Here is a 71,492-nt window from a genome sequence, read left to right as displayed (position 1 = left end):
AGAAATGGAGTGAGAAGAAACAACACCTATGAAAATGATAATCCTAGCACTAAGGTAATAACAGGAAAAACTGCGAAAGCAATTAACGAACTTGTAAGGACTACTAGTATACTGTGACACAAGATATGACACCATGGCCAACCAAAGCCAAACCGACAGAACAAGCTGCCACTAAAACAATTTCAAACGAATAATGCTGTCCTTCTGGACACACAGATCAGGCTTATGAATACGTTGACAAACAGCTTCTAACACACTCAACTGCAACTTATAACCATGACGACTGCAACTTATAACCATTGCTTTCGCAGTTTTTCCTGTTATTACCTTAGTGCTAGGATTATCATTTTCATAGGTGTTGTTTCTTCTCACTCCATTTCTCTTTATTAGTATCTTTCTGGATTGTTTTTCATTAGTACAACGTAGCTTCCTGAGGAGTGTTGTGCGAAAACTAGTTCGAAGTACAAATTTTTTGTTCATCATTTTTTTTCCATATCACATTTTTTCTTTCTTCCACGTTCTTCACTGCCTTCGTATCCACTCGTTTTTTGAAAACAATAAAAGCCTTTGTGAAATGTCGGTTCAGCTCGTTCTGTTGATCGCAATTCTAAAACTATTGTCGCCTCGACGCCTATTTACATATTATTATTATTATTATTATTTATTCATATTTTACTAGGGCAGTCCCCACAGACCTATGGTCTTCTTACAGGGTGCCCTAGCCACGTGAAGATAGTGGAGCGAAATGCAGCAGGTAGGGATATGGTGCGAATCGCGGCAGGGAGGGCGTTCCATCGGTCAGCTCCAAGATAAGATACAGAGTGATAGCCAAAATACAATCTGGCATGGGGCAGTACCAGGCCGAGCAATTCCTGAGAACGGGTAATTCTAGCAGTGCGGGATGATGAGACAGCACGAGGAGAGAAAGAAGAAAAAGAAAAGTTTATTGATGTGCCATCATTATCAAAACAGGAAAAATAAAGATATTTCTCCTACACCCTAATAAAAAGTCTGCTACAGGCCATCAGAGAGTATACAGTACTGAAAGACGGAGACAGAAAAAAAGTGCCGGCACCGCATCGTCATAGCAATAGACATGGCAACGACAATAAAATACAGCAGAATCATAATTTCAGTTGAAAAATTAAGAGTGCTACCACAAAGAGTTTCTTCATGTTTACATTTGTATCAGGAAGTTGTCAAATGCAGTACTGCGACAAGTGCAAAATTTAATATTTGACGACTCCCTGGTGTGTAATTCTGAGGACAATTTTTCTTCTTTTTTTCAGCTCCAGATAGCTGTGTTTTTCATTGCAAAACATTCCTGAATTGTTGTGTTTGTTGTTCAAGCAAAGGTGAAGGCAGAGGACAGATGAGCCTGGTAAGAGTTTTGCGTGGCACATGAAGACCACACACAGGCAGTGACTTTACGAGGATCTGAAAACTCACAACGCTGAGTTGAATTTGTGTTATTTCAAATAATTGTTTGTGATCACAGTACCACTTCGAGCAGAACTGAATCTTATCCACAAGCTTACCGACGGTCAGGCTGCCAATATGACTGAACAAATGATCCCTGCAAGCAGCACGCGGCAGACGTCCGAGGCCATGTCCATTGCCGGGTTGTCCATCTCCAAAAAGAAATCCATCTTCGTCTCAATGCTACACTGCGACTCGTCGTATACGCGTAGAGTCGTATACACGGTACAGTCTACAGAGTGGTCGTAGTCACGCGATCACTGAAATAAACTATTTTTTGCGGGCAAATAAACTATTTTTTCCGGGCAATATCGCATATTATTGCCCGCGGCGCGAAAGGTGCTGATTCGCTGGAGTACGGGCCACAATCACGTGCCATGTGATAAACTGTATTTAGAGCCATTTAAAAAATTCTTTTTCTCGTCCGTCGGTTTGGGGAAAGTCTCTCAATAAATAGACTCTCACCACCAGGGACACCCGCTTAGGACCAGCGATGCTCTGCCAGCATTTTTCTCTTTCACCCTCCCGTTTTCCAATTCACCTGTACCCAACTGCCAATGTCACTGACTCCGATACGTGCGGACGGATGAGCTGCTGGGACCTCTACACCACTGGCATTGTGCTGCCTTCACAATATTTGTACATTCATATGTCTGAAGATTTGTAAATTTCGCAAAAACAAAAATGAACTGTGGCTTCAGACAACTTTCAGTGCATGCGACGAACACTGCTACTCAGCCTTGTTGCAGGCCAGAACCTATTGAGCCACATCATCTCATGACCAGGACATGTGATTTTATTATTTTTTATTATTATTATTATTATTATTATGAAATGACCCAAAGGCAATGTGCCTATCGAGTGATACGAACCCACGGTATGGTAATTCATCCCCCACCCCACCATGTAGTTCATATTAGCAAACTGCACACATACGTAGCAACGTTCGGGTGAAATAATGACTAGGATTTAAACCTGTTGACCGCTGAGACACATTACAAGACTCTTTCATGAGGATGGAAAGTCCTTCCAGAAGGCATAGGTATTGTGTTCCTTAACAGGAGTACCTATCCGAGCAGGATTCCTGTCATCCTTCTGTACTTCGTGGACGTTAGTATGCACAGAATTAGATATCACCATAATAATAATTATTATGTAAACAAGACCTGTGTGGGTATGTGTGTATGCGTGCGTGCGTAGATGTATGAGGTTTTTGTATTCGTGTGTGTATGTGTACGGGGTATGATGGTGCGTGTTGGTCACAATGTACATGTACATGTATGTGTGTGTGTGTGTGGGTATGTTCGTGTGTGCGTATATGTATGGGTGTGCTTTGTGAGCATGTTCTCTTCTATGATTGCTATAACGCTGGGTGTGAGGTGCGGTGTCGTTGGTCAAGCCTTCTCAATCATTTTCAGACAGGCAAAATTGATGATTCAAACTTTGGAGCAGGGTGCAGGTTTTCGCGCTCTGAGGGTCCCACAGTTTCTCGCCAGGAACACCGGCATCAGGCCGGCCTGGTTTCAAACATTAGGATTTAGGTATTAGTTTGTAGTAGTAGTAGAAAACTAGGCAGGCATCTGATAGCGTTGGGTCACCTCCGCCATGCCTCCAACTAAATCTGCCGTTCGTGGACTGGCGGATTCCGAAGTAAAGCTGTTGTGCTCCCTCCCCGGGATCGAGTCGTCGGTAGTAGATGTGATGAAGACGTTAGCAGCATTGGTAACGGAGTCCGCAGACCGCGAAGAACGACTGAATAACAGAATTGACGACTTATCGAGGCAAATTGCAGGGCTGAACGAGGAGGTTGTCGCCCTCAGGGAGTCCGCCATTGCTTCTCCTCGGCCTGCCACAGCTGACGAACCCCAGAGAACTCGTACTCCGCAGAGTCGACGGCGTACCCGTACGCGCAAGGGCCAGGCCCAGGATGCCACGCGGGACCAGTCCCAGGATGCCACGCGGGCCACGACTGATGAGGGCGACGTGCAGCATGCTGGCCAGCGCAACTTGGAGCTGGAGGACGACGACAACGAGCCCCAGACCCTGGACATCATTGCTGACGACAGCTGGCAATGAGTTGCACAGGAACCCCCCAGGGCCAAGAAAACAGTAATCTTTGTGGGCAACCTAGGTACAAACTGCTCTGAAGAGAGCATCAAAACTTTCGTGAAGCGGCGCGCTGAGGCAGTGGGATCAACGGCCAGAGTTCACAACAGCAGCATCCACACAACGCAGACGGGAAAGGTGTCAGCTAGGATTTGTATAGATGCCACAGACCTGAGCCTCGTGACAACTCCGGACTTCTGGCCAAGGCCTCTATACGCCCGGCCATGGGAGTACCGAGACCGCCCGAAGCCCAATCGACAACACCCTGCCGGCGCTGCGAGAGGTGACCCTACACTGGATGGTGCTGACAGCGCTGACAGCGACAGCACGGCATCTGCTGGCACCCCGCAATGATCAGTGGAGCTCCGCCGCTCCGCTGGCTGGTGACCAATGCATTTGGCTTCACCAACAAGCTGGGAGAGCTGCAGCATGCACTGCTCAACGATAACGTCGACATAGCGGTTATCACAGAAACGAAGTTCTCGGCCCAGACCGTAGCCTCTGAGACAATATTTCCAGGATACTCGCCTCCCATCCGACGTGACCGGGATGCATTTGGTGGCGGCATTGCTGTATGGGTGAAGTCCGGCCTCCCAGTAGTGCACCTCGACCAGATTCCCACTGATGACCACGAAGTCCTCTGGCTCGCCGTGAGTCTTTCCACGCAACAATCTGTTGTTATCGGTGCCTTGTATCGGCCTGGATCCTGTGCGGACAACGACACCTGTCTGATTGAGCATCTTGGACCTGCACTAGACGTGGCCCGCACTCACGGCACTCACATCGTGCTAGCTGGGGATTTTAATGTCCATCACGAGACTTGGCTCTGCAGCAGCAAAACAACTGTAGCTGGAGAGGCCTTAGAAGAATTGTGTGCTGAGCACCAACTCCACCAGCATGTGTTGCAGCCGACTAGGGGTCTGAACACCCTGGACCTCATCCTCTCCAACATGCCCGTTCCTATCCACACCACTGTCAAAGCGCCACTTGGTCGCTCTGACCATGGGGTTGTTCTTGCCGACTTTTACCTCACCCCTGATGCTGAGCAAGCTACCTCCAGGACTGTCTGGCGCTACAATCAGGCAGACTGGGGGCGCCTGCGGGCCTTCTATCGCACTACTGACTGGTCCACCATTGTGACTGACGACCCTGAAGAGTCCTGCAGGAAGCTAAGTGACGTCATCTCCAGTGGCATGCAGAAATTTATCCCCGCCAAGCAGCTTGTTACCCGCCCAGCAGACCCCAAATGGTGGACTCCTGAGTGCACCACAGCATTGAACACTAAAGACAAGGCATGGAAGGCCTGGAGACACAATATTTTCAGCGAAGCCCACAAGGCTTGCTTCATGCGCTCAGTAGAAGATGCTATCCTCGCGAATGTGCGAGCTCGCACATCCTGGGAACTGAGAGTTCGTCGGAAACTGTCACGCGGAGGCCTGAAAGACAAGCAATTGTGGTCGGTGCTCAAATCTGCTGCTGGCGCCAGTCATGGCTCGTCTATACCATGCTTGGTAGATGACGCTGGTCACCAACTCCGTATGAATGCTGCCAAAGCGAACTGCCTTGGTCGCTACTTCGCCAATAAATGTAGCCTTGGAGATGATGACTTGGGCCCGGGGGATCTCCCTCATGTTCGCCAACCCGGGGTCACCCCACTTAGCCGAATCCACTTCCGCCTGCAAACAGTGAAACGCCTCCTGAACCAGCTCGACGTTGGCAAGGCGTCCGGTCCGGACAACATCCCTGCCCGAGTGCTCAAAGAGTGCTCCCATGAACTTGCATCGCCTCTCACGTCTCTCTTCGCCCTGTGCTTCCGTAAGGGTGTCCAGCCAGAGGCCTGGAAGAGTGCTCGAGTTGTGCCAGTCTACAAGAAGGGCAGCCTATCCAACCCTAAGAATTACCGCCCAGTCTCCCTCCTCCCCATCATCTCCAAAGTGATGGAGCGTATTGTGAACTGTCAAATTGTGAATCACCTTGAAAAACATCATCTCTTGTCAACCAAGCAGTACGGATTTCGCAGTGGCCTTGGAACAGCGGACCTACTAGCAGTGCTTGGGCATGATTGGTCGCTGGCAGCTGGTTCTGGTGGCTGTGCCCACGTCCTGGCTGTCGACATTGCTGGTGCGTTTGACCGCGTGTCGCACCCCGGCGTCCTACACAAAGCGGCCACTCTCGGTATTGGCGGTAGCCTGCTGCAGTGGCTACGGGACTATTTGCGGAATCGCACACTAAGCGCAATCGTCAATGGACAGGAATCTGCTCAATTCCAGATTAAAGCTGGCGTACCCCAAGGCAGCATCCTGGGACCCACCTTATTCTTGATGTATGTCAACGATGCTGAGACCTGTCTTTCCCCATCAACACGAATGGGTGTGTACGCAGATGACACCACGCTGTACACCATCATACGATCCAGACATGACTCTGCTGGCAGTATTGCAGACATGCAATCTAGCCTGGATCGATTGAGTAGCTGGGGAGAACAATGGCGAATTCGCTTTGAGCCGACAAAGTCGCAGCTGCTGCATATTGGCCACCACCACAACCCATGGCCACTCCCAGACCTAACGTTCGGAGCCCATGATATTCCCTGTGGGGACGAGCTGAAGCTTCTGGGAGTGACCTTCGACAGCAAACTCACCTTCAGACGCCACCTCCGCAATGTTTCTCTTCGTGCCGTAGCCCGACTAGGATTTCTGCGTCGAGCATCAAGTTTCCTTGGTCGTGAAGGACGCTTGACAACGTACAGAGGCTTCGTACGCCCTGTACTCGAATACGCACCATTGACATGGATGGGCGCAGCCAACTCTCACCTGCAAAGTCTCGACCGAGTACAGCGGAAGGCCCTTGCTATCATTGGTCCTGACGCCTTGCTGCAGAGCCTAGCTGCCCGCCGCCAAGTGTACGCTCTCACGTACATGTACAAGCTAATGTGCCTTCAAGACCATCCAGATCTCTCTGCGCTCGTGCCGCCTCGCCAGGAAGCTAGCCTCGTCCCGCGGACAAGGTCGCAGCTCCGTGTCCGCCACCAGCATCAGCTACAAGCAGTGCTCCTCCCTACGGCCCCCAACTTTCTCCAGCGTTCGTTCCCATATGGTGTAGTGGATGAATGGAACAGGCTTCCGCAAGACATTTTTCCGGATCCGATGCCCCAGTTGAAGTCTCTCCAATCCTTCAAGACGAAGGTCCATCGCCACTTGCGTCAAAAGAATTGGCTCTGGGCTACGGACTCCCTGTGAGGCTATGCCACCCGTCAATGAGCAACTACCCTCGTCCATCATCTCTTTCTTGTTTTATATTTATTTCTCTTCTCATCTCTTTCTTGTTTTATTTTATTTATTTCTCTCTCTCTCCCTCCCTCCCTCTCTCTCTCCCTCCCTCCCTCTTTCTCTCTCTCTCTCTCTCTCTCTCTCTCTCTCTCTCTCTCTCTCTCTCTCTCTCTCTCTCTCTCTCTCCCTCCCTCCCTCTCTCTCCCCCCCTCTCTCTCTCTCTCTCTCTCTCTCTCTCTCTCTCTCTCTCTCTCTCTCTCTCTCTCTCTCTCTCTCTCTCTCCCTCTCTCTCCTCCCTCCTCTCCCCCTCTCTCTCCCTCTCTCTCTCTCTCTCTCTCTCTCTCTCTCTCTCTCTCTCTCTCTCTCTCTCTCTCTCTCTCTCTCTCTCTCTCTCTCTCTCTCCCTCTCTCTCTCCCTTCCTCTCCCCCTCTCTCTCTCTCTCTCTCTCTCTCTCTCTCTCTCTCTCTCTCTCTCTCTCTCTCTCTCTCTCTCTCTCTCTCTCTCTCGTTCTCACTCGTTCTCACTTGATCTCCCTCCCTCCCTAGCTGCATTCCTAACGATGCCTGGTCGTAGGCTATGATTCCGAGACCTCCGGTCGGATGAGCCTCGCCAACCACATCGGCACATCGCCCCTACTCCCCTTTGTCTTGTTGTCCAGCGTCATTTCAGTTGTCCTCTTCCCCTGGTTATTAGTAGGGCTGTGTTTTTTAGTAAAAAAAAAAAAAAAAAAAAAAAAAAAAACTTCTCTGCTTTACGGAAAGCATCACACTGAGCACGAACAATCCCTGCAGAAGAGAATCAGGGTGCAACTGCTGTGTAGGAAGGCTCCAGTGAAGTGGATCAGGTCACAACTGTGTTTGGGGAGGGCGCCTATCAGGTGGACGTGGGTTAATGACGTTTGGTAGTTAGTCACCCATGCCAAGTTTGCTTTTTACTGGCATTGCATGGTGCTGTGCACACCGTGATAGCTGAATAGATTAGTCTAAACAGTATATGCATGATTATGGTATGTAAAGAGAGGACTCCGCTGGTCTTGAAGGTAGGACCAGCCCTTTCCGGGGTATCGCCACGTTAGCAACCTACTGGGTCTTGTTTTAAATAAACTTATGACAATAATCCGTCGATTGTCAATGGAGTGTTGTGCTCTGCCACCTCAGCTGAGTCAGGGCTTGCTGGGGTGGGTGCAGGTTCTCCTTCAATGGGATGAAATTCAGTGACGTTTGGCTTGGCAACCTGAAGCGTGGAGTCGATGCTTCCTTGGACGTGCGTATTACTCTGATGATCCGCACTCGCGTTTGTAGAATCGGCACGCGACACAGCGGAAAATGCGCTCGATTCAACAAGCTCGCCACCCGTTTGGATGGCCTCAATGCGTGCTTTGAGGCAGTTGCTAGCGGATACATCAGGGTTGCCGGCGACTTCCAGGACTTCCATGGAGTTCTCATCCCATGATGCGCTATCCGCACTCGCTCTGCCAGAGTCGACACTGGATGCACTGAATGTACTGGATGCAGGCACGGTGCTACTCTTAGACATGATTTCGCATCCCACACTCAATCCACAGGAGTCGCTGGTGGATGCTGCGATGTCAATACTCTCAGACGTGGCATTGAATGCGACACTGACTCTACCCAAGTCAGTTTTGGGAGGTGAGGGGTGACGGTCCGAACGCTTTGCTGCTGGTTCGTATGCTACAATCTCTCCGGCCGAGTTGGAACTCTGTGTTCTGTACTCGGAGTCCAATGGCCCGACGTTGCATGTCTCCTCCACCGGGGTTGAGCTTGCTGCTCCCATTTCTAAGGGGTCTGCGAGTAGGCCGCTGGCATCGCTGGAAGCTGAGCTGGACGATTGGCATGAGTCAAAAAATTCTGAGCCTCTCCCCATAGAGTCGGACAGGGTAAAGGATAAACATAAAACAAATACTAGTTAACCAACGATTCGTGTACGTTCGACAACACCACAAATTGTACTGTAGTTGTTTCAGTAGACGTTGACTTCACGACAACTTACATGTGTATACACGTCAAAGTGTGGAGTGGAGCAATTTTGTGCATGGAAATAGGCACCGTCTACAAATTCTAAGTTAGAAATTTACACCGTTGTGCGTTGTGAAAACCGCCATGGATATGGGGTGCAAGTGTGGTTCAAGTGTGGTGCCCTTGACCATTTCCTAATGAAATTACAGTACTGTATCTGTGCATGGGTGTATCACCGAAAATTCGCACTTACATTTTCACATTGCATAACTACATGTATACCTACTGCATCGGTGATAGGTGTTGTGAGCGACGGGCACTAACAGTGTCATGTGACCAATGTTGTGGCACACGAAGTTGTAGAATCAGACGAAGAATGATGCACATGTACTGATGTGCTTGTACTTGTAGATGCGAGAAAGAAATCACGTATCTAACATACAAGGTCAGGTGGCGTTTAATACAGTGTAGGACATGTACAATGGTCACCAAAGACATTCGATCAAGTGCTCTGCAAAAAGGAGTGCGGAGAGACGATTGTCGCATGCGAAGTTGTCGTCAAAGAAATCCTAACTCTCACTATGGTCTGTTTGATATACATGAAGATGTACATATGATTTGAAAAAGTTTGATGTTCAAAAGGTCTGGCTGGCACTAGGACTATTGTTTCTTGGTTACTAGCTGACACTGGACTGACTCACGACTACCGTATGAAGCACACAGGAACACGTCAAGCCTCGAACACCGCAGTCTTGCAACAAAGCACTACAATTAGTATTGTCCCTATTCGGCTGCCATCCCTATGTTTACCTCTGTGCGTTTTAGCAAGAGTACATAACCCCCCCAGAGTGTGCAACTCCCACATACCCTGTTGTCCCGACAGAATTTCAAGTTGACGTCATTATTTATGACGCAATGCTCCTTGCAGCAGTGATTTACAACATGTGTACGGGTGTCAACGCATCACACGTTTTTCTTTGCAATAATTTGTACACGATCGATCGGCTTCGGTCAACCACAGGTTCCGGATTCGTCTGATAATCCGTGTACAGTGCGCATTGCATCATCAAAATGACGTCAACTTGAAATTCTGTCGGGACAGCACCCATAGTGGAGTTGCACACTCTTGGGGGTTATGTACTCTTGGTTTTAGCCGGTGTTTGCACAATACTGATTTGTGGCTATTTTGTAAAAAATAAAAAATAGCAACATACACAGCCATTCCGGGAAAAACCCTTCTGACCAGTTCAAGTTTGACTAAGCTACTGAAGACTGCACTAAAGGTGTAATACTTTTGTGTGGAAAACTGAAATCCGACAACAGTGCCTCTACATGTCTAAACCCACCACTGCCTGTCACACACATGTTTACCAAATCAAATTGAGACAGCTAGAGTCGGTACTTGACTAGAGTGCGAAAATCAGTGGCAAAAATCGGATCCGTCCGGGGGGGGGGGTACGCTGATGGATGGGGAAGGATGCTGACCTGCTACGCGGCTGCTTCTGACCAGCTGTGCAGTGTACTTGCAGAAGCCGCACGCAGGATATGCGCGGACAGTGTCGGCCAGAGGGATCTCGAGGCATTCACTGCGGCCCGGTTGATTGCCCTCGACAAGCGTTCTGGTGTGCGTCCCATTGCCGTTGGTGAGGTCTATCGCCGCATCATCGCCAGGGCAGTCATGCCGGTGGTGGAGAACGATGTTATGGACGTTGTTGCACCTTCTCAATTATGTGTTGGAATCCCATCCGCCTGCGAGAGTTGTGTCCACGCTATGCATGAAGGGCTAAAATATTAACCCCAGCACGGACCTGGCCACTCCCAGACCTAACGTTCGGAGCCCATGATATTCCCTGCGGGGACGAGCTGAAGCTCCTGGGAGTGACCTTCGACAGCAAGCTCACCTTCAGACGCCATCTCCGCAATGTTTCTCTTCTTGCTGTAGCCCGGTTAGGATTTCTGCGTCGAGCATCAAGTTTCCTTGGTCGTGAAGGACGCTTGTCAACGTACAGAGGCTTCGTACGCCCTGTACTCGAATACGCACCATTGACATGGATGGGCCCAGCCAACTCTCACCTGCAAAGTCTCGACCGAGTACAGCGGAAGGCCCTTGCTATCATTGGTCCTGACGCCTTGCTGCAGAGCCTAGCTGCCCGCCGCCAAGTGTACGCTCTCACGTACATGTACAATTATTATTATTAATATTATTTCACAATCACGATGACATAGTGCCAATAAGCATGTGATGCGGGCGATTTTAACCAGCCATGGTGGGGACAACTGAGAAAAAGAAGGAGAAGAAAAAGAGAAAAGAAAACAAAACAAAAGGAGTACTATAGGAACCTGGAGAGAGCAGTACGAAGATTAGGCTAGCAATGGAAAACAACGAATTCAATTCAATTCAACTTAGGCGCGGGCAGAATGGAACAAAATGCAGCGAAGGTGTCACGAGACTTTACCTCCTGCGGAAGCCGAGACCAATGAGAATAGGACTTGAACAGAGGGGATTTTAAAAGGATCGATGACCTGGCAAGTGGGAAATGGAGAGAACATCTAGTACGCGAGCTATTATTGAACCAGCTTAAATGCGCAAGTGCATGAGGAGGAGCAAGTTGAAGCTTAATACGGTGAATGAATTTGCATACCGAGTGGGGAAAGCGTTCTGAGAGAGGGGAAGAGGAAGCCATAATGTATAGCGTCTGAGAGGAGGTCAGAGGGGGCATGCGAAATATTAATCGAAGTAATTTACGGTGGGTGACTTTTAACCGATGCATAAGAGCGGAGGATAGACCGGAGGACCAAACGAGAGAGCAGTAATCAAACAAAGGAAGAACATAAGAGTGATAAATTTGTATTCGACAACCATGGTGTAGATGGGAGATGTGAGGAGAAATGCAGCCTATCGCGGAGCAAACTCGCTTTTCAATATAGGTTACGTGCGAATCCCAGGACAAGTGTTCATCAAGAAATATACCAAGGTGTTTGTGATTTTTAACAATGTTGATAGCAATGGGATCATCAGGGAAAGTAAAAAGCCGAGTCGTAAGGAGGGTGAGGTCACTGGAGGGTCGTGGGGGGATACAAAGGATTGCCGTTTTCGACACATTGGGGCGGAGTTTCCACTTCGACATCCAGCGCACAACTTGATTAATGTGATACTGTAGCGAGTCGCAGGCTTGCAATAAGCCTGGCTCGGTTATATGGAGCGCTGTATCGTCCGCGTAGAGTGAGGTATGATCCAAACCTGCCAAATCATTAACGTATACGATGAACAATAGAGGCCCCAAGATAGAGCCCTGGGGCACTCCAGAGTGGACTGTTTGAGGGGCGGACAGGGCATGTCCAATTCGGACACTCTGTCGACGTTCAGTGAGATAGCTGGTGAGCCACTGCAGACACGTCCCGGCTACGCCAAACGCTGCTAACTTATGGAGGAGACCCCTTGTCCAGACAGTGTCAAATGCTTTGCTGAGGTCGAAAAAACATAGGCGGCTAAATTGCTTCTGATCCTTGCATTCATATAGCTTCTGCACAAGCCTCAGCAACTGCCAGGCGGTCGAATCGCCTCGCCGAAATCCAGACTGTGACGGGTCAAGGACCGGGTTCACATGTTGGTATAAGTGGCCAAATGCCACACGTTCACAGAGCTTTGAAATGGTGGAAAGGAGTGAAATCGGCCGGTAATTGGATGCAGACAGTTTACTGCCTTTATTCTTGTAAATAGGCACAACCACAGCTGCCTTCCAGACATCAGGGAAGATTCCGGTGGCGATTGACTGGTTGAAAACTAGGCTGAGAGGGATAGCTATACTAGGAGACAGGGCTTTTAGCAGTTCATGGGATATGCCATCTGCACCTGCCGCCTTCTTGGGCTTTAGGCGACGGATGTGGTGGGCAATGGCGGTGGGAGTAGTGCTAAATGAGGTTAGTGCTGGGAGCCCGTGGTGTGGAATACCAGGGAGAGACCATGCAGGATCATCCGGTGTTCCAAAGCTGATGAATTGGCGATTCAGAGCATTGGCAATCTGGGTAGGGTCGTTGTGTACTGTGTTATTTTCATGGAGTTCAGTGATGATAGGGTTTCCAACAAGGGTCGGCGAACGAAGCTGCTTAACAAACTTGAACAAACTAGGGGTGGATGCAATAATGGATGAGGGGTTAGTGCTAATGGAGGACACATACTGGCGGTGACCCTCTCTAGATAGGATTCGTGCTCTGTTACGTTCGCACTTGTAATGCTCGTGATTGCTAGGGGTAGGATGCTTGCGATACAAGCTGTACGAGTCTCGCTTCCTCTTCAGCTGAGCTTTAACAGCACGTGTCAGCCACGGGGGACTTGGTGTACGTCGTCTAGGGGCTGAAGAGCGCGACCGGGTGGGTAGGAAAGCGGAGCATAGACTATGAAGGATGTCATAAAATGCTGGAGCAGTACGGTTTGGATCTCCAAGCTTCAACTGGAGAGCAGCATGCCAGTTCAAATTAGCAATGGATTCATTTAGAGCAACAAGGTGAGTGGGAAGAATGGAGGAGATGTCAAACTGACTGAAGTCAGGTATCTGGAAGGAATGGGAGGGCAGTGTAGTGTTGGGTGCAGGTGGTGATGCGGTACATGTCGGGATGCACAAACGGCCGAGAACAATTGAGTGGTCCGACTGACCGAGAGGGGCTGAGGGGCGCGGATCGCAGATGCTGGCTGCAGTGTCAGTGATCATCAGGTCCAGAGCAGCCTCATTGCCTTTGTGGGAGCGTTGGGTCGAGAATGTGACGTGTTGCTGCAAGGCAAACATGTCAAGAAGACATGAAAGGTGGTGGCCTGCAGTGTCTGTTGTTGTTCCATACCAGGTGGAACATTTAGCATTGAAATCTCCCATGATGAGGACTGGCGAGCCAGGGGTCCGTATTTTAGTCAAGCAGCTTTGAAACGAGGCGTAAAAGTTATCTATCACCGACGGGTCGGTGGACGGTGGGCGGTAGACAGCCGCAATTTGGATGGGCTGCTGGCGCGTGGGCCAAGCAGAGGTTCCAGTGGATGGCGATATCTCTACCCAGGTAGCTTCGAATTGCGGAAGATGTAGGTCTGTACGGTGGGTAATAGGACCAAATGCACTTGATTTTACTAAGATAGCAACACCGCCATAGGCCAGGAAGTCGTTGGTGTTAATTTTATTCTCGGAGGTGGGTCGATCCCTTCGAAAACATTCATAGCCTGGGAAGGAGAGGGAAATTTGTGGACACAACCAGGTTTCAGTTATGCAAACAACAAGGGGACAGCTGGTCGTGAGAAAGTCGGATAGCTCAGCAGATTTGTTTCTAAGGGAACGTGCATTGATACAGGCTACGGGAAAGGAGGCTAGGGGCGTTGAAGGATAGAAGGGTGTTGCGTTAGGGTCAAGTTGAGGTGTTGGTTTACTCATTGTTCAGATTCAGCCTGGTCAGTGTGGAACCTCCATTTCCGGATACTAATTTTGTCAGGCCAGAAACCAGGCCCTTGGATCTTGTCTACACAGTTCTCTCCCACAACCAGGTGGGCATAAGCTGTACCAAAGTACCGTGATTCTGAGATTGAGCAGTGAAAAACGTCGACATCTTTCTTTTTACACCACAGTTCAATTGAGGCAGCATCGCATCCAAGGTCTACATTGCCAAGGTAGAAAGCCGTGCGCTTCACCCGCTCCACGCCCTGAAGGTCAGTGCGTTTGGTACGGGCTGGCTCTTTTGTGAACTGGCTTGTGATAGTGCGTTTCAGTGGACTACCGGTAGTGTTGGTGTCGGCTTGTGCAGGGCGGCGGCGGTGTGGGTTTTGCCACCCATTGTCGCTTGTGCTTGTATCTTGCGTTTGAGGTTTGGCGGGCAGGTCAGGTCTGGCCGTTGGGGTACTACTTCTTGTAGTAGTACGTGTACTACCGTCCGTGCTGGTGTGTGTGCCTGTTGGTGAGGCAGCTTTCCTTGCAGTGCTACTGTACAATTTCTCTTGGTCAGTGCAAGCTGGGGACGCTACGGGTACGAGATTTGTGGACTGCATTCTCTCTACTACTCCCTTCAGTTGAGCAACTTCTACTTGCAAGGAGACAATGGCGTCTGTCTTGCTCGTTCGAAGACATTCTATTTCTGAAGCCATACCTTTTATAGTCTCGTTAAGGAGCTGAAAAGTGGAGAGCAGGTCGCTTACCATTTGGTCTGGTGACTTCCGTATTCCTAGTCCTTCCTTGCGAAGGGCAACAACCAAGTCTTGTCGGCCCATTGTCTCCGGGTTGGTCAGTCCTGTAGCTCGGGAAACTGTGAGCAGCTCCTCGTATGTCAGCAGAGCTAAGTCCATATCTTCGTTAGTCGCCATATTATTGAGTCATACATCAACACTAGAACAAATCAGTGTAGGTGCGGTCCTGCCGAAGGCAGCTACACCAGTGAAACAAGCTCGACCGCGGAGCGCAAAAACTTGCATCCGCACTCTAGATATACACAACACACACACCACAAGCAAGAGTACATAACCCCCCAGAGTGTGCAACGCCCATCCAGCTCTGTGTAGGGTCTTGGTCGAGCGGAATCGGATCTTCTGATGTCATGCGTACACTTCACACCAGCGCAAGGCCGGTCTCGAGGCAGGGCACCATTGTTTTTGATCCAAGAGTACCCGCGACTCCCCGGGTTCCCCTCAGATGTGTACGGTATTATGACGCAAAGATCCGATTCCGCTCGACCAAGACCCTATGCAGAGCTGGATCAGGCGTTGCACACTCTGGGGGGTTATGTACTCTTGGTACAAGCTAATGTGCCTTCGAGACCATCCAGACCTCTCTGCGCTCGTGCCGCCTCGCAAGGAAGCTAACCTCGTCCCGCGGACAAGGTCGCAGCTCCGTGTCCGCCACCAGCATCAGCTACAAGCAGTGCTCCTCCCCACGACCCCCCCCCCCCTTTCTCCAGCGTTCGTTCCCATATGGCGTAGTGGATAAATGGAACAGGCTTCCGCAAGACATGTTTCCGGATTCGATGCCCCAGTTGAAGTCTCTCCAATCCTTCAAGACGAACGTCCATCGCCACTTGCGTCAAAATAATTGGCTCTGGGCTACGGACTCCCTATGAGGCTATGTCACCCGTCAATGAGCAACTTCCCTCGTCCATCATCTCTTTCTTGTTTTATTTTATTTATTTCCCGTGGCTTTCTCTCTCTCTCTCTCCCTCTCTCTCTTTCTCTCTCTCAAGCACACACATACATGTACATGTACAAGTACATGTAAATGTACATGTACATGTACATGTACACGTACATGTACATGTACATGTACATGTACGTGTACATGTACATGTACAGTGTACATGTACATGTACATGTACATGTACATGTACATGTACATGTACATGTACATGTACATGTACATATACACTGTACACTGTAAATGCCATGTACCTTGTGACCACCACGCACCCACAAACCCCCGTTCACATACACTCACGAATACAAAAAACACACACACACACCTACGCACGCACGCATGCACATATACCCACACACGTCTTGTTTACATAACATAAAAGCACATAATTATTATGGTGATATTATCCAACTTCGTGCATACTAACGTCCAGTAAGCACAGAGGGATCACAGGAATGCTGCTCGGATAGGCACTCTTGTTAAGGAACACAATACCTATGCCTTCTGGAAGGAATTTGCATCCTAATGAAAGAGTCTTGTAATGTGTGTCAGTGGTCAACAGGTTTAAATCCAAGTCTTCATTTTACCCTTTCGTATTGATAGCTGGGTACAGGAAACTAGGAAAACGGGAGGGTGAAAGAGAAAAACGGTGGCAGAGCATCGCTGGCCCTAAGCGGGTGTCCCTGGTGGTGAGAGCCAATTTTTCGAAAGACTTTCCCCCAAACCGATGGACGAAAAAGAAAGATAGATAAAACTGTGAGAGTGAAGCACTGAAACCCTGGAGTCTTGTTTTGAGTAGTTGGCAATTCAATTCGTGTTAATAGTCGTTTTGTAGCAGGATTGACACAGGATGACGAGGAAGGTAGCACATCGAGAGCCCAAAAATGGTGTCAAATCTGAAGCGATACCTTCCACGGGACACCTGCAAAGCTGCAGGGGATAAACGCCGTCACAGTTATAACAACTAAAAAAAGAAAATAGAGGGTCAAGTTACACGATCGCTGTACCACCGGCAATACTTGTGCAATAATTATGTGTTGAAGAACACAACCAGCATGGGACGATTGGCTTGTGTCAGGCCACCACCATGTCTGGCATACCAAGGTGGTAGATGCAGCTAGTATAGCTATAGCGGCATGGGTGACGTGGTAAGTCTCACAAACCTCGCTAGCTGCATTCATGCTACCCTCACTGCGAGTAGTGAGTACCCAGTTGACCGTCAGTGGTTGTTTGTTTGTTTGTTCAGCATTACTTTACTTCACCATAAGCACAGGCAAAATCTGCCTTCCCACTGGGCGTATTGCCACAGTTCTCCCAAAATGATGAAGACAGTGATAATTACAATTTTAGGATGGCAATCAAGTGAAAAAACAGAATCAGCTGAAGCATCATGTTGCGAAGGTTTTATTGAGATGTAAAGTGGTGACGGAAAAAGAATTTACTGTGATGAAAATGTAATGTGAAAAACAATAATAAGAACGATGAAAAATATAAACATGCAACTAACTACCTTTCACACAACGCTCATCAGGAAGCATTGTTGTACTAATTAACAAATTGCAACACAGATTACTATAAAGGATCAATTATTATTATTATTCTCGTATCCGTTCCCAAGGGGAACTCACGACAATGGAGTGAAAAAACATAAGTAAAAGTAAAGTAAGTAAGTAAATTATCGTATCCGTTCCCGAAGGGAACCCGAAAAAACATAACAAAGATAAAAACATGGTGATGTGGAGATAATAGTGTTGCATACATTGAGTAGAAAATAATACAGATACAATCAGTGCTTCGGATGCCTGTAGACTCTGATATAGTAGTGAGCACAAGCATCGTCCACACACGTAAGACAGTCGATAATTTCATGTGATGGCCGAGCATATGTTGCCCCAGCTCGTTCGATCGGCCGCAAAGTCCTGGAGCGTGTCGATGTGTCGATTCGTCTTCAGCGCAACTGCAGTTCGCTTGCAGTCTCGCTGAAGGGTGGTTACCAGGCAGGACCGAAGTGCTCCCTTCCTGTGTTTAGTTGTTTCCTCTGCAGTTAGGTTAAAGGATCAATAGTGATATAATAACACCTTTTAAACAATGCCAAAACAGTATCCCAAGCTATTCTGGAACGATAACATGCACTTGAACAATAACAATCGAACACTCAAAGGGGACAAAAGTCAAGTATGAAACAACACCAGAGACAAAATTCTGGCCCCACACGGCCAGACAAACACAACATTCTACTGGTTGAACAATTTCAAAAAGATAACACCCTCCTTTTGAACACAAAGGTCAGGCTATAGTAATCTGCGGTGCAATTTGTTAATTAGTACAACGATGCTTCCTGATGAGCGTTGTCCGAAAGCTAGTTCGATGCAAATGTATTGTTTTCATCGTTCCTATTATTGTTTTTCACATTACATTTCCATCCCAGTTATTTCTTTGCCCATCACCACTTTACATCTCAATAAAACCTTCGTAACATGTCGCTTGAGCTGATTCTGTTTATTGCCATCATAAAATTGTTACCTGGCCGCCTGTTCAAAATGTGATATAAGATAAGGAGGAAGAGTAAAATACAATCATGAACAATCCACAACAAGAGGACGGAAACAAATAAATGAGAGAGTACTACAAGTAACAAATCTGAATTTGATGAAGTGTTTCATGAAAATGCCGCCATTAAGGCAAAGCACGATTTCTACAGTGGGTGCAAGAAATACCCAACCCAGCTTAACATGCATGTAAATCGATCTCAACGGAACTTGGTGAAGAGTCTGACTCGATCGAAATACCGGGGATACATTCGGTCCGTACAAGCTACGCTGTAGGACAAAAACCGCCCATCACTGTTTCAGTTCGTGAACAAATCCAAAAATCATAAAGTATCGCGTGCCATCCCGACACTCACCATTAGTTCTACGCAGCAGGCTTCTACCTCTTCAGCTAAAGCCACTGCATTGAACTCTCAGTTCGCCTCAGTGGCCGTGCCTGATGACCATTCTCTACCCATTCCCCCCATTGCCGAGGAGTCGGGTGAGGCTGACCGCCTCACATCTGTCTTTACTACGACTGCTGCCATCCGACGTTACATTCGAACGCTCCCGTCTGACAAGGCGCCAGGCCCAGACGGCATCACTAATCTGGTATTAAAGTCCCTTGCGCACTCAATAGCATACCCCTTATGTCTGATTTTCAACCTATCATTCCGCACTGGTCGTTTTCCCTCTGCATGGAAAACAGCTAATGTTATACCGATCTACAAGAAAGGGTCCCGCCACGAAGCATCAAACTACCGTCCGATATCTCTACTGTGTTTCCAAACTCTGTGAGCGCGTTTTCTACGACCAATTGTACTGTCATGTCTCGTCACGTTTGAGTTCAGCTCAGTCCGGATTTCGCAGAGGCGATTCTACCACCCTTCAGCTGACGCGCCTGGTGCAATTAGTGCGTCGACATCGGGATGCTGGAGATCTAGTCGGGATCTGTTTTTTCGATCTTGCCAAGGCCTTCGATACCGTCTGGCACCGGGGGCTCTTGGCCAAGCTTCGTGGATCATTTACTGTAGACGGCAATCCCCTGCTATGGCTGACATCTTACCTAACTGGGCGAACGCAGTACGTCACGGTACATGGGACGTCCTCAGCCGACACAATTGTACTATTCGGAGTTCCCCAGGGTTCCATCCTCGGCCCCCTTCTTTTTATCTTATACGTCAATGATCTGCCCGCAGCTGCCCCGGGCACATCACTGCTCGCAGACGACACAACGCTCCTACGGGCATCTCTTAACATCACTGGCCTGATGAGTAACCTAGCTAACGGGATTCAAAGAGTAATTTCCTGGATGTCGTCTTGGCGGCTATCGCCCAATGTGTCTAAAACTACAATTATGCTCTTTCCTTCTAAGCCTGATGTTCCGCGCCTCCTCCATCCCACTTTCCCCCCAGCCTATAGACATAGTCTCCAGCCATAAGCATCATGGCATTTTCATTGACTCTAATCTTTCATGGGAACCCCACATCGATTACATATGTAAACGATCAAGTTCATCTTTAGGAATCCTCTCTTCTCACTGTTACCATCTCCTAATCTCTTGTAAACTCCTCTTTTACTCAGCTTACCCACGCCCCATCTTGTCACCCTTATCCATTCTCTCAAACTCAATTTGTGTCCACCTCACCTCCACTGTTTCAACTGGTTTTCTTCCCGTAGCACGAGAAACTCCCTTTCCCTTCCGAAACCCAAGTCCTCCTTTCTACTTCACTCTCCCCTTTTCACTGCGTACTCTGCGTGGCTGGCACTTCCCCAAGAAGCTAAGGACCTTTCTTCCCTCCACCTTTTTAAGAGCCTTGTCGCGCCTTGACTTTGATTTTGTGTTTCTCATTTTGTTGCAATCACTACTTATCCATACCGGTTCCCTTTTTTCTTCTCCTCCCCTTCTTCCTTCCTTGCCGTGGTTGGCTAACACCCTCTCTCTTTGTACTGGCCGGTGTTATCACTGTGCTATGAGATGCTGTAATAAATAAATAAATAAATAAAATAAAAATGATGCAATGGATCCAAAGGGTCAGGGAATGTTGAAAGTTATGAGCCGTTGATATCTTAGGAGAGGGTAATTAGAGGGGGAGTTTTGCTTTCTTATAGAATTCTATAAACACATTTTGATAATATCCAAATAATCTACGTGGAGATAATAATGTTAGTATAGCTATGAATAGAATGAAGGCCGCAGACATCACGCAACTACGTTACTTGTTCGACATGTATTACTGTGTATTTTATAACAAAACATATTATTGAAACCCAGAATCGATTTTCTCGTTCCTATCATCAGTGGGAAACATTACGGAACTAAAGGACACAACAAAAAGAAAATGAAGTTTAGTACTGTAAATATAAAGGTTTCTGAAATAGCATCAAGATACAAGTGCAATAAAACCAATATAGGAAACGCAAAAGGTAACAAGATTTATATTTACAGTACTTAACTTCAGTTTCTTTTGTTGTATCCTTTAGTTCCGTACTTTTCCCACTGATGATAGGAACGAGAAAATCGATTCTGGGTTTCAATAATATTAATTTTTTGTTATAAAACACACAGTTATACATGTCGAAAAAGTAACGTAGTTGCGTGGTGTCTGCGGCCTTCATCCTATTCATAGCTACATTTTGGTAATTTCATCCTTTTGTCTGTGTAGATTTGAATTAGAGAATGCCAGCTTCTGAGTTGGATATACCGGGGCAACTGTGTACACTCGTCAAACTCACATACATGTACGGGGCCAACTGAAACCAACACAATAGGGTAGAATGGAGGTGTTAAGAACTCTGCCAGACAGAACTAAGAGAAAACCTGGTCAGTCAGTCACGAGGATCAAGAGAGGTGCAAAAATAGCTTACGCTGTAAACTAATCGTCAATACTGGAGTAGAGATAGACATAGGTGGGACGTAAAAGCCAAGTGACAGCCAATAAAATAATGAGCGTCTTACGTCCCATATGAAAATTTCCAACTGCACAAAAAACCTGTTCTAGAAACTCACAAGTTAGCTACCGTTTGGTAACGTAACAGCCTAACTGAACTGATGGCATCAAAGAAATAACTCCTGACAGTCTGAACAGGATGTGCTGACTAAGGTACTGCTAATTTTCTGCTGTATGTCGATGTGTGAACAATACAACATCACTCGCGTGTAAGATGGATAATTGTTGATATTCCCCTACCGCGGATGCTGTGGATGTGTCAGTGAGAGCTTTTGTCACTTTTCTCCCCGCAGTCAACATAACCGTACCGCGTGTGCGTGCATAAATTGAACATCCAGATCATTCTTAATTTCTTTATGGAAAAGCAATTATTTACGGAAAAGGAAAGTGCATGCTCGTTTTATTGCAACAGTAGAACTCTGCAAGACGCGAAACGTAGAAAGTACTCTGACGGCATACAGGTACATGCATGGAGCTTTGCCATAATTAATAGCTCGCGGAAAATTTGCGGTTGCCTGATTCCCAGCAATAATGGACGAAAGTGGATCTGAGCTGAGTGACGAAGCTAGGGTTCCACCAGTACCCGAGCTTATTGAGAGTATTTGTGAAGATCCCGTGATAACACGCATGCCGGGTCCAGTACAGGAGGTGTTTCACCAGTTAGGCCTAGTACAGGCGTTCTTCCTCCGTAGCCAGGGCAACCAAGACCATATTGTTCTCCAACAGTCCTGTTCACCGTGCAATGTCATGCTGTCACGTTACTCTATCAATCCTGGCACTACATTATGGCTACGCGGAAAGTCAGATCGATCTGGTCTGGTGTCCAGTATAGCAGACATCATGGGTATATTATCATTTTTTGGCGGCCTAAATTATACACAAGAAAGGGATGTCTACTGGACCACGGATGGCTTTCTTTGCAGTTCATTTGCTGCGGGATGTACACAGCCTTCCGAATGTACTGGAATCGTGAGGTTTGCTGTACAGTACCAGCTAGCGGAAGTGGATGGCGTCTGTGAGCTCACAATCAGACATATTTCGATCGATGCTAGAGAGTTCATATTCCCGACACTCGGCATTATAGAAGAAAACAGTATGCGTACTGCCCTCACTCCCATCACGGATTTCCTCGGATATTTCCTGTTATCTGTCATGTCTGTCCTGGGCGTGATTGAGAAGTCCTGATTGTCCTGAATGTCCTGTTAAAATACATGTTCATGTTTATGCATGGCCCATGCTGATGCGTGACGTCATCAGAGAATCTACATGTACATTGTACATGGAAGGGAAGCATAGCAAGTGAGAACAAGTTAGCATGGAGTTTAGCATAGCGGATACAAGTGTTTGAAAGAAGATGGCCTGTGGCCAATAAGAGAAGTGTTGTTTCATATTTTGTCAGGTACCCCATACTCATAGCGTGTCCGTCCAGGCTGTCGATATTCTCAACCTCCCGGCACACCCCCTCCCCGCCCCCTCATCGCCCCCCTCCCCCCCCCCCCCCCACACTAATCACCTCAGATACTCTGCGCAGGACCAGCGTACGTACAGCAGAATTCAGGTGCTGATTTCCCCGTGGCAGTTTCGCATTACACAATCGCTGTCTTTTACCTCATAATAATTATTATCATGAAGAGTTTTGAACATCAAAAATTGGCCTGTGAGCAACACTGGCTCACAATGTTTCACTTTTTTCACAAATTCATTTCAGATAGAAAAAAATTCAATGTTTCGGTCATAAGAAGTCATCATCAGGAAGTGTTAAACATTATTGGTTTTTATGTTTGTCTCCTGCACCACACCTTTAATCAGTAGCAGTGTAGTTAATTAAGTTATAAACCAGCCATCATCAAGGACTCATTTGTCAGCGTGTGTGTGTGGGGGGGGGGTGAATTCCCCTGCAGTGGGTACTAATCAAAAGGGCATGGAATGATTTGGCGCAATACGCTCTGGCCCAAAGAAGGCTTTTTAGCTGTGTTCGTGGTATCAAGAGTACAACCCCCCCCCCCCCCAGGCTGTTATGTACCCCTGGTGGTATATATCGAAGATTTTTGTCTGATAACACAGTTCATCGCCTAGCCCGTGACGTTATTCGTACAGTTCCGTCGTACAGCAAGAATGTCCGTGTTGGTCATTCCCTGAAAGACATGTTGGTGTCTTCTTCCCTTGCCAGTCCAGTATGCCCATGAAAAGTATAGAGTAGGAAGACGAAGAGAAGGGGGGAGGCCAGTGGAATTCCGTAAATGTATTTGCATAGAATTTGTGTTTTATGGATTTTCCACAGGCCTGAGCCTAAATCGAGGGAGTCTCCGTAATGTGAGTTTGGTATGAGTGACGGTCATTGCATGTCGCAGAATATGGTCTATTCAATGTTTTGTTCCGTTTGTTGAGAGGAGTATGCGAGCAAGTCCCAATAAGTTTGTGTGTGTGTCAGGTCAGGTTGAGTTTTTCGAGCTCAGTATTTTTTGTAGATTTCCAGTACCCCAGCCGGCATCAGGCCGGTCTGGAGCATAGTAGAGGGTAGTAGTAGTAGTAGTAGTAGTAGTAGTAGTTGGCTTTTTTACCCACTATCGCAGCCAACCGCAGGATCACAGACCATGCACTTGGACCCCCACCAACTTCCTCACTGAACCCACACGTACACCAGTTCTTTCCTACCAGAAACTCCCTTTCCACTCACCAGCATTCTGGACCACCCCACCTCACGCTCCTTTCAACAAACTGGCTTTCTGTGGTGAACAAGTGTACAGAGCTTATTTTAGTTGCTGAAGAGTGGCAGCCTGACATAATCTGCCTAACTGAAACCTGACTCGACCCAAATATTGCACTAAATATTTCGCATTATGACACGTTCCGGAGGGACAGGCACCCTGCAGAGAATAATTCCTGGACAAGCCCAAGAGGTTATAGTGGTGTCGCTATCCTCGTCCGACAAAACAAGTTTTTAAGTCTGTTGCGGCGTTGCGATCTAGCTCGCAATGGGCGCGAAGCGTTTTGGTTTCAACTCCAGCCGTATCCGGCTGCAGCTGAGCCGATCCACCTCTGCTGCAGTTATCGTCCACCTTCTGCTAAGCCAACAGATATAGCAAGGTACTGGCAGACTCTCGAAGACGTACTCATTACTCTTCCTCTTTCATCTTCTCCCGTTTTCTTGACGGGTGATTTTAACAGCAAGCACAATTCATGGTGTTCGACAGATTCAACCACCAGTGACGGCGCCGAATTGTACCGCACGCTCAGTTCATTTGGTCTTCACCAACTCGTCAACACATGCACTAACACGTCAACCTCTGGTGTCCAGGCATGCTTGGATTTAGTGTTTAGTTGTCGTGCCAATTTCTCGTCTCATGTCAAAACTGACTGTCCTCTGGGCACCTTAGGCCATGCCGTCGTGTACTGCCAGTTCGATATCCCATTGCCTCAGTCTCCCCGCGAAACCATGTCTCAAGCTCAGGAGCCTAACCCTATGTCTTTCGATCTCCGCCACGGTACACCTGCTGTGTGGGAGGCGATAACGCAGACTTAGATTCAGTACCTTGGAACTCGTTAATATCCTCAGACGTGGACAGTGCACTTCGTAACCTGCACAATGTCTTGCAGACTGTGCTGTCCAAGCACATTCCCCTTCGTGGCTCCCAAAAATCAAATCAAACTCCCTCAACCCCAGGGTCCACACGCAAATATCATCCATGGGTTTCTACAGAACTACGCGCGGCTATCAAGTTGAAGCGTGACCTGTTCAGCCTCCCAAGAAGTTCCCTACGGACTTCTTCCTCCGGAAACAAAACTTCGTGACTTTTTTACATGACCTTTCAAGGAGTTACTGTGCTCCTCTGTTGGGTCACCAATTTACCTCCGCGAGCTCCTTGAGCAGATTGCTGTCGGCACCTTCGAAGTATCTCGGCATAGCCATTCCGATGTTGGCGGACATCGCCACAATAATCTACAAGGATGCAGTTCAGGCGACTCGGGCCGTGCGAGGGCTATACAGGTTCCCGGACGTGCCTGAAGCTGCTCGTGTATGCTCAGCCGCTGATGGCAGGGCTGATGGTGGTGTTTCGTCTGGCATACGGGAGATGGCGGAGGCGCTACAGGAAACGGAAGGCGCACAGCGGGCTGCTGCACAGTCAAGGCATCGGGCTGACAAAGCATCTTTGGCCAGTTTGCACGATCAATTATCCGCGACACAGCAGCTCTTGACTGACGTTGGCTGCTCTGCCGGTGTGTCTTCGTAGCGTACGGCGGAGCCTCGTCTGGCAGACGGCACTTTTTTTAAATGCGAGTGACTTCCGTGACGCACTTTCTGCACGGTATGGACTGGAGCTCCCTGGTATACCGTCCACTTGACCTTTTGTTAACCTTCCCCGTCTGCGGGTTTCCATCTGCCCGGCACGAGAATGTGCGTGACAACCTGGCGGAGACGCTCTCCTAAGCCGTTAGAGATGTCAAGACTGAGCCACGTCTCCGGCTGCTGTCTGGCGAGGATCTGCCCAATGCCACGGCTAACCGGACTGATGAGGATTGGCTGGACGTTCGTGCCCGGGGCTTCTGGACAACGCAGCAGGACGCCTATTTTGATGTTGGGGCAACCAACCCTAAGGCGTCTGTGCTGTCTGGTCCAAAAGTACTTAACCAACTCAGGTCCCATGAACGGCAAAAGAAGCAGCAGTACGGTGCCAGGGTCACTGAAGTCGAGAGAGGCTCTTTCACCCCTCTTGTGTTCTCCACGAATGGGATGGCCGGGCGGAGTGCTCACGATTCCTGGCGACCCTTGCTGGTCGGCTCGCGGAGAGCTATAAAGACATTCGGTATTCAAGCATTGTCAGTGCCTTGTGTGTTCAGCTGGCGTTCTGCCTCGTACGGTGGGCAATAACCTGCTTTCGCTACTGCCGGTCCTCCTGCCAACGTCGCGCCCGCTCGTCGTTGTTGTTGCAGTGTCGAAAGGTTGCCGGCTGAGATCCAGTGTCCCTGAGTCAATCTGGACAATGATTATTATAACAATGGCTCAAAGACCTTAAGAGAGCATGTCTGAGAATACCAAAGTATGTGTGCAAGTGGATCTCTCCGATTTCGCTCAAAATTTGCAGGTAGGTTCCCTTTGGGGTGTGGATCGATTATGCAAAGCCCTTGAAAGAGTTTCTGAAATCGTCTTGAAAATAGCCAATTTACAAGCGCTGGCAAAACAGCCAGCTACGTCCTCAATTGGCCAGAACTATACATCGGCAGATAGTAGATCACCTCTTCTAGCGCTGAGGACATGTCCCCCATCTTCCTTTTGGGGTTTTCTTGAAATAAACTTTTTTGAATTTTTCCACTCGACCATGCTGAAATACGTCCAAGTCATACCTGCGCAGGAAAGCTCGCTACTCCGCGACGTCTCCTCAGCAATTTCTACTCCAACACTACTCCCAAGGCCGCAGAACAAAGTGTAGTGTTGACTCTGACAAGGAAAAGCAGCGGTGATCACTTGTCACTCCAAACGACAAGCTTCTCCTTGCGCCACCAATAATTTTTTGTGCGACTGTTGATGCAAAAGTGACTGAAGGCTTGAGCGCAGTTTTTGAAATTTATTGCAAGACGCACGGTGAAATCACGTGCCTTGTGACGCAAGAATGCCAAGTCGCGTGGCCCACGGCTCACGCGATTTCAGAGTCACCTTTGTCAAGTGCGCTTGTTACTCGCCTTGAACGCCCGTTGGTCTGGAAGTGAGACGATCATTTGTGGCGTCAGGGGGTGATGGACCTCGTCTTCTGGGATGCTGGCGTGGCTAAGCGGTACTGCTCCAGGAACTCTTCTAAGGTGAGGCAATGTTGGCTTGATGGAGTTTTGTTCATAGCTTGTTCGTATACGCTGTGGCGTGACTCGTTTCTAGACCCATAAATAATGTGATATTTCGGCCATTTTTGAGGGGTATGCAAATTTCAAGGTTCCCTTCAGAAACTTTTTCAAGGGCTTTGCATAATCGATCCACACCCCAAAGGGAATCTACCTGCAAATTTTGAGCGAAATCGGAGAGATCCACTTGCACACATACTTTGGTATTCTCAGACATGCTCTCTTAACAATCGATTACTTCTCTTGATATACTAGTACTCTTCTCGGATTGCTTTCTCTCTTTCTTTCTTTCTCTCTTCAGTTACTTGTGTTGTTGCGATCTTCTTCAGCTTCTGGTCTTTGTCCAAATGTCTTCCTGGACGCTGCGGGTCAACTGCTGGTTCTGGGTGTTGATCATTTCGGCCACGGTTCTTCTGTGCTTCCCTCTTCCACGTAATTCCGAATGTGAGGCGCTTCACACCAATCTCTGCACTTTGAATGATGACCGAGGCCTGACCGAGGCCTTGTACGTGTGCATGTATGTCAAGGCGCTCGCGACACATTTGACAAACTTCTACAATCATGTAGTGCATAACATTTCACAGCGCGATATTTTCTTGGACCCAGGTTACGTGGACAAAACGCAAGGATCTTTTGCACATGAAATGGCAGTGGGGATGCAACTTTACGTTATCGAAAAGCTGAACGCAAACGTGTAGTTAATTTTGTACGTAGTGTGGTTGCACCCTTACGCGCTGCCAAACGCAAACAAGACATGGAGGAAACGCAATATCAGCAAAACAAGTATTATTGGACAGGCAGGCATAGTAGAACGCTCTAAGACCAGACCATGATTGAGAAACAGAGGCTACCAGGTTCAAGTCCTGCTAGGAAGCGAAATGATATTTTCCAGCCGTGCTGCGACCCACAGTTAATTTGGGAACTCGTGGCCTGGCAAGAGCAAATCAATGATACAGTGATTGGGATTTTCAGTCTTTGACCATTTGCTGTAGGTGAGCTGATCTACTCACCTCCAACCGCTTTAGGAGCTGTATCTGCGCATTCATCCTTGATATATGAAGGGTGGTGGCGTTCCCACGGATGCGGAAAACTCGGCCTCTAGCCGAGTGTGCCACGAACCGAGATTTTTTTGTATAGTGCACACCAACAAAACACGTGTATGAAGAGGGTGCTGCACGGATGCTAAATATCAGAGAGAATAAGATCGGGGCCAGACCAGGCCACGAAACCACTGAAAACAACCAGATAACAACAACGAAAAGACTAGTTGCGCAAGCACTATGCGCCAGGCACACACAATGACAAGCGGGTCATTGATGATGGCTGGTTAAGGGAACAGCTGAGTAAAGGTGTGGTGCATGAGACAAACATAAAACGAACAATGTTCCACACTCTTCATCATAACGTTTACTAAGGGGTAAAAGACAGCGATGACGTAATGTGAAACTGGCAAGGGGAAAGTAGGATCTACACTCTGCTGCACGAACGCTGGTCCTGCGAAGAGTAACCCGGGCGAACGCACTATGAGTATGACGTGCTTGACAAAAATGATACAATTCTTGTATCCGCTACGCTAAACTCCATGCTAACTTGTCCGAAATTGCTATGATTCCGTTCCATTCAGCTTCTCTGATCACGAGAATACTGCACCCATCAACCAGGCTCATACAGGAATATGTATGTAAATTTAATTGACATTCAGAATTTCTTAATCAAGCCCAGGGCACACTTGATAGATAACATGAAATATCCGCTGAAATCAGTCTTGGAATCAGGGGGGTAACGGCTAACGTCGTCAGGTGTATAGCCGGTTGTCGGGAATATGAACTTTCTAGCATCGATCGAAATATGTCTGATTTTGAGCTGATAGCCGCCATCCACTTCCGCTAGATGGTACAGTACTGCAAACGTCACAGTTCCAGTACATTCGGAGGGCTGTGCACATTCCGCAACAAATGAACTGCAAAGAAAGCCGTCCGCAGTCCAGGAGACCTCATTGAATTCTGCAAGATCTAGTCCGCGAAAAATGGATAACAAAAACATGATGTCTTCTTTTTTGGACACCAGACCAGATCGACCCGACTTCCCGCGTACCCATAATGTAGTGTCAGGATGGATACAGTCACGTGACAGCGTGAACCTGGACGGGACACAGGACTGTTGGAGTTCAACACCCTGTTCGTTGCCATGGACACGGAAAAATAACGCTGATGTTAGGTCTAATTGGTAGAACACCTCCTGTACTGGACCCGGCATTCGTGTTATCAAGGGATCTTCACAAATACTCTCGCCAGGCTCGGGTCCTGATGCAGCGCAAGCTTGGTTACTCGGCGCAGATCCACTCGCGTCCATTATCGCTGGGAATCAGGCAGCCGAAATGTCTCAGCGAGTTATCAGTTATGGCCAAGCTCACTATACATGGACCTGTAAGCTGTCAGAGTCCTTTCGACGTTTCGAACCTTGCAGACTACTTTTGCAATAAAACGAGCATGCACTTTCCTTTTCCGTAAGTACAAGTAAATACTTCTCCATAAAGAAATGAAGAATGATCTGGATGTTCAATTTATGCATGCACACGCGGTACGGTTATGTTGACTGCGGGGAGAAAAGTGACAAAAGCTATCACGGACAGATCCACACCATCCACAGTAGGGGAATGTCAACAGATATCCAGCTGACACAAGACTGATGTTGTATTGTTCACACATCAAGACTGAACAGCAGTACATTAGCAGTCACAAAATCAGCACATCCTGTTCAGACTATCTCGAGTTGATTACTTCGTTAATGACATCAGTTCGGTTAGGCCGGCCAGTTACCAAAATGATATCTAACTTGTCAGTTAATGAAGGAGCTGTCTTGTGCCGCCGGTAGTTTTCACATGGGCCGGCAGACGCTCGATATGTTGTTGGCTCCAACTTGACTTCTAATTCGCACCTAAGCCTATTCATCTCTACTCCAGTATTGACGTGTAGTTTATTTATAGCGTAAGCTGTTTGTGAAACTCTCTTTCTCGTGACTGACTTGGCACTTCTGTTAGCTGTGTCTGGTAGGGTTCTAAACACCTCAATTTTTAGCTATTTTGTTGGTGTCAGTTTGTCACGTACATGTATGTGAGTGTGTTGAGTGTACACAGTTACCCCGGTATATTCAACTCACAAGATGAAATTATCCTTTCTACACATTCTACACGGACAAAATGAGTCATATCTTTTCTCTATGCCAGTCCCATGGCCCTATGGTCTCTGATGAGATTACCAAAAGGTGTAATAGTTCTGCTTTCTGGCGAAGTACATATAATATCTGTGACGGCGTGTACCCACTTCAGCCCTTCACATCACAAGATGTGAAGATTATCGCTTCAGGTTTCATACCGCTGCTGGGTCTCTCGATGTGCTGCCTGCTTCTTTATCCGGTGGGAATCCTGCTACAAAACTGCTTTTATCACGAATCGAATTGCCAACTCCTCAAACACCTCGCCTGGGTTTTAGATTTTTGGACGCCCACTTCCACAGCTTTATCTATCTTTTGTCCCGTTCTTTTTCTGAAGCATCTCTTACGGGCAAAAGAAACGCAATGGATGAAAATGCAACACAAATGCAACCCCATAAAACCAGAAAAGGAAAATGTAACCCAAGAAGGGAACAAAAAGCGCTATGTGTGTGATGTCCTTGTAGCGCCACTCCAAAACTGCAGCATCACCTAAGACAGAATAAAATACAATCAAAATCATAAGAATGCAATGAATATAACTAAATGCGCACTCATATCACAACCATGGGGACGAATAATGTATTCCAGAACGTTTTCTTGTTACAATTATCAATGGAATTCGTGACTGAAGAGAATGATGAAACTACAATAGGATTTATACACTTGGAGTGGAACAGCGAGGATACAAGCATAGTAAGAAAAATAGCAGAAACCTAGGAACAAGTTGCACAGGTAATGAACTATAGGTGAGGTGAGAAATGATAGAAAATTCAGCAAGTGCAGTGTGACAATGGACATGCATGTGCAAGTGTGTGTGAGTGCGAATTTACTGGAATAGCGTAATTGCGGTGACATTTTCTTCATCAAAGGAACTAAGACAAACACCACCTCACATATGCCTCTCCACAACAGCCAACTCTGAGCGCGCATTTACTGGACATTGGCATGCGGAGAAGGGAGCCGCTGATGCACATTAAGGGATCTCTTAGCAGAGCGAATGCTAACCGAGTCCGGATAGAGCACATCATTTCTCCATACTTCCTGTTGTTCTTGCCAGCCAGCATACCGCACAAACTCTTGAGAAATTGGCTGGTTTCTTGCGACGTACATCCGATCGTAGAGAGGATGAGTCGGCCATCGGTTTGCAGGTAAGTTGAAAACTTGAAATCCTGAAAAACACATTAGCTGCACGCACAAGGGATAAGGCCAGCCATTCGCTATCACTAATTTTCTCTTTTACTCTCATGTGTTTCTAATTGTCTGCATCCAACCCACAAAGACTCGGAGAAGTAGGGCAGGATGAGCTGGTATTGATCCCAACACCACTGTAATTGTGCTGCATTCACAATACTTGTACATATTTATTGTACATGTACATCCATATAATAATCTGAAGGTTTGTTAGGTTTGTGAAGAACTTAAAAATATTTTATGATTCGTGTTATCAGAAAACTCTCAATACATTCGCGGACACTGCTAAATAGGCTGGTTTTTGGTCAGAACTTATGGACCGAAATCATTCCAGAACCCACGGTTTGGCTGTTGAAGTGACTTTTTCTGGCCAGTGAATCCCTATTTTTCATTTTTCCATTTTTCTTTTTCTTTTTTTTCTTCTTTTTCTACACACACACCACACCACATACTCCGGCATACACTGGCTGTTGGTAACCACACAGGAGAATTAAAGAAAAGTCAGGAAAAGTCTGAGAAAGAGAAGAAAGACGTGTGTGACCATAATCGTCGAGAATCGAACCCGCAACCTATCGATTGGAAATCGCTGCACATACCACTGCACCATATAGGACACACACACACACACACACACACACACCCTGCAATTTGTCCTTCTCATTTTTCCATTGTTCGCTTGAACTCGAATGGTGAGCTAATTTAATTATGGATAGAAAGAAGAAGGACAAAAAGGGCACGAGTTATGACGATGATGTCAGGTCGTTGATAGTATCTTTCCAATTGGTCCAACACTCAGTGTGATGATGATTTCTAATTAAACCGGCGTTAAAATCCTAAAATATTGTTTCCTTGTTCTCGTTGTATGAGGAGTGCACTCACTTTACTTTCATCGATATTAGGTTTCTTGTCTCCACGGCGACTATTTAACTTTATATATACAGGGGGAAGTGGTCCCGTCCACCGCAAAAAGATATATCCGCTTCGCCAGAGATGAGCCGAACAACACACTGAAACCAGTGGGAAGTAATTTGGTGCGTTTTCAAAACTAGTAGCTGACGGCGATGTAGTAACACGTTGGATGCAGTAGTCAGCAAAGGTCACTCTGACACCTGATGAAAGTGATATATTTTACAAATATACCCAATGCTGTAGGCAGCATGCTGTGTCAGTTATAAAGGCCTCCTCAGCGGCGTGAGTTGCCAGCCATGGTGCAAAGGTGACACCACAGACATCTTGAAGAGACCTCGCTGCTCTATCGCCAGCGTGCTCAAACGTCAAACTTATGGATATACTCAATTTACGAATATACAAAACTTCCAAAACAAACAGTAAGACCTTACCAAGACTTGCAAATAGTTTAAACCGAATATATATTATATTAGAGTGCTTACCTACGTAACGACATCTCTCCTCCTTTTCTTCTCCATGCTCTCTCAGGCGACGAGCGCGTGGAAAAGAAGAAGAAGTAAGCTTGTTAAATCGTTCATTGAACAGCCGAATGGAATCGCTCACAACCTTTTTGAAACTTGTTTATCTGCGATCACAATTCCCAGGTAAAAACATTATTAAAAATGGCATGAGTGGAGCATGGTGATAGTTAGATAATTATTATGTTTGGTACCCGGGTTAGTAGCGCTCTATCGCACATTTTACAAGCCAGGCAGCTAGACCATGGCGGACCAGGTCCGTGAAACGTTGTTGGTACCTAAATTACCAGAGGTAGATGTAGAACAACAACGCAAGTGGTGTTGGGGTGGGGGAGCTGGGTGAGAGTCCTACCGTGAGCGCTGTATTTTAGCAGCAGTCCATTGCATGCAAACGCATAAACACACTTGAGAGGGATCAAAAGCGTTTCTTCTGTAACTCTGAGTTTCACGGTCTTAACCGATCATCAGACAGCAACTTGACTACAATTTTCAGAAGATCAGATTGATATAGGCTGCAAGCTTGGATCATAGCTTGGATCAAACACATGCATGTACATATATGCATGGCTACGTTTACAGTTTACGGTAGTTAGTGTGAAGTGCCAGTACACGTACATGTAGTTTACGTTGCATGCAGCTAACTTGATTCTCTTTGACAATCGCGAGCAGCAAAACATTTGGGAGCAGTAGCCGATAGTAAATCAATATTAAAGGAGAATTATAATAATTATTATGGTAGGTGTGCATTGATACCCGGGACAGCAAACTTCCACGTGGCCGACCCCATCTCAGATGGATTGACACTTTATAAAATTAATGATATAAAGCACGCCAATATTGATATTGCTGACTGTTTTGAACTGGCTCTAGACTAGAAAAACGGCTGTTCCTTGTGGAAAAATGTGCTGCGCTTGCGTAGTTGTTATTACTGCGATATGTTCTAACATTATTGACATGCCTTTTGTTGGCTTTTGTCTCTCTTCTATTTCATTGACAAATGCGTTAAGCCCATGAGTGACATACGAGTTATAACTAATATCATTATTATGCGCAAGCTTCTTTGAATTCTTGTGTGATGTGCCCTTGGCTTGATTCTTGCCCGAATCGAAGAATAGCAGAGTATACAGAGGAAAGTGAACAAATAAGGAGGTGAATGATGACGATGATGGAGGAGGTGAGGAGACGATGTCGGCTGCGAAGACCGTGATCAAGTGAGCAGTGCCGTCAATTGCATCAAGATCCGTGGTTTAGTGTTGTGTGTCTAGCTCGTAATTTCCATGAATCAAATATTATAAGAACCTGTACTCATTCGCATCCGACAACCAACTTTGAGTCTTCATAAAGAGTATGTCACCACCCTCTTCACCTAATTCGTACCCTCACCTGGTCAGTTAGTTGTCAAAGTTTCAACTTCTGCCCCTGTACTTTATCTTTTTTGGTTCTCTTAATTTTTCAATGATACCTGTATGCTGCTAGATTGAGTGCTAATTCTCACTGTTCTCTATTTAACATTCTATTTATTTATTTATTAATTAATTTAGACAACATTTGTTTACTTTCCTGCATATACATGTACACGTAATCTGCTCGTCTTCCCTTATTATTATTATTTATTATTATTATGCACTTACGCGTCAATGTCAGCGGTGGTAAACCGCCCACAAATTTGCACGTGCTGAATGGACTTGGGAATTGGAAAATGAAAAATAAAAATAAAAAGAGCAACGACAACAGAAATAGAAATACAATACAAGACGTACCTGCTAAGGGGCACATGACAGCATTGCTCAGATTGAACAGAGGACGCAGACACAGGATAAAGGGCATTGTCGACTCCGTTTTGAGAATAATCCAGTAAAATGGTGGCAGGTGGATGCAAATCCACGCACTAAGTTAAGAGAGGAATTTTGTTGGTATTTAAAAAAATGTTAATTACTATTACCGCAGCAGTTATGAAAAGCAGTACTGTGATATTTCGGAGCAATATTATTTGGTTTTAGTCGTAGACGCCACTATTGGACTTGCAGACGTCCTTGCAAAGGTCCTTCCACTCCCCTCTGCCCTGTGCAATCTCCCGGAGGAAGAGGAGATCAGACAACGTCTTGAGTCCCCTCCGCCCCACTCTCTGCAGGTCACGGGATAGCACGATAAGCAGAGTCATTCTTGGCCGTCCCCTCCACACTGTTTCCTTCACCTGGTAATAGTTAATCATAGCCGCCACAGCAGGACATCCGTCAGGCATGCGCAGTATATGTCCAAAGAGCCTCCATCTGGCTAGGCGAACAAAGTTAGATATCGGTTGTGCTTTGCACCTCTTGTAGAGAGCAGCATTGCTTGTAGTTTGTGGCCACCTAATACCGATGAGACTACGCACCTGCCTGCGGTGAAACGAATCCAGTTGGGCCTCGGCCACTGAAGTGGGTGCCCAGGTACCGCTGTTGTACAGTAAGACTGGCATCACGAATGCGTTGTACAGCCTCAGTCTCATTTCCTCACGCACTAATGTTCTCCGCTTCCAAAGACTGTACATTGCTCTGTAGGACGCTGTGGCGAGCTGTTTTCGCCTGGTGATGTCTTCGTCGTCACCAATCACAGAACCTAACTTTTTCGTCATTCTCCATTCTTCCGAGACTCGATCCTGCTGCCGGGTGAGTTTTGTGTGTTCGTCTTCTCTGCGTTGACATGGAGATTCCATTGCCTGAGAACTGTTGCGGCAAGAGGTTCAAGCTGTGCTAGCCAAGCAGATGAGGTACTGACAAAATCGGTGTCGTCCGCGTAGATGATGTCGATTGGTAGAGTGCTATCTGCAGGACAGCGAGGTGGGGCTGTGGCGAGGACATCGCGCAGTGCTGCGTCTAGATAGACTACAAATAGCACAGGGGAAAGTGAGTCTCCCTGTGGAGTGCCAATTGTTGTGTGGAAAGGGGTAGACTCAAAACCTTCAAGTCGAACACTCAGCGTCGTGTTAGCGATGAGCAACCTTACCAAACGTAGGTCATCCGGAAGTAAGAAGGTCTCCAAAACGGCCAGAAGTCGGTGTCGCTGAATGGTGTCAAATGCTTTTGACATGTTTATACCGAGAATTTCAATGACACACTTATATTTCTGGACTGTTGCTGCAAGCCATTTGTGACACCAAACTGCATCTGCCGTTGATCGTCCTGCCCGGAATCCACTCTGGTTGTCACTGAGAAAGGTATTAACTCTATGTGAGATGCGTTTCAGGGTGAGAAGTGACACCGCCTTCCTGAGGGCAGTCTTCCCTGGTGTTTTGATTATGTTGTACTCCAACTGAGGAATATCACAAGAAAACGTTCTTGGAAACGTCAAACCCACCTGGCTTGCAAGTGTGTGGGTCATCATGAGTGCGCCTGTCATACCTTTCCTAGCTCTACTCAAATTGCATATTACTTTTTTGTCAGCAGACACATAGCTTTCCCAGGTTTTCAATGTATATGCATATTTGTGGAGGCGAAGCAATGTCAAAAACACTACTACAATCAATCAATCTTTACTACTACTAACACGCACACACTCACACACACACACACAAACAAACCACACGCGCACACTATCTCTCTTTCTCTCTCGCTCTCCCTCGCTTGCCAGCCTTCTCTCATTTTGAAATTCGCTTCAATAGCATTGGGCAGCATTGCCCTTTTGGCCTTGCGAAGTAAAAAAAAAAAAAAAACAACAACAAACACAGAAACTATTTAATTTCCCGAAGGCTTATCTTCGTGTGTCGTCCACTGTCACTCGATACCCACATATTTTACTTGGTAGCTAAACAAATTATAAACAAGTTTGGGTTTTTGAGTTGGTTTAGCTACACGGCATGAGCAGTGTTGCTAGCAAGTACACAGACAGTTATTGGTTGCGTGTAATAGTGTAGTTACCATGATTTCTGTCGTGGTTGTACACATAGTGTGAGTGGTAGTGACAACGAGCCAGTAGAATAAGGGTTGGGTTCAAACATATTGACAGATTGAGACACGTGACAAGACTCATACATGTGTACATGTAAGTGTATAAGATAAAGTCCTTGATAGAACGTCGAATTAGAAGACATATGTGTGGCATTCAGTTGTTATGACCTATGGGGGGAGCACGATGCTCGTTAAACACTATCGCTGACAAGAAAATGGGTGTCTGTGTGTTGGTGTATGTTCGTGTTAGTGTGTTCACAAGGTGCGTGTGCGTGTGCGTTTTGGTGTAAGTCCTTGGTTGTGCGCTTGCGTACAAGTTAGCGTGTGGGGCCATGTGCGTGTGTGTGGTTTGTTATGTTCCAGGGTAGCAGTTGGGCCGGTGCGTCATTTGGAAGAAGCGCTGCTGACGGGAGATACGCTTGTCTTCTCCATTAAGCCCAGCACACACATGATAGAATCCATGAAGTGCTCCATGAAATCATCACTGGGAAGAAGGGGATTTTCGTTGAGGTCATCATTCATAAAACCGCGAAGCGGGAATTCGAACTCTCTAACATCGATCGAAATATGTGTGATTGTGAGCTCATGGCCGCTATCCACTTCCATCAGCTGGTACAGTACAGCAAACTTCACGATCCCAGTACATTCGGATGTCTGTGTACATTCAGCAGCAAATGAACTGCAAAGACAGTCATCCCTAGTCCAGTAGACCTCCCCTCCTTGTGCAGGATTTAATCGGCAGAAAAATAATAATATATGCATGATGTCTTCTCTACTGGACACTAGACCAGATCGATCCAACTTTCCGCGTAGCCATAATGTAGTGCCAGGATGGATACAGTCACGTGACAGCGTGAAACTGGTCGGCGTGAAGGACTGGTCGAGAGTAATGTCGTCTTCGTTGCCATGGATATGGAGAAATACGGCTTTTTCTAGGCCTAAGTGGTAGAACACCTCCTGTACTGGACCCGGCATGCGTGTTATAACGGGATCCTCACAAATACTCTCTCCAAGCTCGGGTCCTGATGCAACGGAACCTTCGTGACCAAGCTGACTGACAACGCCAGTCAGCACAGATCCAGTCGTGTCCATTATGGTTGAGAATCGAGCAACATAAAGCTTCCGCGAATTATTAATTAATTATGAGCAAGCTCCATATACTTGTACTTGTAACTGTAAGCCGTCGGAGCACTTTCGATATTTCGTGTCTTGCAGAGTACTACAGTCGCAATAAAACGAACATGCACTTTCCTTTTCCATAAAGAAATACTTTTCAATAAAGAACTGAAGACTCATCTGGATGTTCAATTTATGCACGCACACGCTGTACGGTTATGTTGACTGCGGGAAGAAAAGTGACAAAAGCTATCGCTGACAGAACCACAACATCCACAGTAGGGGACTATCAACAGATATCCAGCTGACACGCGACTGTTGTTGTATTATTATTATTCACACATCGACATCGAACAGCAGCACATTAGCAGTTGCAAAGTAAGCACACCCTGGTCAGACTGTCTGGAGTTAATTCGTTGATGCCATCAGTTCAGTTAGGCCGTTCAGCCTGAGTTACCTAAAGTTACAAGCTTCTGAGGTCGTCAAGCAGTTGTCTTGTGGAGTAGGCAAATTTCAGATGGCACGTTAGGCGCTCCAAGTGATTTTGCTGGCTGTCACTTGGCTTCCACGTCACACCTTTGTCTATCTCTACTCCAGTATTTACACAATCTTCTCCTATTATCGCCGAAGTCTCACCAACATTATCTCCCTGTATTTACGTGTACTTTATAGCGTACCTCTCTTGCTCCTCGTGACGGACCTGGTGCTTCTGTTAGTTTTGTCTGCCACAGCTCTACCCTCTTGTGTTGCTTTCAGTTTGTCACGTACATGTACGTGAGTTTGTTGAGTGTACTTTGCTTCGAAATAGTTGGAGTAATCAGCACAACTACATTATACGTGTAGAACTACATACAGTTGTACATGTTGTTGTACGTGATTGCACATTAATCATCATACAAGGTACGTTCGGGCCTGATTGGAAATTTTTATTTCCATTGCTATCAGGTTCGGCCTCATTTCCTCTGTGCTGCGCTGACGAGTCCACAAAGGACGAAACAGTTCTGTCCGCAGATTGGTTAATCATCATACATGTACATGGCCCTGTAGATTGCTCCAAAAGGCGAGTTTATCAATTTATTTCCGTTGCGTGTTGACTTTATAGTTCTTTTCAATTGCAAAGTGAAGTACGGTTACCCTGAGTTTTTGTTGCAGTAGTTGTTGTCCGTCGAATTAACTACTAAGGCTCCTTTGATTGGTCCTGCTCGTTGTCTCGTCTATTTATGGTTGCCTTTGAAAGGGCAAGAGGTGATTAGAGCTGAAGAGCAAGAGCTGAAAGTCTCAGCTGTGACTGTTGTCCGATGGTTTTGCCAGTATCGTCATCGATATGCATGAACATCCGCCAACGTCGACTTTCAGCTCGTGATTATCTTGCTTGCGCTCGCCTTCCCCTTCTTATGTTATTTCTATAACTTAGAAACTTCCAAGTTGGAATGCTGTTGGAGTGCGCATCCAAGATGTGCTGGAGCTGTGTGCCAGTTAGTTGTAGAACGTCAGTACCGTCGGTCAGTGTCGTGCAATGTTATCGCATGCGCTGATTGTTTAGTAACTGGTGGTGTTAGTGGACAGTATAGCGTAACTTGTAGTTCCTTGGTCTTTCTCTATTGTATAAATTAAACCTTGGCTCTCCATCTGAGTACATCATTTTTCAACATCATTAATTAAAGAATTTATATCTAAAGAGTGAATAGCAACAAAATAGAGTTGTCAGTTGACAAACTCCCTTTTATATACCACACAACGTTACTAATACTAATACTAACACATCCGTAGTCCAGTGCTGTATGGATGGGGTGCAGTTAATAGAGTCCGGCGGATTCTGCCGGGAGAAAAATTGGCAGAATTCGGTACTTTATCTGGTAAATTTCATGCTTGTTTGGTATGTGCATAAAATAATGGAGCAGAATTCGAGGAATAGCCCGGCATAAGGTTTGTATGGTTCTGCAAATTTCACTGCCTTTCGAGCAGAATCTGCCACCTTTTCGAGCAGAATCCGCCACCTTTTCGAGCAGAATCCGCCACCTTTTCGAGCAGAATCCGCCACCTTTTCGAGCAGAATCCGCCACCTTTTCGAGCAGAATCCGCCACCTTTTCGAGCAGAATTCGCCACCTTTTCGAGCAGAATTCGCCACCTTTTCGAGCAGAATTCGCCACCTTTTCGAGCAGAATTCGCCGGTCCCTAGCAGTCTAAAATACATTCTCGTGATGACGTGTTGCTGTGAACACACAATCATGACCAGGTGAACATGATAGAGAATGCATGCACAGACAGTTGCGAATGTGTCCCATGTACTTGTACATAATCATGTTTGTGCTTCTAGAAGTTTGAGCACTCTCAGCGCTAGTACATCGAGCTGTCCTAATGTCTTTGGTTCTCGTAGCCATGTCTGACAGTTCAATCCCATTTTAAGCTCGGAGTTGAACTGATGAGGCCTCATTGGCCGAAACAGTCTGGCTGTCTGCATCATTGATTAATCATTTTTGTATGTTGTTAGCGCTAGAGTGTAATAGCAGGACTGCGTTGCTCAACTGAACTGCTAGAAGTGCGCGTTACAGTGTTGCAGGCGTCTCCGCGTACAGCTATACGATTGCACTGTGCGGCCATGTAAGGAGCAGCAGCAATGAACCATTCGTTCTAGACAAAATTTATGCAATTGCATGAAGGACGACGTAGGGACCTGATACACATATACATCAACTAGACCGACATGACAAGATCCTCGCATGTTCTCGCAAACTATTATAGTGTTGTGTGGGAACACTGGATGAGTTCAATACATGCATGCTTGATGAGCACAATATCTAAATGGTGACAATGCGTACCTTGTGTGCGGTGACAAAATTACAAATCCTACAGCATGTGCGGGGTGATAACTTGTGCAGTGCATTTTGTTTGTGGCAAACGAGCTGCTTCGAAGTACTTCAAAGTATGGAGGTGAAGTGACAATTCCCATTGGCTCTAGTAATCACGTCACGGCTCCATTCCAAACATTCTTACTTGAGGTTGTATGAGGAACTAATTTCAAGGTCCTTCCACCCCAGTACAACATCGCAAATATTGCTCCAGGAATAGTCCTTAAATGGATTGTTTCGCCTCCTTCCCAGTTCAGAGTCGTCCAGTTCAGAGTCGTCCAGTTCAGAGTCGTCCAGTTCAGAGTCGTCCAGTTCAGAGTCGTCCAGTTCAGAGTCGTCCAGTTCAGAGTCGTCCAGTTCAGAGTCGTCCAGTTCAGAGTCGTCCAGTTCAGACTTGTCCAGTTCAGACTTGTCCAGTTCAGACTTGTCCAGTTCAGACTTGTCCAGTTCAGACTTGTCCAGTTCAGACTTGTCCAGTTCAGACTTGTCCAGTTCAGACTTGTCCAGTTCAGACTTGTCCAGTTCAGACTTGTCCAGTTCAGACTTGTCCAGTTCAGACTTGTCCAGTTCAGACTTGTCAAGTTCAGACTTGTCCAGTTCAGACTTGTCCAGTTCAGACTTGTCCGCTTCAGACTTGTCCGCTTCAGACTTGTCCGCTTCAGACTTGTCCGCTTCAGACTTGTCCGCTTCAGACTTGTCCACTTCAGACTTGTCCACTTCAGACTTGGCCATGCTATCCTCCTCGATGTCCATGCTATCCTCCTGGATATCCTCCTGGATGTCCATGCTATCCTCGTCGATGTACTGACTATAAAAGTCCGTATCTAGTTTTGGCAGCATAGTGACGTCGATGGTCAAGTGGTCAAGGGTCAGCTCCTCATCAGCTTCATCATCCCCCTCGTGGCGCAGGCTGTAGAGCAGGGCAAACTTCACGATTCCCCTAGGGCCATTATCCAGTAGAAGCGGGAGCTCGTACGTTGCTCGAAATGTGGCGCAAAGTCTGCCATCAACAGTGCTGCAGATGCCTTCGCACACCCACGTCGTCCACTTGCGGAAGATGCTCAGTGATTCGTTGACCAGCGCTGGGTCACTGATCAGGCCGGAGTGATGGCTCGCGGATTGTATCCATAATGTAGGACTTGCTGTGGCCAGTGTCAACCGAAGACCATCAGCCAAAAACCGATAGCCAACAAAGCTACTGTGAAGAAAGTACCTTACGAAAAAACATGTGCCGATTGGCAGCTGATGATACTTGCACTGAACGGGTCCCGGCAGACATGTTATTACCGGGTCTTGGTACGGACATGGTAACGGTTTTGCGTCCCTAGGTGTGGCGGGCAAGTCACCTTCCGTCGCACAGCTCTTTTTCAGATCGTTGTCGCTAGGTGTTGCGGGCAAGTCCTCCCCATACGGAAAACTCTGTGGCAGCTGGTTTTCGCTAGGCGGAGCGGTCAAGTCGCCGTCAGTCCCACAGCTCTTTTCCTGTTCGTTGTCGCTAGGTGGTGCGGGCAAGTCCTCCCCATACGGAAAACTCTGTGGCAGCTGTTTATCGCTAGGCGCAGCGGTCAATTCGCCGGCAGTCCCACAGCCCCACGGCACATCCACTTCAGTCGGAAAACTCTGTAGCAGCTGTTCGCTGCTAGGAAAAGGGGTCAAGTCGTCCAAGCTGCTTTGCAGTTCTTTGTCGATAGGTGATGCGGGCACGTCCACTCTAGTCGGAAAACTCTGTAGCAGCTCTTCGCTGCTAGGCAAAGGGGTCAAGTCGTCCCAGCTGTCTCTCAGTTCTTTCTCGATTGGTGATGCGGGCACGTCCACTTCAGTCGGAAAACTCGGTGGCAGCTTTTTCTTTTTCTTGTCACCAGGCGCAGCTGTCTTGATGCCGACCATGACCGCGATTGCTCTGAGCAGATCCGGTATCACTGTCTTTTACGAAAGCACAGGGTACGAACAAATTGAAGAACTGGTTATCCGATAGCCACAAGCGAACTCCAGGTCGTTCGGTTTGCTCTAGACAGAAAGACACACAGACTGTGTTGACGAAAACTCAACATCAACAGTGATTATTATGATGTGAAACTTGACTTCAACAATGATGTTCTTATGTTGAGAACATTCTGAGAAACTCCTGGCCGCTTGCCCATGTTGTTAGTGCGAATATTACGCCCAGATGGCGCAAGGTACCTATAAGTGTTACATACCTGCCCACTTTTGCAAAACCTTAGATAGGGAGACTGGCACACCTAGGTTTGAAAATGTATACAAAGGTAGCTGTGAGTGTGAGGCATGTGACAAAATGTACTTTTGGGTGCATGTTACCACCTACGCTCTACTGTCCGCTAACACCACCAGTTACTTGACAATCAGCACATGCGATAACATTGCACGATACTTTTTTGCAGCTACGAGTGTGGCACGCGTTTTTCAAGCTCGTAGCTTTTCGTTTTTTTGGACATCCCAGGCGGCATCAGGCCGGACTGGAGATAGCTAGGTGGGTAGTAGTAGTAGTAGAAATAGTGTAGGATAGTCTAGATAGTTAGGTAGGACCAGGCAGGAACCCTTCGGCATGGGCGAGCTCTCTGCTGAGGCCGTGACGAAGCTGCTTTGCACCCTCCCGGGGATTGAGCAGGGTCTCCTTGCAGTGATGCAAACGCTGGCAAAGTTCGCGACCGAGTCTGCTGATCGCGAAGCGCGTATGAAACGCAAAATTGGTGAGCTGGTAGCGGAAGTAAAAGATTTGAAGGAAGAGTTAGTTGTTTCAAAAAACTCCGCTATTGCCTGGATGCAGTCGAAGACGACGAGAAACAGCTCACCAGTTCAAGCAGACGTACATTGTACGCAAAGTAGTACCGGTAGTACCCGTGCCAGCAAACGCAGCGCCAAGCAAGCTACAGCTCACATGGAACCCAGCAGCACCGTATCACGTACTGGCGTCACAAGCGCGGATCGAAAGCCCCACGGCCCCCAGGCCCAGGGAAGCGGTGGCTTGGCAAAGGCAGAGTGTTCTGAGTCACAGCCCAAGACAGATGTGACAGAGTCCAAGTCTCAGACAGATGTGACAGAGTCCAACGGCAAGCCAATCTTCCATGTTATCGAGGAAGACTCATGGAAGCTTGTCTCCTCAGAACCACCCAAGAACAAGCGCGCCGTAGTGTACGTGGGCAATATCGCCACAGATAGCACTGAGAGCCACTTCAGGCAATTTATCAAAACCAGGAGTGAGTTTCTGGGCGCCTCTATTCCTGTCCACACCTGCAGTGTATGGCTGTCAGAAAGTGGGCGTGCTTCCGCCAGAGTGACCATCGATGCCACTTCATTCTCCACAGTTACAGCGCCCAACTTCTGGCCAAGACCCCTTTACTGCAGGCCATGGAGGTTTTCGGAAACCAGCCCTGAGGGCAGCACCAGCAGTCGCTGCCACAGTAGCAGAAACAGCACCTCTGCCAGTGTTCTGACTAAACAGCAACAGCAACAACAGCAGCAGGGCTCAACCTCCTCTCCGCCGCCGCCGCCGCCACCACCGCCGCCACCACCACTGGCAGACATCATCTCCACTCCACTGCCTGGGGGCCAAAAACGGAGAAACTCCCACCTCTCCCCACCAGAGGCTGGAGACCTGAAGAGATCAAACGGATCTGCGCCACAACATGACCTACATGTTCACCAATGAAGCGCTTCCTTAGGCTCCTACTCACCAATGCTTTTGGCCTAAAGTCAAAGCTTGGTGAACTTGCACATGTTGCAAAGTGCTCCTCACCTGATGTCATCGCTGTTACGGAGACAAAATTCTCAACCGCAAAGGTCACTGACAGTGAGGTCTGTCTGTCCGGATACGCTCCTCCAATCCGACATGACAGAAACGCTCATGGAGGCGGAGTTGCCATCTGGGTGAAATCAAACATGGCCTTCCAGCACCTGGACCGGTTCAGCACGGAACACCACGAAGTGATATGGATATCTGTATCAACAACTAGCCGGTCCAAGATTGTTATCTGTGCACTTTACCGATCAGGCTCCACAGCCGGGACAGACACCGAGCTGATCGAATACCTTGATACCCACCTAGATGAGGCCCGCAGCCACGGTGACTATGTTATCCTCGCAGGGGACTTCAATGTCCACAATGCAGCATGGCTAGGGAGCACCAAGACTACTTCGGCAGGAGAAGCAGCCGAGGAACTCTGCTATGTTCATGGCCTGGAGCAACATGTCAGCATCCCCACACGTGGAGACAACACCCTGGACCTTGTGATGTCTGACTTCAGTGAACCGGTTCAGGTGAAATGCCATGCCCCACTGGGGTCCTCTGACCACGCTGTCCTCACCATGGACTTCCCTATCTCTGCGTTCCGTGAACCAAAAACCACACGCACTGTCTGGCGGTACAACCAAACAGACTGGAACCGCCTCTGTCACTTTTTCCTAGCCTATGACTGCTCAACTGCCTTCACCACCAGCGCTGATGAGCCGTGCGCCAATATCACCGAAGTTATCCTCCAGGGTATGTCACGTTTCGTCCCATCCCGGCAACTCACATCCCGGCCGACGGATCCGGCTTGGTGGACCCCTGAGTGCACGGATGCCATAAAAGCAAAAGAGAGGGCTTGGGCTACTGCCAGACGGCAGAAGTCAACAGCAGCGCGGCAGACAGCCTCAGCAGCCACTCTACGTTGTAATGACATCCTCCAGCATGCCAAGGTGACCCGCCTGGCTACCCTGCGTACTAAGCTCTCCAAAGCTAGCCTGAGTGACCGCTCGTGGTGGTCTACCATCAAGCAAGCAGGTGGCAGCAGCAGAAACACGTCCATCCCAACTCTCACGCCCCAGCCTGGTTTGGAATGCGTATCGAATGCCGAAAAAGCTGAGTGTTTTGGGCAGTATTTCGCCTCAAAGTGCAGCCTGGGCGCCGACGACATCCCCGCCAACCAGCCAGCGACTGATTTCCCCCACGTTGCTCCGCGCACGGCTGAAAAGCTCTCAACGGTTCGGTTCCGCCCTGCCACTGTCAAGAGAGAACTCCGGCGCCTAAATGCATCGAAAGCTACTGGACCGGATTGCATTCCCGCGCGAGTTCTGAAGATGTGTGCCCACCCCCTAAGTAAGCCACTCTCCAAACTGTTCTCCCTCAGCTTCTACAGCATGGTTATGCCGATATGCCGGAAAACAGCTAAAGTCACACCCATTCACAAGAAGAAATCCAAGAACCTGCCTCGACACTACAGACCTGTGTCTCTGCTGTCTATCATATCCAAAGTGATGGAAACAATTGTCAATCGTCAGATAACCAGTTTCGTGGAGTCCCACAATGTCATCTTTGCGAAACAGTTCGGGTTCAGAAAGGGCCTGAGCACAGCCGACGTCGTAACCAAGCTCCACTGTGAATGGTCCAGAGCATCCGGCCTAGGAGGAGCCGCCCATGTTTTGGTGATAGACATAGCAGGCGCCTTTGATAAAGTCAGCCATGCTGGCCTGCTGCATAAGGCTTCCGTGTACGGTCTAGAGGGCCCGCTTCTCGGAAGGCTGGAAAGCTACGTGCACAACCGGCGCCTGCAGGCTGTTGTGGGCGGCCAAGAGTCCTCCCTGCACCATATCCAAGCAGGGGTACCAAAAGGTAGCATCCTTGGACCAAAGTTATTCCTCCTGTACGTAAATGACTGCGAGGACACCTTGCCTGCTGGTGCTGAGCTTGCCACGTATGCAGATGACACGACACTGTATCAGTGCATCTCTGCCACCGCCAGCATATCCGACTCTGCAGCACATCTCCAGGAAGCAGTGGACGCCGTCTCCCACTGGGGTTCCAAGTGTAAGGTCACCTTCGAGCCATCCAAATCTCAGGCCCTCATCATCGACCACCGCAAGCCTCCCCCAGCGTTCCCACCAGTGCTCTTCAATGGAGTGACTGTTCCTGAAGAGAAGGAAATTAAACATCTGGGCATAGCATTCGACTCGCAACTGTCCTACGCAGCACACCTCCGGGCCGTGGCTTCAAAGGCTGCCCAACGCCTACACTTCCTGAGAAAGGTTGCGCCCCTGTTGGACTCCAGCGGCCGCACGGCAGTCTACAAAGGCGTCGTGCGGCCAACAATGGAATACTGCTGCCTGGTGTGGATGGGGTCAGGTACACCCAGGCTGGACAAAATCCAGCACAAGGCACTGAAGGAGATTGGCCCAGGCGCCTGGCTCCCCAGCCTGAAACACCGCCGACTGGTTGCTGCGCTTTCGTTCACGTTCAAGCTGTCTTACCTTCCAACAACAAGCCCCCTGAAGCCCATCCTCCCACCTCCAGCCAATCCCCGCCCAGTGGGTGGTCGATCCACTAGGTTAGCCACGGAGACTGCCCACTGCCACCCGCTCCAGCTCAAGTCGACGCTGCCCGTGCGCATTCGTAGCAGCCTCCAGGGTTCCTACCCAGACTGCATTATTCCCTTGTGGAACAGCCTACCAGCGACCATTCTACCAGCACGGCCGCAACCCAGCCAGCTCCAATCATTCAAGGAAAATGCAACAAGTATCTGCTGCACCTGAACTGGCAAGCAGCCACCGACGCCCTATGAAACGGTTTAGACCAGTGCCTCATTAGCATCCTCCCTCCCCCCCCCCCTTACCACAATGTGACGTTATCTTTCACTCTGCTTCTCTCACGACCATCTACCCATTGTCCTTGTGTCTCACTATTATTCATTTCCCTTCTTCCTCCCCTCTTCATGGTTTTACTGCATTATGGCGCGCTTTGTCTGTGTAGACGCCGAGACCTTTGAGATCGGCAGAGCAGCCTGGCTCCGCCACCACGTCTCGCACATATTCGGCAATATAGTGGACTTTCGTATAAAAAAAATAAAATAAAAATACGGACATACGGTAGATCTACTGACGTTCTACAACTAACTGGATATAGGTTCTAGTACCTCTAGGATGCGAAGTCCAACAGTCTTCCAGCTAGGAAGGCTCTGGGTTATAATTATGATAACATAGGAGGGCTTCACAGGTGAGACTTTTCAGCCTGCGCTTGTCTTGTTCGCGCTCACCTTTCCCTGCTATGGCATCATAATAACTTAGAAACTTCCAAGTTAGTTGGAAGGCTGCTGGAGCGGGCATCCAAGACGTGCTAGAGTTGATAGGCAGTTAGTTGTAGAACTTCACACCGTTAGTCTGTGTCCTGCAATGTTATCGCATGCGCAGCTGATCAAGTAACTTCTGCTGTTAGTGGACGTTATAGCGTAACTTGTAGTTCTTTGGTCCTTTTCTGTATTATAAATTAATCCTTGGATCTCCATCCGAGTCTGTCCCATTTGTATACTCTTTATATTAATATTTAATCTGCGGACAGAATTTTTTCATCCTTTATGGCCTCATCGGCGCAGAACAGAGGAAATGAGTCCAAACCTGATAGCAATTAAAAATACATTTTCCAAGCAAGAGTTAAACCAGGCCCGACCGTACCTTGCCAGAGTGCTCAAACGGACAAGTCAGTGAGCTTTTTTCTCTATTTATATATTTATTGGAGAAAAGATTGTTAGAACGTATCAAAGGAACAAGTCAGAAGACCCACAGCAACCTACATGTGCTTCTCGACAATCCATTTCGTACTATGTGTGTTCATATGCTTGCTTGTGTACTTTGAACGCGTGTGTTAGTACATATGTGTGTGTGTGTGTGTGTAAGAGAGAGAGAGAGAGAGAGAGAGAGAGAGAGAGATAGAGAGAGAGAGAGAGAGAGAGAGAGAGAGAGAGCGACAGAGAGAGACAGAGATAGACAGACAGAGACAGAGACAGAGAAAGACAGAGAGAGACGGAGAGAGTGTGCGTGCGTGCGTCTGTATGATAAAGGTGTACGCCTCTCTGCCTCTCTCTCTCTCGTCCAAGAGTACGCCGGTGTACACGGATCTGCTCACATGGTTGGTTAGGTAATTCGCACTATAAACGGGAATTAGGCCCAATGATATAAAGGCGAACTTAGAATGATATAAAGGCGAATGGACAAATCGCATTTGTAAAGGAAAGGAACGGACCCTGTTTGCATGCTGGGGGAATATGCTGTGTGGAACTACATTCGCACCAGGTTCAATCCGCACCCCCCCCCCCCAACTCTCTTGATTACCGAGCCTACCATTGCAATTCTCACTTCCATCGGTAATAAAGTTTCAAAGGGTAAATGACATTGAGCGCCAAAATAGGTTAAGTACAGTTTACTCTTTCACGAAGACTAACGCCAAACAAACAAAGGGACAAAATATCCGAACGGAGAGAGAGTACTGGAGTATAAGCCGCACCCAGATATTTGTACCAAAATCCCGACATCGACCATGGAGTTCACCGTTCATTTGGCCAACATGGTATTAGCCTTGTGTGAATTACGAGTTCGGCTTACACTCCTGAAAATACGGTCAAGGCAGTTATGGATACTGTAAAACCGGAAAGCCTAACGAGTCACAAAGTCTAACGTTTTAACGACCAATTATGTTTCGTTATTTGAAAATACGTTATCACTAGATGTCTGTGTAAAGATGCGCATCGAGATGGGTGGCCAGGTAACCATCGTTAAACTTTCTGCACATAATCACGACAAAATTACAAAAACGTTAAATTTTTTGATCGTTAGACTTTTCGGTTTTACAGTAATACTTGATTCAGATGGGCAACGTACTTTGATGTAGCGTTACCGAGATGCAGCTCGTCATCCACTTGTTGACCCATAGACCGATTGTCGCACTCTGCGTGACATGGAGACGCTCCAAGTAACCAATTTTGATACCATACCTCTAGTCCACACGTAAAGCAGCCATTGCTTGATCACCTGAAAGGCACAGGAAGTGCAAAAGGTGTCTGCAGACGCTATTGCCTCCGGTGCCAGTGCATGCGCTTGCCTTGCGCTCGTAACTGTACAGGGAGTTGTACAACCACATGGTATGGTATTTTGCTAGTCCCTATCATTCGCATGCTGCACCTCCAGGATCTGTCCTGTGCCTGTGGCATGCGCTGTACGAACTCTGATAGTTGTCACCACTCTGATGGTCATGTACAGGGTGTGCGGTGTTCACACAGTCTATGTATGGTGAGACGGTTTCACTTCCCCTACACCAGCAGCTGACAGTGGTGGCACGCCACGCGTAACGCGACCGTTGGAGACGAGCCAGAGCCACTCATCTACAGATAATATAAGCCACACTTCTCCAAATATTGGAAGGAGATGTGAAACAAATCTCCATGTCAGATGCATGTACCCAAAGTGCGGGGTTATGTCCAATACTAGCTGTTTTCACCCTCTGAGCAACGACATGACAGGATTATCGAGTTTTGGGATGTCTCTTGCGATGATTATGTAGTGACTGGGCCAAGAGACGTGACGTATACCTTCTGTAGAGCACTGTAACATCTACTGGCTGTACGGACGCAGCACGTCTTATGCGCTGGTTAGGCTGGTGAAGAAAGTTTTGCAACGCCCCTATCTGCAATCATAGCCGTGAGAAAGAAAGACTCTGGTGCCTTACTCGAGAGGAGTCGCTGATATCGGATTCACCAACTGTTCAAAATTGGAAATGACGTGTGTGAACAGTGCGAAACGATCCATTCCCTTGCCGCACTCGCCACCTATTATTCCTTGTACTACCAACACGAATGGGACTGCGAGCAGTACGCAAATAGGAGAACCCTGGCCCTACTGGACGGAGACGTGCCGAGGTCGTCCCAAACTCATCTACAACGGCTATGCTTACACGCAGCACAGGACGACCTGTGGTCACGTGACGCACTGGCAGTGCGTTCGGCTGCGAACCGGCGGATGCCGCGGTCGCCTGAGAACCCGGCGCGACAACGTGCTCACACCACAAGGCGTCGTAGCAGCACACAACCACGCAGCCGAATACAATGCTCTAGGAGAGGCTAACCAGCTATCGGAAACATGCCATTCACGCACCGGAAAGTTACCCAAAGATAGTTGTTGGCAGCAGCACCAAGTTACAGCAGGCCATCGAGTTCCAGAGCTCTCTCCTCAGGGCAAGAAAACCTTCGCTTTACCCGTCACAACGAACGATGATCGACTGAGTCATGGTCAACAAGCCATCGCAATGCATCCCACTTCGTCCTTTCCCAGCATGATACTCACACCCACGAATGCAGGCCAGAGTCCCAGGACGAAGCTGCCTAGCCGCTGCCCAAGCCAGTCGGATCATGCTAATGTAGTCTGCAAACAGCCCCGTGATCATCGCCGGCATAGGTTTGATGGAAATCCTGTACCGAGCCAGACCCTGAGTGTAGCAGCGATAACGAAAGGACACGTTTCCACCGCGCGCTCAAACCGTCTACAGCCAGCTTTGATGCCCACCTCTCCGCTTGAACCAGCCGAATGTGCTACTTGTACAAACCAGACGGTCGGAAGCTACGCGGAATACACAGCCGAAATGTACGTGTGTGTTACACAATATTGTAGATCTACATCAGACGAGAGGTCTCAACTGACGTATGACACGCAGAAACGCGCAGTCCACCAGGCGATGGAGGGCTATGACGACATGCCGGCTCTGGTTCCAATTTCCTCTTGTCGCTAACCAACTTCACGGTATTTCTCGACACAGATGTATAGCAGATGGTAACGCGAACGTGTGGACACGACTATAAAATGGGTATACAGCAGTGGTTGCAACTGACATTCTGCCACTGATTTTCACACTCGAGTCAAGAACCGACTCTAGATGTCTCAATTTGTTTTGTATATGTATGTATGTATACTTTATTTGAATTCGAAAATCCAAACGAGCACAAATGCTCAATGACAAGGCAGCATCCAATGTCATGTGCGTAACATGCAGTGGTGGGTTCAGACATGTGGACGCACTGAGCTGGTATCGGATATCAGTTTTCCACACAATAGTAGTACACCTTTAGTGAAGTCTTCAGCAGCTTAGTCAAACTTGAACTGGTCAGAAGGGTTTTTCCCGGAATGTCTGTGTATTGTGCCAATACTAGTTCTTGTGCTTTTTTTCTTTTTTAGGCCTCTTTTACGGGAAAATTAACACAATGGATTAAAAATGCAATAAATCATACACTGGAGAAGAAATCAGAGAATGCATGTGTAAAATAAAGATTTTCTAGTGCTTTGTTACAAGACTGGGGTGTTCCAGGCTCGACGTGTTCCTGTGTGCTTCATGCGGTAGTCGTGAGTCAGTCCAGTGTCAGCTAGTAACCAAGAAGCAATAGTCCTAGTGCCAGCCAGACCTTTTGAACATCCAACATTTTCAAATCACATGTAGATCGACGAGATCGACATGTATATCAAACAGCCCATAGTGAGAGTTGGGATTTCTTTGACGGCAACTGCGCATGCGCCAACCGTCTCTCTGCACTCCTTTGAGCAGCGCCTCTGATTGAATGTCTTTGGTGACAATTGTACATGTCCTATACTAGTACTGTACGCATTGCAACGTCTTGGCGCTTTGCCAGGTCTCCATACTTCGGGAATCTGAGATAACTAACCCCAGGAGGATTATAATGTCAAGTACATGTATGTGATACTGGCAAAACCAACAACACAACAATTTGGCATCGCAGCGGCTCAGGCGACTTGGCAAACTATTTTCTGAAGTGACTTTCGTCCTGAAGAAAGTGAGATTCAAAATCCAAGTATTTTTGCACCGTGCCACAATGACGTCACACATACATTGGTATTGGGGTGTGGCTAAAATTGAAATATCTCATGAACGCTTTCTCTTAGAGACTTCGGACCAAGACCGTCATTTTATTTTCATTATTTTATTGGTTTGGTGAGACTCCCATGATAGGTATCCATTTACCTCTGGAGAATCCGTAAATAAGCAAACAACAACAACCATTTGACTCAGCGCCGGAAACTCTACAGGATAACAAATTTTCATTTTTCGTGGAGTTCCCACGCCACCTGGCCATGTACCTGTATGTTAGAACCACGATTTCTTTCCTGCATCCACACTGTACATGACACATGTACATTCACATCAGTATCAGTACAGCAGAAGCGCTTTTGATTCCTCTCAAGTGTGTGCACATCAGTACATGTGCATCGTTCTTCGTCTGATTCTACAACAGTTACTTTATGTGCCACAACATGACACTTTTGTAGAACCAGACACTGTTACTTGGTCACATGACACTGTTTTAGTGTTAGTATCCGTCTGTCGCTCACACCACCTATCAGTCTATCACCGATACAGTAGGTATTGTTATGCGATGTGAAATGTAAGTGCGAATGCTGCGTGATAAACCCATGCACAGTATTGTAATCACGAACTGATCAAGGGCACCACACTTGAACCACACTTGCACCCCATATCCACGGCAGCTTTCACAATGCACGATGGTGTAAATGTCTAACTTAGAAGGTGTAGACGGTGCTTATCTCTATGCACAAAATTGCTCCACTCCACACTATGACGTGTATGTACATGTATTTTGTCGTGAAGTCAACGTCTACTGAAACCACTACAGTACAATTTGTGGTGTTGTCGAACGTACACGAATCGTTGGTTAACTAGTATTTGTTTTATGTCTATCCTTTATCCTGTCCGACGCTATGGAGAGAGGCTCGGAATTTGTTGACTCATTCAAATCGTCCAGCTCAGCTTCCAGCGATGCCAGCGACCTACTCGCGGACCCCTTAGAAAAGGGAGCAGCAAGCTCAATCCCGATGGAGGAGACATGCAACGTCGAGCCATTTGGGGCGAGTGTGGGATCCGCAGCAGCAGCAAAGAGTTTGGACCGTCACCCCACACCTCCCAGTACAGACTTTGGCGGAGTAAGTGTCGCATCCAAAGCCGCGTCTGAGAGTATTGACGTCGCAGCATCCACCAGCGACTCCTGTGGATTGAGTGCCGGATGCGAAACCGTGTCTAACAGCACAGCCGTCCGAGCATCCAGTGCATCCAGTGCCGACTCTGGCAGAGCGAGTGCGGATAGCGCATCATGGGATGAGAACTCCATGGAAGTCATGGAAGTCGCCGCCAACCCTGATGAATCCGTTATCAACTGTCTCAAAGCACGCGTTGAGGCCATTCAAAAGGGTGGCAAGCTTGGCGAATTGAGCGCGTTTTCCGCTGTGTCCGGTGCCGATTCTGCAAAAGCGAGTGCGGACCACCATCATGAGAGTATCGCGCACGTCCAAGGAAGCATCGACTCCAGGCTGCAAGTTGCCAAGCCAAATCTCACTGGATTTCGTCTCATTGAAGGAGAACCTGAACCCTGCCCAGCAAGCCCTGACTCGGCCGAGGTGGCAAAGCACAACACTCGATGGACCTTCGACGGACAATGGTGATAGGTTATTTTAAAACAGGAGCCAGTAGGTTACCAGCGTGGCCATTCCCCGGAAATGGCTGGTCCTACCTCCAAGACCAGCGGAGTCCGATCTCTTCATACTGCAATCGCACCTGGACTGTTTAGTCTATTCAGCTATCACGGTGTGCACAGCACCATGCAATGCCAGTAAAAACAAACTTGGTATTGGTGACGACCTAACAAACGTTATTTTTACCCTGGTTCACCTGACTGGTGCCTTCCCCAAACACAGTAAATTATAATAATTTAATTTAATTTAAAACTGTGACCTGCTCCACGTCCCTGGAGCATTTCTCCACAGCAGTAGCACGCTGATTCTCGTCTGCAGGGCGTTGCTCTAGCTCAGTGTGATGCTCTGCGTAAAGCAGAGACGCCTCTCAGAAAACGATCGACACCGTTTGCCCAACGACATGGCACCTAACACCCAGCGATAATTAAAGCAATATCGCAGAAGAGCACATTCTCGCAAAGCACACTCACATATGTACGCACACGCATACATTCCCAAACACACCTATACATGTACATGACATTATGTACATGTAGATGTACATGTACATGACTGTACAGTAAATGACATGTATCTTGTGACCACCACCCACCCACATATATATCTCAGGTCCTTGCCTCCCACTGCATCGACACGGCTGTCTCCGCATTAACTGACATCTTTGAAGGTGCCTTGGACCTATATATAGGAAGATCCTCACCTCCTCGTCGGAAATCACGCCGCAAATCCTGCCCCTGGATGACTCCATCACTGAAATCAGCTATTAAAGTCAAGAGCGATCTCTACAGCATCTTCCTGAAATACCCATCCCCTACAAATTTCAACAAATACAAACACCAACGTAACTATGTAAAATGCCTTTCCAGATCCTGCCATCGCTGCTACATCCGCAACCTCCGTGCCACGATATCTCCTGCAAACCCTCGCCTCCCATCCCTCCCTGTGCTCATTCGTCAACTGCGAAATCCTACCAGCGCCCGGGTCATACCTTCGAAGATGGTGGGCCCCAATGGTCGAACAAGCACCTCTCCGGCATCCATTGGTAACTTATTGAACCGCCACTTCGTCAGTGCTGGCTTACAGGTTGACCCCGATGCTCCTATTCCCACTATTTCCTCCCTACCACCACCAGCAACTACATTGCACTCCCTGATCATCACCTCATCGACTGTTCACAGGTATATTGCAAGACTGCCTCTGAAAAAATCCCCCGGAGCTGATAGGATCACCAATGAGATCCTCAGGAAACTGAGCTACTCAATTGCCCGCCCACTCTCCATTCTTTTTAACCTTTCCCTCTCCTCCGGCACATTTCCGTCGCGATGGAAGTCAGCCACTGTCATTCCAGTGTACAAAAATAAAGACGACAAGAACAACCCGTCTAATTACCGACCAATCTCCCTCCTGTCCTGCGTCTCCAAACTGCTAGAGAGAATAGTGTACGACCGCTTGTACGACCATATCTCCCCTCTTCTTCACCCCGCACAATCTGGCTTCCGCCGTAAGGACAACACATCCCTGCAATTGTCCCGCATAATCCAAGACCTCTGCTCCCTAAAAGACCAGCGGCAGGTCTCCTGTATCTGTTTCTTCGACCTCTCCAAGGCCTTCGACACCGTGTGGCAGAAGTGCCTGATCGCCAAACTTCGTGCCCATGGTGTCTCCGGCTCCCTACTCGCCTGGATAACTAGCTACCTCTTGGACCGAAATCAGTGCGTCACAGTAGATGGAACCTTATCTGACCCCGAGTCTGTGACATCCGGAGTACCCCAGGGCTCCATTTTAGGTCTCCTGCTATTCCTCTCATACGTTAACGACCTCCCCTATTCAATTCCCAATATTTCTTTGTTTGCAGATGATACCACTGTCCTTGCTTCCTCCCCATCTCACGCCACCCTGTACCCCAAAGTTCAGACCTGTATCAACGACATTGTTCACTGGATGAGCACTTGGTACCTTAAGCCAAATGTGACCAAAACCGAGCTCCTCCTTTTTCCCCCTCCCACAGATCCAGTGCCCATCTTCCACTTTCCCGATGATCCCGGTCACCCTATCTCTGTAGCGCCCCACCATAAACACCTTGGCATTGTCATAGATTCCGCCCTCTCCTGGTCTCACCATGCTGATCATGTGTCGTCCAAAGTATGCCGATCTGTCGGCATAATGTCAAGTCACTTGTCCCATTTGCCCCAAAATTGCCGGATTAATTTTTATAAATCATACATTCTTCCTCTCTTCACGTACGGTTTCCCTGCCTGGCCCACCATTAACAAAACCCACATAGGTAAATTAGAAGTTCTCCATCACCATATACTGTGCATCATATTTCGTACTGATCGTTATATCACAAATCTAGACTTGTATGCTGCTGCATCCACTACCACTCTGCAACATTACCTTCATGCTTCCAAGTGCACCCTGGCACATTCAATGTTTCTTGACCAGCACCCTGCTCATTTACAGTCCCTTAATTGGTTCAATTCAGTTGGCACCACCCGCAGCTGCGTTCGTCTCCCCCTAGCTAGGTCTACCCTATTCGTATATTCCCCTTTCTTTTCCTCCCACTCCACGTGGCTCCAACTGCCTCCCAGTGTTAGGCAAGCTCCAGATATGCCCAAATTCCGTACCCTCGTCAGACAGCACTTCAGTATCTCCCAGTAAACAAAGTCACAGTGACCACTTCCGCTGCATGGCTCGCTGAGCATCCCATTGCTTTTTAAGTTGTTAATCCCTTCCCACTTTGTGTACGTGCTCTTCATTTTCTTTTTTTCTCTTCTTCCGTGGTTGGTCTCACCCTCTCCTCAATTTAATTGGCTGTCTTGACATGCCACGAGGTGCAGAAATAAATAAATAAATAAATAAATACCCCCGTACACATACACTCACGAATACAAAAAAAATCACACACGTACGCACGCACGCATTCACATATACCCACACACGTCTTGTTTAAATAACATAAAAGCACATAATTATTATGGTATCACGCACTCTTAAGTTGCCCATGCTCAGAACTGTCTTTGCCCGTCATGGCCCTTCCTTCCAATGTGCTAAGCTGTGGAAAGATTTGCACCCTCTAGCTCGCTGTGTGGATAACTCCGCCCGTTTTAAGAAACTGTTACCCCAATGCCTTGCTTTTTCACGGGAGTACTTATGATTTTCAGCTATGCACAATGCGAACATGATCACCTATCCAATACCGGTAGTCTATTATATTAATTATTCATATCTTTTTGCATCTTTCCCTCGAGTAGGTCTATTGTTATTAGGCAATTGTCTGTTATAGTCACCACTATAAATAAAAATCCAATCCAATCCAATCCAATTTTGTTGCAGGATTGACACAGGATTACGAGGAAGGTAGCACATCGAAAGCCCAGAAATGGTGTCAAATCTGAAGCCATACTTTCCACGGGACACGTGCAAAGCTGCAGGGGATAAACGCCGTCACAGTTATAACAACTAAAAAAAGGAAATAGAGAGTAAAGCTACACGATCGCTGTGCCACCGGCAATACATGTACAATTATTAAGTGTTAAAGATTAAAAATTAACAAATCGCAACACAGATTACTATAAAGGATCAATAGTGATATTATAACACCTTAACAATGCCAAAATATTATCCCAAAGGTATTCTTGAACGATACCATGCACGTGAACAATAACAATCGAACACTCAAAGGGGACAAAAGTCAAGTATGAAACAACACCAGTGACAAAATTATGGCCCCACACGGCCAGACAAACACAACATTCTACTGGTTGAACAATTTCAAAAAAATAACACCCTCTTTTTGAACACAAAGGTCAGGCGGTGCAATTTGTTAATTAGTACAACGATGCTTCCTGATGAGCGTTGTCCGAAAGCTAGTTCGATGCATGTTTATATTTTTCATCGTTCCTATTATTGTTTTCCACATTACATTTCCATCCCAGTTATTTCTTTGTCCATCACCACTTTCCATTTCAATAAAACCTTCGTAACATGTCGCTTGAGCTGATTCTGTTTAGTGCCATCATAAAATTGTTGTTACCTCGCCGCCTGTTCAAATAGTGATATAAGATAAGGAGGAAGAGGAAAATACAATCATGAGCAGTGCACAAAATGAGGACGGAAACAAATCAATGAGAGAGTACTACAAGTAACAAATTTGATTTTGATGAAGTGTTTCATGAAAATGATGCAATGGATCCAAAGGTTCCAGGGTCGAGGGAATGTTGAAAGTTATGAGCCGTTGATATCTTAGGAGAGGGTAAGAGAGAGAGTTTTGCTTTCTTATAGAATTCTATAAACACATTTTGGTAATATACAAATAATCTACGTGGAGATAATAATGTTAGTATAGCTATGATTAGGATGAAGGCCGCAGATATCACGCAACTACGCTTCTGAGTTGGATATACCGGGGCAACTGTGTACACTCAACAAACTCACATACATGTACGGGGCCAACTGAAACCAACACAATAGGGTAGAATGGAGGTGTTAAGAACTCTGCCAGACAAAACTAAGAGAAAACCGGGTCAGTCAGTCACGAGAATCAAGAGAGGTGCAAAAATAGCTTACGCTGTAAACTACACGTCAATACAGGAGTGGAGATAGACATAGGTGGGACGTAGAAGCCAAGTGAGAGCCAATAAAAATATAATGAGCGCCTTACGTGCCATCTGAAAATTACCATCTGCACAAAACAACTGTATTAGAAACTCACAAGTTAGCTACCGTTTGGTAACGTAACGGCCTAACTGAACTGATGGCATCAAAGAAATAACTCCTGACAGTCTGAACAGGATGTGCTGACTAAGTTACTGCTAATTTACTGCTGCATGATGATGTGTGAATAATACAACATCAGTCGCGTGTTAGCTGGATAATTGTTGATATTCTCCTACTGTGGATGCTGTGGATGTGTCAGTGATAGCTTTGTCACTTTTCTCCCCACAGTCAACATAACCGTACCGCGTGTGCGTGCATAAATTGAACATCCAGATCATTCTTCATTTCTTTATGGAAAAGCAATTTTTACGGAAAAGGAAAGTGCATGCTCGTTGTATTGCAACAGTAGTCCTCTGCAAGACGCGAAACGTAGAAAGTACTCTGACGGCGTGCAGATACATGTATGGAGCTTTGCCATAATTAATAACTCGCGGAAACTTTGCGGTTGCCCTGATTCCCAGTGATAATGGACGAGAGTGGATCTGAGCTGAGTGACGAAGCTAGGGTTCCACCAGTACCCGAGCTTGTTGAGAGTATTTGTGAAGGTCCAGTGATACTACGCATGCCGGGTCCGGTTCAGGAGGTGTTTTACCAGTTAGACCTAGTACAGGCGTTCTTCCTCCGTAGCCAGGGCTACCAAGACAATCTTGTTCTCCAACAGTCATGTACGCCGTACAATTTCATGATTTCACGTTTCTCTGTCAATCCTGGCACTACATTATGGCTACGCGGAAAGTCAGATCGATCTGGTCTGGTGTCCAGTATAGCAGACATCTTGGGTATATTATCATTTTTTGGCGGCCTAAATTATACAGAAGAAAGGGAGGTCTACTGGACCAGGGATAACTATCTTTGCAGTTCATTTGCTGCCGGATGTACACAGCCCTCCGAATGTACTGGAATCGTGAGGTTTGCTGTAGTGTACCAGCTAGCGGAAGTGGATGGCGGCTATCAGCTCATAATCAGACATATTTCGATCGATGCTAGAGAGTTCATATTCCCGACACTCGGCTTTATAGATGAAAACATTAGGCTTATTGCCCTTACTCCCATCACGGATTTCATCTCATATTTCCTGTTATCTATCATGTGTGTCCTGGGCTTGATTGAGAAGTCCTGATTGTCCTGAATGTCATGTTAAAATACATGTCCATATTTATGCATGAGCCATGCTGATGCGTGCAGTCATCAGAGAATCTACATTGTAGATGGAAGGGAAGCATAGCAAGTGTGGACAAGTTAGCATGGAGTTAAGCATAGCGGATACAAGTGTCGTTTCATATTGTGTCAAGTACCTGATTCTCATAGCGCGTCCGTCCAGGCTGTCGATATTCTCAACCTCCCGACACACCCCTCCCCAGCCCCCCAACCCCTCCCCCTCTCCCACATCAATCACCCCGGATACTCTGCCCAGGACCAGTGTACGTACAGCAAAATTCAGGTCTTGATTTTACCGTAGCAGTTTCCCATTACGCCATCGCTGTCTTTTACCTCATAATTATCATGAAGAGTGTTGCACATCAAAACTTGGCTTGTGAGCAACACTGGCTCACACTGCATCACGTTTTTTCACAAATTCATTTCATAAAGAAAAAAAATCAACGTTTCGGTCATAAGAATAACCATCATCAGGAAGTGTTGAACATTATTTGTTTTTATGTTTGTCTCCTGCACCATACCTTTATTCAGTGGTAGTGTAGTTCATTAAGCCAGCCATCATCATGGATCCATTTGTCATTGTGTGTACCTTGCTCATAGTGCTTGGTCAACTAATCTTGTCGTTGTTGTTTTCTGGTTGTTTTCAGTTGCCTCGTGGCCTTGCCTGGTCCCGGTCTAGTTCTCTCTGATATGAAGCATCCGTGCAGCACTCTCTTCATACATCTGTTTGTGTGGGCGTCCACAGTGGTAATAATTATTGTTAATTTGTGTGTGGGGGGGGGGGGTGCAGTGGGTACGTATCAAAAGAGCATGGAATTATTTGACACAATAAGTTCTGGCCCAAAGAAGGCAATCCACAATATCCAGACGCCATCCGAAGGTAAACAACGAAAGGAGTGTGAAATTTCAACACATATGGTGTAGTTTCGTTCCACTTTGTGCTGCCTGATATAGGTTCACCTTACTTGTTTTTCTCGTCAATCCTGTTCATGGCTCCGTCCAAAAATTGGATTGAGATATTGTAATTTTCAGCGAAGAGACCACTTGATTTACAGAAGGTGTGTTTAAGGTTTTTCACAGTTCATATATTATAACTATTATGTTCTTTGTGAACTCGGATGGTGAGCCAAATGAATTATAATTTTATTATGTTATCATCCTTCACAAACCTAGCAAACCGTCTGATATATGGATGTACATTTAGTCATTTACAAGTATTGTGAATGCAGCACAGCGGCAGTGGTGATGAGATCAAAACCTGCTCATCCTTCCATACGTCTCCGAGTCCTTGCTGGCTGGGTGCAGGGGACTAGAACAAACTGGAGGGTGAAAGGGAAATTTAGACCTAGAGCATGGCTGGCCCCAAGCGAGTGTACCTGGTGGTGTGAGTCAATTTTGTCCTTGAACGTTTCTCGCTTGCACCCTTACAGCAAACCTATAGACGAGAAAAGGATAGTTAAACACAGGATTACGAGGTAGGCAGCACATAGATATTGACAATAATGGTGTGACATTTGAAGCGATACTCCGCACTGGAGATGGGCAAAGTAACAGTGGGCACACGCCGGAAAAGATATTCCATGGACTTCAACAGAAATAAGAAGTATAACACAATGTTATGCAACTTTTCTGCATCGATATATCTAGCGTCTAACGTGCTATATGAAAATTACCAGCTGCACAAGACTAGTTCATTTAATCACAAGTTGACGACTGTTGTTAACTGGACGGACCAAAATCAAGATGGTATCAACTCCAGAAAGTCTGAACAGGATGTGTTGACTGTATTACTGCTAATGTGCTGCTGTTCAATCTCGATGTGTGAACAATACAACATCAGTCTTGTGTCAGCTGGCTATCTGCTGGTATTGCCCTAAAGTGGATGCTGTGGATCTGTCAACAAGAGCATTTGTCACTTTTTTTTCGCAGGCAACATACCCGTACCACGTGTGCGTGTATAAATTGAACATCCAGATCAGTCTTCATTTCTTTATGGAGAAGTATTGCTTTATGGAAAAGGAAAGTGCGTGGTCGTTTAATTGCGACACTAGTACTCTGCAAGACGAGAATCGTCGAATGAACTCCGACGGCGTACAGGTATACGTATACGGAGCTTTGCCATAATTTATAACTAGCGGAGACATAGATTACCAGCGATAATGGACGAGAGTGGATCTGCACCAAGTAACCAAGGTTGCGCTGCATTAGGAGCCAAGCCTGGCGAGAGTAACTGTGAAGATCCCATGCTAACACGCATGCCGGGTCCAGTACAGGAGGTATTCTGCCAGTTAGGCCTTGTACATGCGTTCTTCCTCCGTAGCCAGGGCAACCAAGACCATATTGTTCTCCAACAGTCCTGTACACCGTACAATTTCATGCTGTCACGTGACTCTATCAATCCTGGCACTACATTATGGCTATGCGGAAAGTTGGATCATTGTGGTCTGGTGTCTGGTATAGCAGACATCATGGGTATATTATCATTTTTGTAGCGACCGAAATCTTGCAGAAAAAGGGGAGGTCTACGGGCCACGGGTGACTTTTTTTGCAGTTCATTTGCTGCGGGATGTAACAAGCCCTCCGAATGTACTGGAATCGTGAAGTTTGACGTACAGTACCAGCTAGCGGCAGATTACAGCGGCTATCAGCTCACAATCAGACATATTTCGATCGATGCTCGAGAGTTCATATTCCCGACACTAGGCTTTATAGATGATAACATTATGCGTATTGCCCTTACTCCTATCATGGAATTCATCTCAAATTTCCTGTTATCTGTCATGTCTGTCCTGGGCTTGATTGAGAAGTCCTGATTGTCCTGAATGTCATGTTAAAATACATGTACATGTTTATGCATGAGCCATGGTGATGCATGACGTCATCAGAGAGTAGATCGAAGGGAAGTTTAGCAAGTGTAGACAAGTTAGCATGGAGTTTAGCATAGCGGATAGTGTTGTTTCCTATTTTGTCAAGTACCTTATACTCATAGCGCGTCTGTCCAGGCTGTTTATATTCTCAACCTCTAGGCACTCCCCCCTCCCCGCCCCCCCCCCCCTCCCACACCAGTCACCTCGGATACTCTGCACGGGACCAGCGTACGTACAGCAGAATCCAGGTCCTGATTTTACCGTAGTACTTTCGCATTACGCCATCGCTGTCTTTTACCTCATAATTATCATGAAGAGTGGTGCACATCAAAAATTGGCTTGTGAGCAACACTGGCTCACACTGCATCACGTATTTTCACAAATTCATTTCAGAAATTAAAAAAATTCAACATTTCGGTCATAAGAATAAAGGAGGTGTTGAACATTATTGGTTTTTATGTTTGTCTCCTGCACCACACCTTTAATCAGTAGCAGTGTAGTTCATTAAACCAGCCATCATCAAAGATCCATTTGTCAGTGTGTGTGCCTGGCTCATAGTGCTTGGTCAACTAATCTTGTCGTTGTTGTTTCCTGGTTGTTTTCAGTTGTCTCGTGGCCTTGCCTGGTCCCGGTCCAGTTCTCTCTGATATGTAGCATCCCTGCAGCACTCTCTTTACACATCTGTTTGTGTGGGTGTCCACTGTGCTAATTGTAAATACGTGGCTAGGGTTCTATTATTATGATCAATAAATTGATTATTCACTGGTTTGAGGAAAAGACGCAAACGTGAACAGTCTAAAGAAAACTTGACTGCCATCACCAGGACTCGAACCTACCTAGCTGTGTTCGTGGTATCAAGAGTACATAACCCCAAGGGGGTTATACTTTTGTTATTTAACCCCCTGGGGGTTATGTATCAGAAAAAGACCTTCAATATATACCACCAAGAGTACATAGTCCCTTGGAGGTTATGTAACATGTAATCCTCAGGTGGTTAGGGTACTCCTGGTGGTATAATATCGAAGGTTTTTTTCTGATAACACAGTTCATCGCCTAGCCCATGACGTTAGTCGTACAGTTCGGTCGTACAGCAAGAACGTTCGTGCTGGTCAGTCCCTGAAAAACATGTTGGTGTCTTCTTCCTTTGCCAGTCCAGAGTGCCACCGTGAAGTGTACAGGAGGAAGGCGAAGAGGAGGGTGAGGCCAGTGGAAAACCGTACATGTGAGATTGGTATGAGTAACGGTCGGTGTATGTCGCAGAATGTGGTCTATTCATTTTTTGTTCCGTTTGTGGAGAGGAGTATGTGGAAGAGACGGAACGATCTGTCAGGGGGCGAGTCCAGTAGCATAACAGAGAAGCCAGAGTCTGTGCACCCCTGACGCCCTCGGGAGAGCACTACTTATTTCACCAACCACTACAACATCCACCCACAGCGCCACCCACAGCGCCATTCATTCCCTTCACATCAACATCCCTACTCGCAACGGAAGTGTCTTCGGAACCGCCGGATAAGGGAGGCAATCCACATATCCAGACGCCATCCGAAGGTTAACAACGACAGGAGTGTGCAATTTCAACACGTATGGTGTAGTTCCGTTCCACTTTGTGCTGCCTGATATAGGTCCACCTCACTTGTTTTTCTCGTCAATCCTGATCATGGCTCCGGCCAAAAATTGGATTGAGATAATGTAATTTGCAGCGAAGAAACCACTTGATTTGCAGATGGTGTGTTTACGGTTTTTCCCAGTTCATATTATAACTATTATGTTCTTTGTGAACTCGGATGGTGAGCCAAATGAATTATAATTCTATTATGTTCTTGTTCTTCACAAACGTAACAAACCTTCAGATAATATCTGCTGATTTTGATCTCCATGTACATGTACATCCATATATTGATGTACACGATTGTACACGTATTGTGAATGCAGCTCAATGGCAGTGGTAGTGAGATCAAACCCAGGTCATTCTACCGTACGTCTCCGAGTCCTTGCTGGCTGGGTGCAGGGGATGAGGAAAAACTGGAGAGTGAAAGAGAAAATTAGTGCGTTAGCATGGCTGGTCCCAAGCTGGTTCTTGGCGGCAGACAGAGTGAATGCTCTTCCCACTGACTGCCGTCAGACCCCGTCTCTTACTCTGTATGTAAACATTGTTGAGTATCACTGGCCGATTATCTATGTCAGTCCATAACACACAACAAGAGCTTCGGTTGTTGTAGCTTGACTCCGGTCAAGGCTACGAGTAAGCTCATTTCCCCTATTATCGCCGAAGTCTCACCAACATCTTCTCCCTGTATTTACGTGTAGTTTATAGCGTACCTCTCTTGCTCCTCGTGACTGACCTGGTGCTTCTGTTAGTTTTGTCTTCCAGAGCTCTACCCTCTTGTGTTGCTTTCAGTTTGTCGCGTACATGTACGTGAGTTTGTTGAGTGTACTTTGCTTCGAAATAGTTGGAGTAATCAGCACAACTACATTATACGTGTAGAACTACATACAGTTGTACATGTTGTTGTACGTGATTGTACATTAAGCATCATACAAGGTACGTTCGGGCCTGATTGGAAATTTTTATTTCCATTGCTATCAGGTTCGGCCTCATTTCCTCTGTGCTGCGATGACGAGTCCACAAAGGACGAAACAGTTCTGTCCGCAGATTGGTTAATCATCATACATGTATATGGCCCTGTAGATTGCTCCAAAAGGCTAGTTTATCAATTTATTTCCGTTGCGTGTTGACTTTATAGTTATTTTCAATTGCAAAGTGAAGAACGGTTACCCTGAGTTTTTGTTGCAGAAGTTGTTGTCCTTCGAACAAACTACTAAGGCTCCTTTGATTGGTCATGCTCGTTGTCCCGTCTATTTATGTTTGCCTTTGAAAGGGCAAGAGTCGACTAGAGCTGAAGAGCAAGAGCTGAAAGTCTCAGCTGTGACTGTTGTCCAATGGTCTTGCCAGTATCGTCATCGACATGCATGAACATCCGCCAATGTCGACTTTGAGCTCATGCTTATCTTGCTTGCGCTCACCTTCCCCTCCTTATGTTATTTCTATAACTTAGAAACTTCCAAGTTGGAAGGCTGTTGGAGTGCGCATCCAAGATGTGCTGGAGCTGTTAGCCAGTTAGTTGTAGAACGTCAGTACCGTCGGTCAGTGTCGTGCAATGTTATCGCATGCGCTGATTGTTTAGTAATTGGTGGTGTTAGAGGACAGTATAGCGTAACTTGTAGTTCCTTGGTCTTTCTCTTTTGTATAAATTAAACCTTGGCTCTCCATCTGAGTACATAGTTCAGAGTCGTCCAGTTCAGAGTCGTCCAGTTCAGAGTCGTCCAGTGCAGAGTCGTCCAGTGCAGAGTCGTCCAGTGCAGAGTCGTTCAGTGCAGAGTCGTTCAGTTCAGAGTCGTCCAGTTCAGAGTCGTCCAGTTCAGAGTCGTCCAGTTCAGAGTCGTCCAGTTCAGACTCGTCCAGTTCAGACTCGTCCAGTTCAGACTCGTCCAGTTCAGACTCGTCCAGTTCAGACTCGTCCAGTTCAGACTCGTCCAGTTCAGACTCGTCCAGTTCAGACTCGTCCAGTTCAGACTTTTCCAGTTCAGACTTTTCCGCTTCAGACTTTTCCGCTTCAGACTTTACCGCTTCAGACTTTACCGCTTCAGACTTGTCCGCTTCAGACTTGTCCGCTTCAGACTTGTCCATGCTATCCTCCTCGATGTCCATGCCATCCTTCTGCATATCCTCCTGGATGTCCATGCTATCCTCGTCGATGTACTGACTATAAAAGTCCGTGCCTAGTTTTGGCAGCATAGTGACGTCGATGGTCAAGTGGTCATCAGCTTCATCATCCCCCTCGTGGCGCAGGCTGTAGAGCAGGGCAAACTTCACGATTCCCCTAGGGCCATTATCCAGTAGAAGCGGGAGCTCGTACGTTGCTCGAAATGTGGCGCAAAGTCTGCCATCAACAGTGCTGCAGATGCCTTCGCACACCCACGTCGTCCACTTGCGGAAGATGCTCAGTTATTTGTTGACCAGCGCTGGGTCAGTGATCAGGCCGGAGTGATGGCTCGCGGATTGTATCCATAATGTAGGACTTGCTGTGGCCAGTGTCAACAGAAGACCATCAGCCAGAAACCGATAGCCAACAAAGCTACTGTGAAGAAAGTACCTTGCGAAAAAACCTGTGCCGATCGGCAGCTGATGATACTTGCACTGAACGGGTCCCGGCAAACATGTTATTACCGGGTCTTGGTACGGACATGGTAACGGTTTTGCGTCCCTAGGTGTGGCGGGCAAGTCACCTTCCGTGACACAGCTCTTTTTCAGTTCGTTGTCGCTAGGTGTTGCGGGCATATCCTCCCCATACGGAAAACTCTGTGGCAGCTGGTTTTCGCTAGGCAGAGCGGTCAAGTCGCCGTCAGTCCCACAGCTCTTTTCCGGTTCGTTGTCGCTAGGTGGTGCGGGCAAGTCCTCCCCATACGGAAAACTCTGTGGCAGCTTTTTATCGCTAGGCGCAGCGGTCAAGTCGCCGTCAGTCCCACAGCCCCACGGCACATCCACTTCAGTCGGAAAACTCTGTAGCAGCTCTTCGCTGCTAGGAAAAGGGGTCAAGTCGTCCAAGCTGCTTTGCAGTTCTTTGTCGATAGGTGATGCGGGCACGTCCACTCTAGTCGGAAAACTCTGTAGCAGCTCTTCGCTGCTAGGCAAAGGGGTCAAGTCGTCCCAGCTGCTTTTCAGTTCTTTCTCAATAGGTGATTCCGGCACGTCCACTCCAGTCGGAAATCTCTCTAGCAGCGGGGTCAAGTCTTCTGCGTTGTTTCTCAGTTCTTTGTCGATTGATGATGCGGGCACGTCCACTTCAGTCGGAAAACTCTGTAGCAGCTGTTCGCTGCTAGGAAAAGGGGTCAAGTTGTCCCAGCTGCTTTTAAGTTCTTTGTCGATAGGTGATGCGGGCACGTCCACTCCAGTCGGAAAACTCTGTAGCAGCGGTTCGCTTCTAGGAAAAGGGGTCAAGTGGTCCCAGCTGTCTCTCAGTTCTTTCTCGATTGGTGATGCGGGCACGTCCACTTCAGTCGGAAAACTCGGTGGCAGCTTTTTCTTTTTCTTGTCGCCCGGCGCAGCTGTCTTGATGCCGACCATGACCGAGATTGCTCTGAGCAGATCCGGTATCACTGTCTTGTATGAATGCACAGGGTACGAACAAGTTGAAGAACTGGTTTTCCAATAGCCACAAACGAACTCCAGGTTGTTCAGTTTTCTCCAGACAGAAAAACACACAGACTATGTTGACGAAAACTCAACTTCAACAGTGATTATTATGATGTGAAATTGACTTGAACAATGATGTTCTTATGTTGAGGACATTCTGAGAAACTCCTGGCCACTTGCCCATGTTGTTAGTGCGAATATTACTCCCGGATGGCGCAAGGTACCTCTAAGTGTTACATACCTGCCCACTTTTGCAAACCTTACATAGGGAGACTGGCACACCTAGGTTTGAAAATGTTTACAATGGTAGCTGTGAGGCATGTGACAAAATGAACTTTTGGGTGCATGTTACCACCTACGCTCTACTGTCCGCTAACACCACCAGTTACTTGACAATCAGCACATGCGATAACATTGCACGATACTGACATACGGTAGATCTACTGACGTTCTACAACTAACTGGATATCGGTTCTAGTACGTCTCGGATGCGCACTCCAACAGTCTGCCAGCTAGGAAGGGTCTGGGTTATAATAATTATGATAACGTAGGAGGGCTTCACAGGTGAGACTTTTCAGCCTGTGCTTGTCTTGTTCGCGCTCACCTTTCCCTGCTATGGCATCATAATAACTTAGAAATTTCCAAGTTAGTTGGAAGGCTGCTGGAGCGGGCATCCAAGACGTGCTAGAGTTGATAGCCAGTTAGTTGTAGAACTTCACACCGTTAGTCTGTGTCCTGCAAATTTATCGCATGCGCAGCTGATCAAGTAACTTCTGCTGTTAGTGGACGTTATAGCGTAACTTGTAGTTCTTTGGTCCTTTTCTGTGTTATAAATTAATCCTTGGATCTCCATCCGAGTCTGTCCCATTTGTATACTCTTTATATTAATATTTAATCTGCGGACAGAATTTTTTCATCCTTTATGGCCTCATCGGCGCAGAACAGAGAAAATGAGGCCAAACCTGATAGCAATGAAAAATACATTTTCCAAGCCAGATTTAAACCAGGCCCGAACGTACCTTGCCAGAGTGCTCAAACGGACGAGTCAGTGAGCTTTTTTTCTCTATTTATATATTTATTGGAGAAAAGATTGTGAGAACGTATCAAAGGAACAAATCAGAAGACCCACAGCAACCTACATGTGCTTCTCGGCAATCCATTTCGTACTATGTGTGTTCATATGCTTGCTTGTGTACTGTGAACGCGTGTGTTAGTACATGTGTGTGTGTGTGTGTGTGTGTGTGTGTGTGTGTGTGTGTGTGTGTGTGTGTGTGTGTGTGTGTGTGTGTGTGTGTGTGTGAGAGACAGAGAGAGAGAGAGAGAGAGAGAGCGAGAGAGCGACAGAGAGAGACAGAGATAGACAGACAGAGACAGAGACAGAGACAGAGAAAGACAGAGAGGGACGGAGAGAGTGTGGGTGCGTGCGTCTGTATGATAAAGGTGTACGCCTCACGTAAACTTTCAAGAGTGTTTTTGCCATGTTCTCACCACATCTAGCGCTGCGTGGCATGTTCCAGCAAAGCGAGCGTTCAATAACGAAAATTAATAATAACTGTAGTGTGCTTCTTCATGACCTCGTCACACCTCTGTCACACACCCGTCGAACGAGGAGCACAGATGTTCCCCTGCTTCTTTTCCCGAGGATCATATCTGCCGCTGCCACACACAGCCCTTCATATCAATGTCCCGCTCTCTGGAATAAGTTGCCTGCATCTTTACGATCACTGAAGAAACCAGGTCAATTCCGGACCACTCTCTTACCCCACCTGAAAAATTCACTGACTTACGTTGCTCACTGATCAAATAATTATGCAATCTTTCCTCTGCTGTCTTAAACTCTTCTCTTCTTATTTTCTATTTTTCTTTTTCTTTTAATCTTTTCCTTACATTTGTGTGCCTGTAACTTTAGTCGATGTCATGTAATAAGGCAACACCGCCTGTTTATTATTCGACGTTAAATAAACCAATCCAAGCTCATGTTTATCGGAGATAAGCAAAAAGAGAGGGAGTGATGGAGTGAGACAGACTGAATGCACAATTTCTTCGTACTATACTACATATCACCCCTCTATTGCACTTTGCGTGCCAATTGGTCATGAACCACGAGTTGAGTGAAATAAATAAATATTAAAATAAATAAATATCATTCTCAAAGTATTTCATAACATACTTCAGTAGAAGATTCCAACGGCTTCGACTTCGTTTCTAGCTGCTGTCTGCCCGTTGTTTCTGTCTCTCTCTCTTCCTCCTTCTCTCTCTCCCTCTCTCTCTCTCTCCCTCCCTCTCTCTCTCTCCCTCTCTCTCTCTCTCTCTCTCTCTCTCTCTCTCTCTCTCTCTCTTTCTCTTTCTCTTTTTCTCTCTCTCTCCGTCCCTCTCTGTCTTTCTCTGTCTCTGTCTGTCTATCTCTGTCTCTCTTTGTCGCTCTCTCTCTCTCTATCTATCTATAATAATTATTATATCTATCTGTTGGGTTCATGCATTATTCATTTGGCCTGGGAAGCTACTTGCGCACCCATGTTTGCCATAGCTACCCAGGCCCCATATATTGCGTTGCCTCTCTTCAAATCTCTCTCTCAACTCTCTTCAAATAATCGCTCTCTTGAGTCGAGCTCTCTCTAGTCATAATGTAGTTGTTGCCTTGCGTTGTGTCAGAATGTCCAACAATGGCGGTCAACATATCTATCCATCTCTCTCTCTCACTCTGCCTCTCTCTCTCTCTCACTCTCTCTCACTCTCTGCCTCTCTCTCTCTTTCCCTCTCTCTCTCTCTCTCGTCCAAGAGTACGCCGGTGTACACAGATCTGCCCACATGGTTGGTTAGGTAATTCGCACTATAAATGGGAATTAGGCCCAATGATATAAAGGCGAACTTAGAATGATATAAAGGCGAATGGACAAATCGCATTTGTAAAAGAAAGGAACGGACCCCGTTTGCATGCTGGAGGAATATGCTGTGTGGAACTACATTGGCACCTGGTTCAATCCGCACCCCCCCCCCCCCAACTCTCTTGTTGACCGAGCCTACCATTGCAATCCTCATTTCCATCAGTAATAAAGTTTCAAAGGGTAAATGACATTGAGCGCCAAAACAGGTTAAGTACAATTTACTCTTTCACGAACACTAACGCCAAACAAACAAAGGGACAAAATATCCGAACAGAGAGAGTACTGGAGTATAAGCCGCACCCAGATATTTGTACCAAAATCCCGACATCTACCATGCAGTTCACCG

General features: G+C 47.1%; 1 protein-coding gene across 1 annotated transcript; it reads right to left on the bottom strand.

Annotated features, from left to right (window-relative positions):
• Positions 1 to 35,119: 35,119 nt before the first annotated feature.
• Positions 35,120 to 35,737, bottom strand: LOC135824361 (uncharacterized). The gene has a single exon (XM_065337094.1). It carries the CDS (start codon positions 35,735 to 35,737, stop codon positions 35,120 to 35,122), a length of 618 nt encoding a protein of 205 aa, XP_065193166.1.
• Positions 35,738 to 71,492: the final 35,755 nt, after the last annotated feature.

This window comes from Sycon ciliatum, chromosome 9 (genome assembly GCF_964019385.1).
Source record: "Sycon ciliatum chromosome 9, ocSycCili1.1, whole genome shotgun sequence".
Classification (NCBI taxonomy): Eukaryota; Metazoa; Porifera; class Calcarea; order Leucosolenida; family Sycettidae; genus Sycon; species Sycon ciliatum.
This window is presented reverse-complemented; position numbering and strand designations above follow the sequence as displayed.

Bases quoted from the DNA above. Each gene is read 5' to 3' on its own strand.
- LOC135824361 (XM_065337094.1), bottom strand. From the start codon at position 35,737: ATGACGAAAAAGTTAGGTTCTGTGATTGGTGACGACGAAGACATCACC.